Source organism: Saccostrea cucullata, unplaced genomic scaffold (genome assembly GCF_032062105.1).
Source record: "Saccostrea cucullata isolate Sc308-1 unplaced genomic scaffold, CSIRO_AGI_Scuc_v1 ctg928, whole genome shotgun sequence".
Lineage (NCBI taxonomy): Eukaryota > Metazoa > Mollusca > Bivalvia > Ostreida > Ostreidae > Saccostrea > Saccostrea cuccullata.
Window position 1 is genome coordinate 192649 of NW_026925141.1, and position 61150 is coordinate 253798.

At 33.3% G+C, this 61150-nt stretch overlaps 2 protein-coding genes and 1 long non-coding RNA gene across 3 annotated transcripts; 1 reads left to right on the plus strand and 2 right to left on the minus strand.

Annotated features, from left to right (window-relative positions):
• The first annotated feature begins 10854 nt into the window (after positions 1-10854).
• Positions 10855-14018, plus strand: LOC134268172 (uncharacterized). The gene is made up of 3 exons (XR_009992308.1): positions 10855-10964; positions 12350-12500; positions 12801-14018. It is a non-coding gene; the product is annotated as an uncharacterized LOC134268172 (long non-coding RNA).
• A 24072-nt stretch (positions 14019-38090) lies between these two features.
• Positions 38091-44518, minus strand: LOC134268175 (uncharacterized). The gene is made up of 2 exons (XM_062750369.1): positions 44407-44518; positions 38091-39100 (listed from the first exon to the last, which is right to left on the minus strand). Exons 1-2 carry the CDS (start codon positions 44516-44518, stop codon positions 38091-38093), a joined length of 1122 nt encoding a protein of 373 aa, XP_062606353.1.
• On the minus strand, positions 44442-60571 carry LOC134268177 (uncharacterized). Its single transcript, XM_062750370.1, has 8 exons — positions 60360-60571; positions 56015-56199; positions 54163-54216; positions 53109-53197; positions 50820-52604; positions 50143-50260; positions 47012-47296; positions 44442-45376 (listed from the first exon to the last, which is right to left on the minus strand). The coding sequence occupies exons 1-8, from the start codon at positions 60509-60511 to the stop codon at positions 44532-44534; spliced, it is 3513 nt and encodes a 1170-aa protein (XP_062606354.1). The 5' UTR covers positions 60512-60571; the 3' UTR covers positions 44442-44531.
• Between the last annotated feature and the right edge of the window lie 579 nt (positions 60572-61150).

A 61150-nucleotide genomic window follows, 5' to 3' on the forward strand; every position in this document is an offset into this window, starting at 1 on the left:
ATCAAGTGTCCAAAACAATCCCTTTTTTCACAGCATCATTTATCAACAAGTGGTTCGATGGCCATGTCATTTAAAGGAATGACAAGATTTAGGAAAATATTTGGAAAGGGTCGGAATTATTTAAAATAGAGCTTTTTGTTTGCTGTCAGAGTAAGAAGCTGTGAAATACATGTAATGTCAAAAGGAACGCTAAGGTTTTACACAACTTCTTTCAATTTGTTTCAGCAATGAAGAGACAGAACGACGTTTCGTACGGAATAAAATCTCTATCAGACATTTATTTTTTCTGTCAGTTAGACTGGAAAAAGTTTTGTCAGACCAAAGACATGCAACTCAATTTTTTACGTTGTAAAGGGAAAAAATAATAGCATTTAAATGCTATTCAGGGTTTTTGATATTCGATATCACGATTTCAAATGACATTAATTTTTAATTTCATGAATTTATCAGCATTTAGTTGGTCACATGTTCATCACTAGAACAGAACTTGAAAAATGTTCGTGGCTTTAAATAATAATTAAAAAAACAATTAAAATGAATGAATACATGTGTATGCAGACAAAATGGTATAATAATCCCAATGATCGATGTGTGAAACATATCGTTCCTCATGTTTTTTCTTGTAATAGCTCGTTCAACTATGTCTGATTTGTAATTACATTTGAGTTAAATCAAAATGACAAAAATTAAGTGTCACTCGCATGGCACAGTTGTTAAAATAGTTTGCTCTAGAGATTCTAAGTAAGATGTTGATCCTTGCGTCGCAGGATCGAATTCTGTGGGATGCATTTTGAGATGAACTCTTTTGATGAGACCATTATAAACTGAAATCCCATTTTGCTTTGGTGCTGGCACAAAACGACCCCTCACTGCTCAATGATTCTGAGTGCTGTATATAGGTAAAAATTTATAGACCTACATGTATCTAGCTCCATCGGCAAGTGGTAGTGTCTAAATATGAGTGAAAAATTTTCGAACGTAAAACAAACAAAATGTAAAGTATTCAGACATACTTACTTCAATATAGAAATTACTTGAAATTATTGAATATAAAGATAGATACATTTGAGAGAAAAGATAATCACAGAATTTTATAAAAAATAATTATTGTGTCCAAAAGAACCATTCATACCCAAAAGAGAAAAGCAAATGCTTGTTTTAATCAGAGAAAGAAAAATTACAATCTAGTGTCTGTTGATGGTAACATCGGATATAAAGAGTGTTTGTTTCTTTGTTGCAACCAAATATCTTGTACACATTCAAAAAAGAGAAGGGGGCGTTTTGATTCAAATGCTTCCTAATTATAAGTATGACGGAATTGTTTGAGTAATAAATGGTACTGAAAGAAGTTTGAATCCTACCAACAAAATAGTTTTTTCAAATTGTTGTCAGGTTTTTATCAGGGAAGTTGAATTGTTTTTCTCTGCCCCACACTTTCAAAAACGGTGCTAAGTAAATTGAAATTATTTCTAATAATTTGTGTTGTATCTCTTTCAAATCTGCACTAACTGACCTGTATCTAAAATCAGTTGCAGAACTGTAGCTCTCCGAAAAAAAAATTGACAGACCGTATAGCTACAGCGCCATCCATTGTAAGAACAGTACATTTATTGAGCACGAAAAGTTGATCTTAGTTATGAATTAATTCTTTCTAATTCTTACCTCAAACGTGAAAAAGATTTATAAAAACCTTTCCTCCTCTATGAAGTTCGCTTATATTTGACATTTGTACGAAGTGCGTTGGACCAATTATCTTGCAAACCAAAATTGCAGCGCAGCATAAAAGAGACGACATTTTATATGATCTCAATTTTGAGGCCAGAAAGGGCTGAAGGGCTATTAACAACAATTATAAGTAATAGTTATTGTATGTTTATTATGGTGTATCCTGAATTATTTGGACGAAGGGCGGTGACGAGTGCGAAATATTCAATAACTTTCTTGTATCATGGCTGTGGTGCTTTTCCTTTGAGGTAAAGTGTACAATAACTGGAGAAACACCGATGGGCGGAGCCAGCAAAAACTGAGCCGTGTAAATAAATTATTGAACATCAAGGCGATTTCATCATTTTAAATTAGATGTATTTTGAATCTGAATTACAGAATGAAATGGGCTATACAAAGGCAAAATTTCTGCAAGTGAAATAAAAGTCTTTCACATAAATAACAATGCGTATTCCAAACTACGAAATAATTTTACGGAACTCTGAAAACATTCAATCCTCCGCAACGAGAAATCAAGTTCTTGACATGAATTTCACATAGAATTATATTAAAATATCACACCTATTGTAATATAGCGCTTTAGCAGAATAGACCATCTTTGGCGTGTTCTTTACTCAACTAGAATAAAGTGCAGCTGTATACTTCTTCGTCATCGACAGATGAAGAGTTATTGACCCTGACACAGCGACAGCTCTCAGATATGTCAAATGATCAACGGGTATCTCTTTTTCTTGATTTTCGAATAACACATGAATTTTCCTTCTTACTTAGATTTTTTTCTTTCTTTCTTTTTTTTATATCCAAAAGTTTTCTTGTGAATTTCTTAAACAATCCATGTTTAAATTACGACGGGATGCTGCAATCCGACGTCCTTTCTCATGAACACGTAAAATGAGTTTATTAAAAATAGTGGCAAGAAGGAGAGATTATCCATGCGGTCACCTGACAAAAACTACATTTTCTATTGGTGTAATTAAAAATTATGCATAATAATTTGTGATATGATGTTTGATTGGTCATGATACAAGAAAGGTGGGTTATTTAATATATTTCTGTGTGGAATTCATGTCAAGAATTTGATTTCTCGTTGCTGTGGACTGAATATTTGAAGAGCTCCGTAAAATTATTTCGTAGTTTGGTAGTTATTGTATATTTATTATGGTGTATCCTGATTTATTTGGACGAAGGGCGGAGACTCGTGCTTCGCCCTCGTCACCGCCCTTCGTCCAAATAAATCAGGATACACCATAATAAATATACAATAACTACTCGTCACCGCCCTTCGTCCAAGTAAATCAGGATACACCATAATAAATATACAATAACTATTACTTGTATCATGGCCAATCAAACGTCATGTCACAGATTTTCAGCATGATTTTTAATTACACCAATAGAAAATGTGACCGCATGGATAATCTCTCCTTCCTGTCAGTATTTTTAATAAACATTTTACGTTCGTGTGTTCATGAGAAAGGACGTCGGATTGCAGCATCCCAGCCCCCCCCCCCCCCGGATTTTAGAGTGCGGTGCAAAGGGTTTTTTTTTCCTTGTCAACTGTTTTTGAGGCCCCCTTTCTTTTAAATGTAGCTAGGAACTTAAAGTGACCGAGGTGTGATTCTGTGCATAAATGCTGGGGGCACCGACCTGGAGCCTCCCCCTTTCAAAAATTGATGGATCCGCCCCTGGATTGTGAATGAAATTCACAAGGAAACCTTTGGATATCAAAGAAGAAAAATTCGAAGTTGAAGAAGGTAAATTCAAGTGTTATTCGAAAATCAAGAAAAAAAGATACTCGTTGATCATTTGACATATTCGAGAGCTGTCGTATTCACGAAAACGCTGTGTCAGGGTCAATTACTCTTCATCTGTGGATGCAGTACAGCTTAAGCCTATATAACAATAGGTGGGTTATTTAATATATTTCTGTGTGGAATTCATGTCAAGAATTTGATTTCTCGTTGCTGTGGATTGAATATTTGAAGAGCTCCGTAAAATCATTTCGTAGTTTGGGATATATACGTACTGTAATTTATGTGAAATACTTTTATTTCACTTGCAGACATTTTGCATTTGTATATTACAAAGCCCATTCATTCTGTAATTCAGATTCAATATGCATGTAATTAAAATGATGAAATCGCCTTGGTGTTCAATAATTTATTTACACGGCACAGTTTTTGCTGGCTCCGCCCATCGGTGTATCTCCAGTTATTGTACACTTGACTTCAAAGGAAAAACACCGCAGCCATGATACAAGGAATGTTTTATGGTCTATTCTTTAAATAGAAAAGATGTTGCTAATTAGATATTCTAAAATTCACTGATGTGCCTAAGGCGGTTTTAATTTTATGACGCTAGTCAACGAACTTTTTGATAACTCCTCGTAAAACTATTATTTCAACGGGCCGCCGTATTGGCTATGTTGTGACACGCAGTGACACGGGGGGGGGGGGGGGTTAGAAGTTATTTGGTTTTTAACTTCATTTTGCTCCAACATTTGAATATTAACAATGATGTTCAGCAGTCCAGTTCAAGAATTCTGTGTTTATAATGTAAGAACAATGTTCCTCATTGAGAATTATCTTACAATTTTATTAGTTTTTAATATATTTGAAGTCAAAAGCGGTGATATGGATGTTTTAAAATTTAACATGACTTCAAATGAATTTTGGGTTAAATAGGTAAGTCCGATTTTCGGCTGTAATTATAGTATTTAAAACATTCTTCACACCAAAGGAAGATTTAATTATTGCACATCTGTTGAATGAAAATATCTATATGTTAATGAGGGGATGTCGTTTTCACCAGTATGCTGAAAAACTTAGTCAAATGTAGGGTACTTGTCTACGTTTGTCACTTTTCTTGGAATACTATATACATTTCATAACTCTGCAAATTTATGGGGGTTTTGCCGCCCCCCCCCCCCTCCTCCCGGCCTCCTTCTAGATCCGCACATGAAGAAAACAAAACACAGAGAAGAGAAACGGTAAGAAACAACAAATTAAATAATGAATTGAAAAAAACCAAAGAACTTATTGTTGATTTACGCCCCCTGCAAGTATTTTCACTTATATTATTTTTGTACAGTGTATTGGATAATTATGATGCGGGTCATTTTGGGTAAATAACCTTTTTTTAAAACAATCATTTTTAACTGTTTTTCTCTTTTCTGTAGACCTGGTCGATATCATCGACGTCAAGCGTGACGTTGAAATATTTTATAACGTCGTTCTTAAAAATTTTACATTTTTTAATATAAAAGCAATTATCTACATTTAAATTACTAGAAAATTAACCCGAAAACATATGGATTTTTTCACATAGATTTTTTTCACATCAATTTTACTTTAAAATATCAACTTAACTGGGAAAAAATTTCGTCTACACCATTTAAAAGTAAGTTATACTTTTAAAAATGAAAATCTTGCCTAAAAACGGGGAAAAAACGACGTTTTCCCCATATAATTCAATAGAACAACGTAGAAAATGATAACGCTACAATGGCGTCTTCGGAATTTAATTACACAAAAACGGTGCAGAAGAATTTTGTAAAATTTTTAGAGAATGTAAATACAAAATAGAGGAATCATATAACAAATTTTTATGGGATGTTTTCGGACACTTTAAAATGTCCCGACAAACGCGCAACCTACGTTTAGATATTTTGAATAGTAATTCCAATTTTAAACAAAATATTTTTTTCGGTGAAAAATATGTATAAACTCTGTTTATGAAACCTGGAAGTTAAGGGAAAGATTTGCACGAAGTTTTTGACCAAATAAAAATTTTCGTCTTTTAATTCAGGGTTTATAACTTTTAACAAGTTTAGAATTATTCAATTTTTATTTAAATCCTTTATTATGCATTGGGTTCCTTAACACAGCTAGTGAAAAGTAAATATTCAAAATCAAAGGGGTAGGTTTACAAAGATGTAGATGTATTGACAAACCTGTAGAGGTAATCTATTTATCCTTTGGGCCTATAGACTCAATGTATCTTTAAGCAGAAATAGTCCGCCTTCGTTTGTTTTTGTTTGAGGATGCATCTAACTATATGCTTAATCTTAACACCTGAAATCACGTTATCAAGATAATGAAGCTCATCCGACAAGTATTATCAGTTTACACAAAGCATACATATCACATCAATGTGATTTATTTAGTGTGCAACCTAAAATCAACATCCAAACACTTTAATTTTAGTTAAACAAAGTCATTTTAATCATGACTGTTCACGTCAAATTTTATCGGGATGATAATATACGGATTGGTACATTATCAAATATATCAAAAAGACTGATAAAGCCATATTAATGTCTTCATTCGAAGTCATAGTCATACATTGTATAAATTTACATCCAGATAAAAAGTGATATTAAACATGCCTTACAAGGCGTTTCTTTTTAGTAAATAATTGATAAGATAACAATAATACAATTTTTTAAAGTCAAAAACCGTGAATTAGAATTTTCTTATAACACATGTTTATCTCCTATAAAAAAAATTCAGATAGAATTAATGTCACAAATTCTGGCGCATACAGTTTTACTAAAAAAAACGTATATACGAGGGCTGTTCGGATGTTATTGAGACAGTTTGAATATTTGTTTTTCTTTCTTTCAATTCATTCTCTTTCTTTATCGTTTTTCTTTTACATACTTCTTTGTCAAATAATTAATTAATTAATGTAATTGATATGGAAAATTGAATTAATTTTATTATTTACTAAAATACAAAATTAATTTTATTCAATCATTGTTGAGGCCGATAACCGTAGCTTTCCTTACACATGCGAATGCTTAGAAACCATGTTTTTAGACATATTTTTTGTGCTATTATTTTTAATATTGGAAATAGTTTAAAACTTTTCAAAGCATTGTTTTGAAAAAGTAATGGTATTTAAAGTTGTCAATATAATTACGGATTTCCTTTCTTCCCACTGCTCTTTTCATTTAATTGTCCCCCGCTTTCGCAAAAGCGAGAGGACATTAAATCTCATTCGTCTGTCCGTCAGTTTGTCCGTCCGTCACATAAACTTTAACCTTGCCCATAACTTATGACTTAGTGGGGCTATGACTTTCATATTTCTCAGGTGTATTCCTTGTGACAAGACCTTTCTTGGAGTATGACCCACTTAAACACAAAAACTCCAAAATTTTACTTTGGCCATAACTGTTAAATGTTAGGTACTAGGACTTTCATCTTTCATATATGTATTTTTTGTAGCATATGGGTCTTTCACATATGTATTGTATTTTTTGTAGCAAACAACTTTGGCCTTTTGACCTTGACCTTGGAGATTTCCGTACTTATGAGAAAACTTTAACCTTGAACATAACTTTTGAATGGTAAGGGATAGGGCTTTGTTATCTGTGAGAAGACATTTCATTGGATACCAAGAACTTTGACCTTTTCACCTTGACCTTTTTAAAGACTTTAACCTTGGTCACAACTTTTGAAGGGTATATACTAGAATTTCACATATGTACTCCTTGTGACAAGACCTTTTATTTGAAATCAACAACTTTAAACTTTTGATCTTGACCTTGAAGATTTCTAAACTTATCAAAAAACTTTAACCTTGATCATAACTTTTGAACGGTAAAGGCTAGGGCTTTCGTAATTCACATGTGAGAAGACCTTTCATTGGATACCTTTGACCCTTTGGCCTTGTCCTTGGAGTTTGACTTTCTTTTCAAAAACGTTGACTTTGGCCAAAACTTTTGAATGGTAGGTACTAGGACTTTCATATTTCACTTATGTATTCTTTGTGGCAAAACTTTTCATTGAATACCAACAATTTTGACCTTTGGACAATGGAAATTAACATACTTCTGAAAAAACCTTTATCTTGACCATAACTTTTAAGACCAATTCTCTGTAATCACCAAAATATTTTGGCACTCATAGTTACAGATTTAAATTTTTATATCATAATTTGATACAGGTGTGTGAGTGATTATAAAATCCAAAAATAGTTTTTGAATTGTAAACTTGGTTGCCATAGAAACGGGATACAAACTTTCTCATTTTTGTAAATCATGAAAATCTGTACTTTTCATGAAAAACCATGTCTAGAAATGAACAGAGATATCTAAATTTGTGTTTATTGTTGTTATCCAATACTAGAGATTCAAACAACAATATTTACAGTTCAATTTTAATTTTACACTTGTAAGTGGTCATGTAATGCATTGCAAAATGTCAAAAATATAGTAAATTTTGATCAGTTTTTACAGACTTAAAACAAAAAAATGCAGCCATCTACAAATTAAGCAATAATAAAACATGAAAGGTTGATATTTGGTTATATTCAAACAATTAAAAAATTGGTGGGCAAATGTTATGTGTAAAAGAAATTCAAAGGTGAATATCCATTTTTCCTGCATTTTGAAGCATTTTTTGCTTCCAAATTACTTCCCTTGGATTACTCTCTAGCGTTTGGAGGTACAATATGTAGGCACTTGTAGTGGTAAATAAATAGTTTGGTTAGCATTTCTGCTGTCCGCTAGGGGAAGTTAACGAACGATAACTGGAAATCAGCGGAAGTGCTGGTCCTGTGTTTACCCGTGCATTTACAGACACACACCACTACGGTGTTCTTGTTTCCTATGATAGGATATTATCTGGTAGGTGACATTGTCTTTATAAGTAAAATTTAATTTCTTCAGGTATATGGTGTGATTACTCTATTATGTTTTTACAGTACAGTTCATTAAATTAAATGTAAATTATTTTTTTTCTAAAGACGTCTAACATGTTGGGCTCAAGAAAATATTATTTACATATGTTTTTCTACTTAACCTATCTCAACCTATGGATTTTTAAGTGGGGAAATGTTTACAAAAGTTATATGAAAAATCACAAGTTATATAAATGAAGCGCTATTAGGTAAAGATTTTTTTGAAATATAGAAGTGGTATTTTGTGCTGCAAAATTACCTCCCTTTCCAATCAGCTGTTTATTGTTTATTTCAATATTAGGCCTATATCACATGAAGTATATATAGGAACATTTTACAATACATATTTTATGTAATAATTTGTGATTGTATTCAGACTAGACCAACAAATTAATTATCTTCCATACATTCATTCTTTCTTCATTTCCTCCCATTGCAGAATTTATTCATTCAAGTACAAACAAACACACTTGGCCTTACTATATCCCTTCCCACTCCAATGCAAGGGTGTTAAAAATTAGTAATAAAAATGAGAATCTGTGTCAATTGAAACTATGTCAAATCTTTAGGTATAAAACCTTAACAATATTTTCTGTATTTTTGTAATCGTCCAAAATAGTTATCAAAATGTGTATCATTCACTTTTTTAATTAATTCAGCCAGTTGCCTGTACTTTAAAGATATTGATATTGCACAGGAAAATACAAATTTTCAATTTTTAATAAGTAGGATTTTTATATATTTTAAAATCTCAAACTTTTGCATAAAAAGATTTTTCTTTTGCCAGATGTAACATCAAATGTCTTCTTTTATGATTTGCATTTTTTTAAAATTGTAAATTACAATTTATTACAATGTTTTTATACAAAAGTTTTTGTGAGGAGAATCAGTCAGCGCAGGATTTTCCGCACTATACTGATACTAATTGTTTGCATCAACTTTTGTATTATTACATGTATCTCAGTCTTTTTCACAAAAACAAGCCTAGCTCATAAGAAACATAAATTTTAGCTCTTTCCTATTTGATGTTGCACTTTATATATAGCTATCATTCATTGATATTTAGCACTGATGGAGGAGAAACATTTTATAAAGATAAAAACATTGATTTGAGCCATTTAAATGCACCTTTAGTCTATATCATTTGTCTTCAATTCTTAGAATCTGCCTAATTTCTTACAATACATTGACTTTACCTACAAAGTGATGGAAGCTTAATTTGGACTGTGTTGGTAAATTGTTGTAAACAAAATCAGTCAGCGTGGGTTTTTCCGCACTATACTAAATCTTATTTTTTGCATAAACCTCACATTTTTTCTTGTACCATATCCTACAAAAGTAGGTCCACATAAATAAACAGTTTGCAGCTCTCCCTAAAAGCTGATGCAATTCAAGAAAATATATTTTTTTATATTCACAACTCAAATGAAAGGATTTACAAATGTTAGAAGCTTCATTATAACTTTTCCACAATCTTAAAAAGTCTTAAACAGCTGGGAAACTAGCTTTCATTTACCTCAAATAACTAGTATTTTTATTATTATAGACTCTCTTTAAGTTCTCCCTTTCTTATAAGTAAGTGTCAGTAAGTGCTGGCTTTTATGCAGCATACTGATTTAAATATTTGTAACAGTTGCTTTGATTTAAAAAATTTAGTTCAATTGATATGTACAGTGTTAAAAGTCCTTTAAGGCAAACAAAATATCAGAATCCCATGTGATATAATTTTTACCTGTACATAATTACGTATGTTGCAATTGTGAAATTCACCTCTCTGTTGAAGGGATTTGCACATTTCTGCATGAAATGCTATATGGAATCTACACTTCAATTCATACTGGATTATAACAACATGGACCTAAAGTCATTAACAATACACTTCATACTGGGTATAGACATAAAATATCTTTTTTTTAAACATTAATTACTGTGGAATTACACTTTCTACTGGATTGAAAACATGGAATATCTCCCATTATCATCAACTGACTCCTTCAACTTGCATATTTATTGTATAACACAGTGACACTATTTTTGGACTCACAAGTCTACACCATCTTCATCTTGGATTATTATTTTTCGGATTATTATAAAAATGACTTCTACAAGTTTTCCTCATCAGGGAAAACAAACTACCTCTGAAACAGAATTATGACATCAACCTTCAAGAGTCAGTATATACAGTGTACTTGATGGAAATAAAGAAACAGACTATAGATAGAGTTATCCTTCCTAATGGTAATGTTTCTTTTTTTACTTTATATTGGATTACCTCCCGTAGAAAATGGTAGGTCACAGCTTCTACTTTTGACGAGGTAGGGTGTGCATGTGGTTATTTTAATTTCTACAAAACAACCAATAAAATGTCGTTTCATATTTACTTCTAAATGCAGAAAGGAAAGTAAAAATGAACATGTGATCTTTCAATTCTTCAATTTATTTTTTAGGGAGAATTGCTAGTTTGGTGAGAAAACTTATCAAAGCGGGTCCGGGTGAGGATTGGCAGTGTGGAAGAAGGAAAAAAGGCCAAGATATAATACATAAGAAGACAAGAGGTAATTATAAATATTACAAATGCTAAGTATGTATACTCTTTTCTCCATTTTATTGGCTTGCATGCATGTAACCCGAGATTCCTCTGCTATGAAAATTGTGACACCTGAAGGGACCTCTGTCCTGACTCTCCCCGGTACATTTTCATACATAATTACATAAAAATACATGTTGATGGCAGACCATGAAGACATGAATCAGGTCAGACACAATCTCTTTATAAAACCAGGTCCAATACAATGATTTGGCTAGGTAGATAGCTGTAAGCCTATATTTCAAAGCAACTTATACGTCGCTTGCGCAGTGCAGTGTTTAGAGAGTCTGCTCTAGAATTGCAAAGTAAGGAGTTTATGCTTATATCGCAGGTTTATATCCCACTCTGGGACGTGGAGACTAGCCCTTCGGATGCTATCATATAAACTGAGGTTCCGTGTGGCAGTAGCCAGTAAGGCACTGGAACAAAAAAATCCCTCACTGCTCAATGGTCGTGAGTGACAAGTATAGGACAAAATTTGCATCTCTCCAACGGCAAGTGGTGGGTCTCTCCATATTTGTATTAAAAAATTCTGAAGACTAGGAGACATTACAATCAATGTAATCTTCTTAACAATAACATTAAGTGAAAGTTTCCCTTTTCAGAAAAGAAAAAAATCCCAGGTGTATAAAAATATTAGAAGATGAAAAATCATGGTATGATGAAATTCGGTGTATAACAGTAAATCCTTATACATTACAGCCATACTATATAATACACATACTCCTATATATAAAACTAAAAGTAAATAGTTCTGTCAATAAAGAGAGGTTAAGCATTTTACCGTGTACGTCTACCTCTACATGTAAACATAGCAGTGATTTTACATCGTGTTCTGTTTAACAATCTGCACGTGTACCGGTATTTGTAAAACATCATTTCAGCATGACACTTTTCAATCCATTTGTATCAAATAAATCTATGACTTGAAATAAAAAAAAGATACTTTGGATGTACGTAATAAATACTCAAATTCATACCAAACACCTGCTGAAAAATAAATATTCTGTAGTTTGAGTTTAAGAAGCTACAAGTTCTCACCTACGTGTACTTGCGAGTCTATACATTGTGTACAACTTGTAGAATTACCCGGTATGCAAAACTGATGACTTAAATCACTTAAAAATATGGGATTTCCCTAGGGACACGTACACGGTCATCTGCTTAACCTCTCTTTTATATAGTGCTTGACCTGTACATATTTTTGTAAGGATAATGACTTTCCTTTTGATCATGTTGACAGGAAAATAATTAAAATATAGATGGATTTTTATTATAAAATTAATTAATTTTTATCTTGAATTAAGTAATTTTTAACAAAAATTAAATTATATTTATTTTTTGTTTTCAAAGGATTCACCAAAGAGGATGAAAAGGAAAAGGAACAAGAACATATACACATGTAAATCATGGCTATAACAGAATTCAAATGAAACCTTGAAGTTAATTTTGGAAAAGACAATTTCAGGAATTGGGACAGCTTATAGATGCATTTCTCTTCAAGGTAACCAGTTTCAAAATCAAATCTAAATTGTTGGAAAAACACAGTACTACATGTAGTATATGGTCTGCTCATTTCTCTTTTATTGATCAAAATGATTTTTAAAGTCATAATAATATATGCATGTATCAAAGAAAACATGTTTAACTTTAACAACTGTCATAATGATCATTAGAAAAACACCTCTTGATTTAGGGTTTGCTTTTACATTTATGCATTTAATTTAATTATGTATTTAATTCAGTTTGATATTTGTATTCATTTGAAGATACACTGTATTGAAAATTGTATTTACTTCTGCAGGTAGAAAAAAGTCATCTTAAATATATAAGTGGAGATGCAATATCATGAAGTTCAAAGTAAAGTGCAAAGCTGAATATCATAAAATCTCCAAACAATGGTGAAGCCTTAAAAGTTGGAGATATGGCATTAAACTTTTTCCTTAGAAAGTACCTTGATGTCTGTTACTAGTAATTTAGTTTCCCATATGAGGAGCAATGTAGCTGGCTTGTCAGAGTGATTTTCCTGAAGATGAAATTGGAAATGAGAATATTCATGTGTGTCTCCATACTGGAAATCCTCAAGATTCAACCAATTTCTAAGTGACTCAGTGAGGTCATTATTTAAGGAAGCTCTTAACAGCACACTAATGAGCTCTACTTGAAGGAGTAGTACAGTAAGAGTGATCTCCCCTTAGAAGACAGATAGAAAAAAAAAATGGTTGCTTTAATACCATTTATTTCACAATTTGTAATACATTTAAATATTTTTACTAGCATTATCTTAGACAAAGAATAAGTAATTGATTAATATTCACATTAATTTTCCCAATAGTCAACGACAGGGTTATCTGTTCATGAATAATTCATAACATTTTTCTTGTAGAAATAATGCAGGTACATGTACTTGTTTAAAATGAACTAATAATCTCAAATGTGCATACCTTTATATGATATTTTTTTCTTAATTGAAAGTCTGCAGATCACTTCTTGATACAAATGTATTGTTTAGTGCTTCTTTAAATTTCATATGATATGGTTTGCAATTAAAATACATTGTAGTTGATGATTTTGATAAAGGTTGAAATAAAAATTTCACAAGCTAACAGTACTTGTCTTAATTGTAATACTTTGTAGCCTTTTGTTCTATCATATGTAGCAGCTAACTATGTAATTTTTTGTGTTTTGGATTTTGTTTCATGTTTATATATTATAAAAGCATATAATTTAGAAATTATTATGTAGCCTTATTAGGGCCCCGCTCGGCTGGCGCCCTATAGTGATCAGTCTGTCCGTCCGTCAGTCCGTCCGAGATCTCTTGTCCGGAGCATATCTTCTCTCCCTTTGGCCCAATCTTGCTCATACTTCACCCACAAAGTGCCCTTGGGTAACCGGTGTGCAGTGACCTTGAACCATGTTTCTAGGTCAAAGGTCAAGGTCATAGCAGAATTGTGTGAAAAATCCTTGTCCGGAGCATATCTTCTCTCTCCTTGGCCCAAACTGGCTCATACTTCACCCACAGAGTGCCTTTGGGTAACCAGTTATGCAGTGACCTTGAACCATGTTTCTAGGCCAAAGCTCAAGGTCAAAGCAGACTTATATGAAAAATCCTTGTCCGGAACATATTTTACTATCTCCTTGGCCCAATCTGGCTCATACTTCACCCACAGAGTGCCTTTGGGTAACCAGTGTGGAGTGACCTTGAACCATGTTTCTAGGTCACAGGTAAAGGTCATACCAGAATTTATGAAAATTCCTTGTCCGGAGCATATCTTCCCTCTCCTTGGCCCAATCTGGCTCATACAACACCCACAGAGTGCCTTTGGGTAACCAATGTGCAGTGACCTTGAACCATGTTTTTAGGTCAAAGGTCAAGGTCATAGCAGAATTTTATGTAAATTCCTTGTCCGGAGCATATCTTCTCTCCTTTGCCCAATCTGTCTCATACAACACCCACAGAGTGCCTTTGGGTAACCGATGTTCAGTGACCTTGAACCATGTTTCTAGGTCAAAGGTCAAGGTCATAGCAGAATTTTATGAAAATTCCTTGTCCGGAGCATATCTTCTCTCCCCTTGCCCAATCTGTCTATTATTTCACTCACAGAGTTCCACTGGTCAGTGGATGTGCAGTGACTTTGGTCGAAGTTTCTAGGTCATGGTCAGTATTAGCCTCTCTGTTTAAAATCTTTGTTTGGTGCAAAATAAAATTTTTTCCCTCTAATTCCAGTAAATTTATATAACTGGAGATACAAGATAACTTCAATATATATCTGTAAATTCGCAATATCCGTGAAGTCATACTTGATGACTTTTACTGTATTTCACAAATGTTTCTCTTCAAAATAGACCCTTTTAAACTACTTTACATTTTCATGTTCATTGTTGAATGCGGGGCACTTTGAGATGGCCACCATCTCAATGATATCTGTTAACTGTTAACTGCAGTAATCAGTAATAGAGGACTATTATTTTTGTATTTGTGCTCGAAATTGGGAGGGGGGGGTTACATTTATGATCATATTCTTGCCTATAGATATAAATAAATAATTTTTTATGGTTCAGCTGACAATATCTCATTGATTTTACAAATTTTAAGCATAAATTCCTTGAATTTTTATTTTAAAAAGAAAAATATATCTTGTTATATGAAATGTTCATCAAAGCTGATTTTTGGCGAAATGCCAATTTTATGATTTTTCATTTTGTTATAGTCAACATTTGTTGTTATTTGCCCATGAATGTTTTTGAATATTTTCATTATTTGTGACAAGTACCTTCAGATGAAATAGGTGATACATTGTGAAAGTTCTGCTAATTTTTTATTTTTCTTCCCAAAATGTTGTAATTTTTCAGTTTTGACCAAATTTCGAAAAGTTGATATTTTGCCATTGTTTGACAAAGTATTACAAAATTTTCAAATAATTATTAAACATGTTAAAGATGTCCATTGAAAGTGTTGATGTTGTAGTTTTATAAGAAATTAGCAACAGAGTTCTAATCTTAAATATGGGTTCAGCACAGATGGTGTAAAAAGTGTGATTTTTAGCAAAATTGCCATACACAAATTAGCCCTATATGTCAGAAATTTTGTATCCCGGTTACCATGGAAACGGAGGATGTCCAGAAAAAAATTATACCATACATATAGGTTTTACCCTAGGAAGATACTATATGCCAAGTTTGAAGAAATTCTGAGACTATGCGTGCCAGACCCTTTCAGAATTACTTTGGTGATTACAGAGAATTGCTCTTAATTGATAAGGGCTAAGGCTTTTATACTTCAAATACGTAATCCTAGTGAGAAGAACTTTCATTGGATACCAGGAATCTAAACCCTTTGACCTTGACTTTCGAGTTGATTTACTTTTTTAAAACATTAACCTTGGCCATAACTTTTGAACGCTTATGGTTCGGGTTTTCATCCTTCACATATTTATTACTTGTGACAAGATCTTTCTTAAGGAACCAGCAACTCAGACCCTTTCACCTTGGATGTTTGACCTACATTTACTTTTCAATAATTTATCCTCGACTATAACTATTGAACAGGTGGTGCTTGGGATTTTTTTGTATTTCACAATTGTATTTCTTGTGAGAAAAACCCTACTTTGGGTAATAATATATTTAATTTGCATTTGAGAAAAGTTTTATCTTCGCTATGTTGCCATACGGGGTCATCAATGTTTCTCAAACACATCTTGTTCCTAATATATTGAGAAGAGATAAGGCTTTCATATTTGACATATTTATTACCTGTGACAAGATAGTTCCGAGCATGCTATGTGGCAACGAACTTTGAAAAAATTTTGCACTTTGAAAATTTTTTTCAAAGTGCGTTAAAATTGGGATAAAATCAACGCACTTTGAAAAAAAATTTAAATTGCGCTAAATTTTGGACACACTCAACGCACTTTGAATTTTTTTTTTTCAAAGTGCGTTAAGAGTGTACATAAATATTTTTTACCATGGGAACATTTAACGAAATTGCATGAAAGAAATATGCATACAACAAAAAATTCTACATTCATATTCCAGTAATTGAGAGAATCAATTCGTAATATTTATATCTTTTGAAGAACTTTAAATCACATGTAGTCATTTAACTTCATTGAGAACAAAGAGAAGACGAGTTGGTCTCGCAGCCCAACTCTTATTTTTTCTTATACATAGCCGTTAGTAGCAAATTGAAAGAGGACCGTCCCCCAAGGTAAACCCCAATTTTCAATCCCTATATTACGCATATCTTCAAACAACTGTTGTGTGCCTAAGCCCCCTTCCTTCCCGGTACTGATACCTATGCTACACCCAAATATATGTACTATTTGCATAACTGGAATAACGATGAAACTTTTAATAAATTTGAGTTTATATAAAATGCATGCTAACTGGAAAAAATAAGTACATTAAAAAATTTAAAAGATAAAGAATTTTCAAAGTGTGGAAAAATCAAAATCGCTCACTTTCACATCTTAAGGTGACCTAATCATGCTAATCACCGAAGAGTTATCAAATAGGTTCAATTATTTATCATACCTAAGAATAACAAAAATATTGACCAAACCATACACATTTTTTTTCAAAGTGCATTAATATGGTCGATATTAACGCACTTTGAAAAGAAATTTTATTTTTTCAAAGTGCATTGATTTGGACCCAAATTTAACCCACTTTGAAATTTTATTTCAAAGTGCGATGTAACAATGCTATGATTTCTAAACCCTTGACCTTCACGATTGACCTTATTTTTAAAAAAATGAACTTCAATGAAATAAATGACATGATAGTGTGTTCATATTAGACACAATAAAATAATAAAAAAAAAAATAACATTTCTCCCACAAAGACACCGAAAGTGGGGGACCACAATTCGTTGAATTTTCTTTTTAAATTTCAAATAAAACAATTTCTTTTTTTTTTTAATTTATCCGAAAATGAAATATATGATATCAATCTTTAAATAATGAGATAATTCATGACATTTGTAAACAAAGTTGAACATGATATAAATATCACTACTACAGTTCATTGGTTTAAATGTATACAGATCGAGACGCCTCCTTCCAAATATTTTCGTAACGTGGGAAAACTTGCAAAATTGGGTTTTATCCGTTATGCATAATGCACCATTCTACACGTAACTATTGTTGATGTTCCTGGCATAAACGTTACAGTGATCCTTATGTCTACATTTCTGTGAGAAAAAAGAATTAAATTCCAGTGTCCGCCATCATAAAACTTTGAGAATTCTCAAAGAAATTCTCAACTCAACTCTTGACAATAACTCAGCTGAGAATTTGAGAATAAAAGAGTTTTAAGGTATTTTATTTTTCTCAACTTTTTTATGACGGCCTCTGTGTCTGAGAATTTTGGAGTTGAGAAAATTTTTAGACTTGAGAGCATTCTCAGAGTTAAGCATGTTTTATAACAGCGGACCCAGAGTTCCTTTCTGCTTACAGTTATTTTCATCTCAATTGAACTATTTTTTTCAAGATAGTGTCATCAAACTTTATATGTTGGTTCATACTGATAAGAGCTATTCAATTACATCAATATTTGACCTTGACTTTTTCTTTGACCTTGACCCCACTATTCCTTAATTAGTGTCAAACTTCATATGCTGATACATACTGATGAGTGCTATTCAACTGCATCAACATTTTTGACCTTGACGTTTCATTTGACCTTGAACTCATTTTTTTAAAATTAGCATTCAACAACATTTGTTGATACACACTGATGTAAGCAATTCAACTGCATCACTATTTAAGATATTCTGAAATTTCATTCACAAATTCAAATTTTCATGTTGCATTACTGATATACCCAAGGCATTCATGTCTTGTGGACATATTTCTAGTTGAAACTCATGTGATTACAGTGTACTTTCCAATATACACATGTAATTTTAAACAAGAGGCCCATGGGCCAGATCGCTCACCTGAGCACTGTGGATAGGAAAAAGCAGAAATTGGTTTAATATTGAAAAGTTTAAATCCAAAAGAAGTCCCATGACCAATCATGGCTTTGCTATTCTTGATAAGATGATTTTACAAGAATTTTCCTCTATATGTCTATGTAAAACTTTGGTCAGCCATGGTGGCCCCGCCCTACCACCGAGGGTCATGATTTGAGCAAATTTGAATCTACACCACCTGAGGATACTTCCATATAAATATGATCAATATTGGCCCTGTTATTCTTGAGAAGAAGAGTTTTAAATAATTTTCCTATATATGTCTATGTAAAACTTTGGTCGGCCATGGTGGCCCCGCCCTACCACTGAGAGTCATGATTTGAACAAACTTGAATCTTCACTACCTGAGGATGCTTCCATATAAATATGATCAATTATGGCTTTGTTATTCTTGAGAAGATTTTTAAAGAATTTTTCTATAATATTTCTATGTAAAATTTTGGTCGGCCATTGTGGCTCGGACCTACCACCGAGGGTCATGATTTGAGCAAATTTGAATCTACACCACCTGAGGATACTTCCATATAAATATGATCAATATTGGCCCTGTTATTCTTGAGAAGAAGAGTTTTAAATAATTTTCCTATATATGTCTATGTAAAACTTTGGTCGGCCATGGTGGCCCCGCCCTACCACTGAGAGTCATGATTTGAACAAACTTGAATCTTCACTACCTGAGGATGCTTCCATATAAATATGATCAATTATGGCTTTGTTATTCGTGAGAAGAAGAGTGTTAAAGAATTTTCCTGTATATTTCTATGTAAAACTTTGGTTGGCCATTGTGGCCCCGCCCTATCACGGGGGTCACGATTTGAACAAATTTGAATCTACATCACCTGAGGATGCTTCCATATAAATATGATCAATTATGGCTTTGTTATTCTTGAGTAGAAGAGTTTTAAAAATTTTCCTATATATTTCTATGTAAAACTTTGGTAGACCATCTTGGCCCGCCCAACCCCCGGGGGTCATGATTTGAACAAACTTGAACCTACACTACCTAAAGATGCTTCCATATAGATATGATCAATTATGACTTTGTTATTCTTGAGAAGAAGAGTTTGAAAGAATTTTCCTGTATATTTCTGTGTAAAACTTTGGTCGGCCATCGTCGCCCCGCCCTACCCCTAGGATTCATGATTTGTTCAACCTTGAATCTACACTACCTAAGGATGCTTCCATATAAATATGATCAATTATGGCTTTGTTATTCTTGAGAAGAAGAGTTTTAAAGAATTTTCCTGTATATTTCTATGTAAAACTTTGGTAGGCCATTGTGGCTCCGCCCTATCCCGGGGGTCACGATTTGAACAAATTTGAATCTACATCACCTGAGGATGCTTCCATATAAATATGATCAATTATGGCTCTGTTATTCTTGAGTAGAAGAGTTTTAAAGAATTTTCCTACATATTCTATGTAAAACTTTGGTAGGCCATCTTGGCCCGCCCTTCCCCCGGGGATCATGATTTGAACAAACTTGAACCTACACTACCTTATAAGATGCATCCATATAAATATGATCAATTATGGCTTTGTTATTCTTGAGAAGAAGAGTTTGAAAGAATTTTCCTGTATATTTCTATGTAAAACTTTGGTCGGCCATCGTGGCCCCGACCAACCCCCGGGGGTCATGATTTGTTCAACCTTGAATCTACACTACCTGAGGATGTTTCCATATAAATATGATCAATTATGGCTTTGTTATTTTTGAGGTGAAGAGTTTTAAAGAATTTTCCTGTATAATTCTATGTAAAACTTTGGTTGGCCATCGTGGCCCCGCCCTACCCCGGGGGGTCATGATTTGTTCAAACTTGAATCTACTCTACCTAAGGATGTTTCCCAATAAGTTTCATGTTTCCTGGCACAGTGGTTCTTGAGAAGAAGATTTTTTAAACATACCACCTAATTTTCATTATTTCCCAATTATCGCCCCTTGAATAAGTGCGTAGCCCTTTATTTGAACAAACTTGAATCCCCTTCATCCAAGGATGCTTTGTGGCAAGTTCGGTTGAAATTGGCCAAGTGGTTCTTCAGAAGAAGTCGAAAATGTGAAAAGTTTACAGACAGATGGACAGCTAGATAGACAGACAGACGGACAGACGGACGCCGGACAAAATGTGATCAGAAAAGCTCACTTGAACCTTCGGCTCTGGTGAGCTAAAAAGTCAACGAATAAAAATTTATATGGAGTACAAACTGTAACTTATTTAAATTCTTCAACTAAAAGAAATTTATTTTACCAGTTATAACATGATGAAGTATCGCTATTTACTTCTAGGTGTAAAACAAAATATTATGCTAGACTTTACCAAGGCAAAAATAGTACCCTTGTTTCCTGCTAACAGGCTGGAAAAAATAGGGTAGTTGTGTAAGAAAATTATTTTATTTCTTTACTTTATTTTTTCCAATGATTTTTGTTTGGATATACACTAATACAAAACCAAATTAAACATATCAAATTCAATATTTTTATCTTTTAAAATGAAATTCCATGTTGATGCACAACTCAAGTGGAATTTATGAATGAAAGTCCATGTTTAAAGCATAGGATATGGAGATAACGAACAGTATTCAATCTCAAAGTCCATAAAACAATACAAAATAAGAGCAGAGCAAACACGGACCCCCGAAACATCAGAGGTGGGATCAGGTGCCATGGAGGAGTGAGCATCCCCTGCCGACCGGTCACACCCGCCGTGTGCTCCTTGTCATGATCAGGAAATAATGGGAGAAATCTGTCGTCAATTCAGTGCATAAACATTGGACTAACAATTGGTATGAAAAACGTCAGTCAGCATTTGACTCAATGAAAAACTGTATTTGCTGACAAGGTCATTGTATCGACCATAGAACTTACGAAATGATGACTTTAAACGAGACTGCTGATATTCTTGTTTCGTCAACTTGCTTGTCAATAATTTATCTCATTTCAGAAGCTGTTCATACGTAGAAAATGCTCTTGCGTATCGAATCTGAGATATATATATTCTCCGTATGCAGGTGATGAAGGTATATTGCTGCATAAGTTAGGGAAGTTGACGATAGAAAAGTTAAAGTCATTACGTTTATCATATAGCTTGGTTGTTAGATTACCATTAGTGTCTTTTTCAAGTAAAATATCCAAGTATGAAACAGAAATGTCGGACTCTGTGGTATCTTTTATCTCAAGCTCACCAGGATATATCGTATCGACGTAGGAATGGAAATTACCATTATTAATTGAAAATACGTCGTCGATATATCTTAATGTCGAGTTGAAGGCCACAGCAATTGATTTCTTCTTTTCACGCAAAAGATTTTGCATAAATTCTGCTTCATATGAATATAAAAATAAGTCTGCTAATAACAGAGCGCAATTTGTACCCATGGGAATTCCAATAGACTGTTGGAATACCTGGTCTCTAAAAAACACATAGATGTTGTCAATCAGAAACTCAATCATCTTCTTGATGTAAACTTCAGAGTACTTATGTGTGACACGTATTTCAAGAAAAACAACTAATAAAAAAAAATAAACAGCTAAATATTTTTTTTCCAATCCCCACAAAAAAACTTTAACTTTGGGGTCGGATGCAAAAAAGGGTATATCGGGTAGCAGGGAACAAGACAGACTTTTATTTTTTGGCCTTATAGACAAACACACATTAACAACTATATGTTTTAATATAATTTTAATCGTATTCTGCATCTTTATGATTGAATGTGTCAACTATTTCAGAACTAATTTGGCCGACCTCTTTCCAGTAACCTCTACCATGATCATTAGTTATGACAGAATATCAATCACTCGATTTGTTAAGAGAAAAGTGGATAAATAAAATCTTTTTCAAGCACATGATCCGCTCAACCAAAAGTAGATTAATAAAAATTTTTGCAAAGGAGTAAAAGGTCATTGCCAAAGTAGCATATTTTTAGAAAGAAAGGACAAGATAGGGTAACAGCCGAATCTGGCCCCTTATTTGATGTAAAAATCAGAACACTAGTAAATTGTGATAGCTTGTAGTTAAGAAGTTAAAATGATGCTTACTTTAAAACAAGCACCAATTTTGATTCAAAGCTTACATGGAAGCCACTAGAGGGTGCAGAAATAGGGCATATTCCAGAATTTCCTCAATTCTGGTGGAATTTTATCATATTTGGGATACATTTTTCTTCAGAAAACATAGAGGACAAGCTTGCCTATCTGAGATTTTTACACAAAAACTGCATCTGATATTAGTGTATAAAATATATAAATTTGGTAGATAGGCAAGCGTGTGATCTAAAGTTTTCTGAAAGAAAATGTGCTGTAAAATTGATGAAAATTTGCATAAAATGAGAAATGTCGAAAATTGACCTATTACCTGATCCCTATATATTCTAAATCTTAAAACCAATACTCATTTAGTGGCAGGGGTGACAACAGGTTTTTATGGATAAACTGTTGGATCATTCTGAAAGACATCCAAAATCAGGGGCCAAATACTGGTCTCACCCTATCTTGTCCTTTATGGATAAGATTTTTTTTGGTTCAAGGATTAAAAAAAATTAGCCATGGGTTTTATGCTTCACAACTATCTGATTCATCCGTAGAATCGGAAATTAAAACATGGCTTTGAGAAGATGGAAGAGACATAAATGTGCTGCTGAGGGACCTTCCGTCAGATGGAAAACCTCTTGTGTGTGATCTAGCATTGTCCTCGTTTGCTAGATTAGCTATGAACATCACATCTGGTGGTTCATACCCTTCATTCTGATATGTCAGCACGGTTGCTCTCAGACTATGGGGTGCGTACCTATTTATGACACCAGCATCCTTGCATATTTGAGGAAGAATTGTTCCAAACGTTCGCTTTGCTATTGGTTTTGCCGTAAACCATTCTTCGTCTACATCCATCCAAACATATTTTCTGTACTTATTGAAGAGCCGAATTGCACTTTTGTCTGTTTTCTGGATCATAAGTTTAAGTAGTTTGACTGGACATATACCACCGTCTGAGCCCATAGCATACAGCCTCCTTTTCAGATGACCCTGGGAAACCCCGTGATTGTCTCCTAATGTCTCAGGTTTAATTACTGCATATTCACCAATCCCATCGGTTTTAAATTCAAAACTATCCATTTTCAGCTGATGAAAGAATTCCATGTAATTGGTCACATAATGAATGGTCAGAAAATACCATACTGCCTGTCGTAAGATGACGGCTGACTCCGGTGCTTGTTGCAGGTATGTAGATATTTTCTTTAGGTCATCAGGATCTATCAGCGGTGGCTGTTTGGTTGATTTTGCTAACCAAAGGCATTTCCTTTCCTTGAATAGCCCTTCCAGTATCCCATTAGAGGCACGAAACTCTTCTCCTTTAACAATGTCGATTTGTCTTTTCAGATCAAAAAGATGACGGTTAATGGCGGACCGGATGCTTCTTAAAGTGTTTTTTTGATAGATGGTCTCATCCGCGTTGTTGGATTTCGGCCTGGCCTCACAGTAAAATCGAGATAGGAGATTGCATAGTGTAGAGGGATCTACATTTTCCATATCCAACTCTTTCCCAAAACATTCTTTGTTCCAATCTGAAAACAGAAAGTAGATTGAAGACAATACAGTTCAACTAAGTCAAACTTGCTTATATTTTAATAATAATAATACTTAGATGCTTGGATATGATTATACACAGGTTTTTTTTTTGCTCTGAGCAAACATCAAGTGGTACTTAAGAAAAAGATTTTTATACACTCCACGCTATGTTAATCTTTTCCAGACTATCTCCCATTGTTGGATCTTCATTTTAATAATTTGAGCTCCCCTTCACCCATGGATGCTTCGACCAAATTTGGTTAAATTATGCCGAGTGATTCATGAGAAGTTGAAAATGTGAAAACTTTTCACACAAATGAACAGACAGCTAGACAGACGTACGGACGACGGACAACCGACTTTCAGCTCAGGTGAGCTAAAAAACTAGAAAAGTTTTGAATAGCAGGGAAAGCAATTCACATAATATGTAATATGAACAATAGAGATGTATGAAATACAATAAATGAGAAATTATTACCCTTAGTAAAAACATGTACATTTTTAAAATCCTTTTACTTAATGATAATTTGCATTACACCTATTGAATAATTTCATCCAAAAATATTTTTCAAATAAATATGAATTAAAGTTTAGGTTTTATCAAATGTCAAAATGTCTTAAAATTTAGGTATAAAGTTAAAAATTTAAAGTAAAAAATAAATCATCAATTTACAGATAGAAAGTATCACTTGAAAAAAAATATTTAAAAATATTTATCAAGAAAAAAAAATTAAATAAAAAATTAAATAAAAAAATGCACATTAAAAAAAAACACCTGCTAAATTCTTTACTTTTAGTGAATACAATCACTGCAGAAATCATATACATGTATATTAGCAATGAAGGGAAAGTTGGACACGAATAATCTCTGAAAGGCTGTTTTTGAAAGCATGGCATGTATAAAGACAAGACCTCTATAAAATTCTCCATTTGCCATGTTATTTCGGTTTCAAACTTAACATTCGGACAAAACAAGAGCCATCGAAGTCCAGCTTGCCCTTTATTGATAAACATATATTGTCTCTGCAAAGATGGTGTTCAAAAAAAGTACAAATATTACTAAATTTATATTAAAAAAATATGATACTTTCTACCTGTTAACCAATGATATATCTATAAAAACATATATTGTTTCAGCGAAGATGGTGTTCACTAAAAGTACAAATATAACTAAATTTATAGTCAAAAAATATATGATACTTTCAACCTGTTACATGTAATCAATGATACACCTATAAAAAATTAACTTTATAAAGCACAGTTATGTAGCTATTGTTAAAATATTTTTGGACAAGTTGACCTTTGGCAAAACGTTAAAAGTCATTTTTGTAGAAAGCTGTGACATCGCAGGAAAGTAGAAATGTTATAGGGGTTTATATTTACTCCACCTTTTAGTTGTATTGTGGGTATCGCTGCTGATACATTTTGTTCCCCGATTTAGTGGAAATTAATCTCATTCACTTATAATGGCATCAAATCAACGAAGACATCGAAATTGGAGGACCACTTTGAATTTAATAGTTAAATGTAATTGTTACATTGGCTCCTAGTCTGTGGTTTTGTTTAAAAAAAAAACCAGTAGCCGTGCGTGCAGGAAAAGCTTTAATACTTGTTAAGTACATCAATCCAATTTTCAGTTGTCCGAGGCTAGCAGGGTATCGTTTGTGTAAAACCCTGAAATTTATTTAAAATAATAAAAACCAATATCAAGAAAACAACCATTTCCTCTTCTTTGATTTCATATTGTTTCCCTGATTAAGTGAAGTCAGAATATCTGAGTGCTTTCCGATCCTGATAAGTAGCACACGCGGGTCAGACCGGTCGGCAGGGGATGCTCACTCCCCCATGGCACCTGATCCCACCTCTGATATTTTGGAGGTCTGTGCTTGCTCTGCTCCTATTTTGTATTGTTTTATGGACTTTGATATTGAATACTGTTCGTTATCTCCATATCCTTCATTTCTTAAGTCTAAGGCTCAGATGGGTGTGAAAGGTTTACTCCTCCTGGACAAACTAATTTCTGGAGAACTAAAAGGCACAATTCACTTACGGCTGTTAGAAATCTCACTGAATACCTTATCGAAAAACAAGAGGCATATTAATTGGCCACGACGCTCATCTCAGTAACTATGGCCTTGCTGTTCTTCACAAGATTTTACTGATGTAAAACATTATTATGAGTCAAATTGTGCCCACACCCTGCCCCAGCGGGGCAATGGCTTTAACAATTTAGAATCTTCACTATCCAAGACAGATTCCACATGAGTTTGAAATTTTCTGACCTAGGGCTTCATTGGGAAGATCCACCGCCTGGAGGTAAGCAATGCAATAAAGCATGGCAATTGAGCTTGCAGACAATACCTGATTAGTATTACCGTTTTATCATAGTAATTTTCTGTCGATGCACGCATCATTGTTTTAATATAATTTAAATGAGTAAATAATCTATTTATTTTAATTGAAAATAGAAATGAAATAAATTTTGACATTGTACCACGTCCATGTGATATAGTAACACGTACCGTGGTAGAGTTAAAGAACGTTTACTGATATACGGAAGTTCTAATGTCTTTCCGTGCTTCACTAACCAAAAAGTCAAATACGGGTGTGGATAAAAAAAAATCACATTTATATATTTTACTGAAAGTGCAAGCGCTAAAATATATTTGTGCCAATGCATTCCCACTTGCTAAAATATGTATGCGCCAAATCTTCTCGTTTTACAGTAATCAAAGTTTTGCCTATGCATTTCAATGTTAAACTTTGATTCTCTATTGTAGCCCCATCCTACTCGGCATTTTATTTTAACAATTCAAACTCCTCTTCACCCAAAGGTATTTTGATAGAACTTTAAATTTTCCCTGTGGTTCTTGAAAAGAAGTTGAAAAGATGAACAGTTTATTAAAGGACAAGCAGCAGGGGCCTGTTTTACAAAAGAACTAACGACTACGGCAATATCTGAAAGTTGATTGTAAAATTTTGCAAAAGGAACGATTCTATTTTAAATTGCTGGTATGAACGAATCTTTTTACATTAATTTTAAAAAATTTAAAATCGTTTTTAATCTAATGTTAATTTGAGATTTTTTTTGCAGAATTCAATTTTGTTCTTAGTCATTATTTCTTATGAAAAACACGTCAAAAGTGACCAGAAAAAGCTCACAGGAGCTGTACAATGTACAAAACTTTTATTTCCACAGTCATTAACAACTCACATCATAAGAAATGTGTATAACAGTTAACTATTATAATGTATTTAAAAACTTAACATTTTAATGATTTATTTTTTTGTTGTTGGTAATAATCAAGATCTGTTAGTAGAAAAAACAAAATAATTGTTAAACTTGATTGTGAGTTCCTCATTATAAATCGCAAATGGATCAGGTAGAATACTAGGGACAATCATTTATTATCTGAGGAGGTATGGACACATAATTGACCAAGGCTGGATATCCAACTTTTGTTATTAAACACATTGTCCTGTTTTCACCCCCTCTTCATCTAAAGTCTGCTCTTTGCTGTTGCATTGGTTCGACTCCTCCCTATTTTCCTGTTTTCACTTCCCCTCTATATTTGAAGCCCCTTCTTTAACCTTGCTTATTAAACACATTGTCCTGTTTTCGCCCCCTCTTTATCTGAAGTCTGCTCTTTGCTGTTGCTTTGGTTCGACTCCTCCCTATTTTCACTTTCCTTCTACATCTGAAGCCCCTTCTTTGCCTTTGCTGTGGTTGGACTCCTCCCTATTTTCCTGTGTTACCTCCCTCTTCATCTGAAGCCACTTCCTTGCTGCTGCTAAGGTTGGATTCCTCCCTATGCCCGCACATAATAAGGTCCTCTTCAGTACCACCTTCGTTCACATGTTCGAGAGCTGCCAGCCGGAGAGACTGCCTTGTGTAGCGTTTACAATCGGCAAATTTGCAAAGTTTAGGTAGGAAACTCATGATTCCCTTTTGGTTCAAAGGATTATTGGAATACCAGTAATCCAGAGAAGGGTCAGTGAGGGACTCTCTCACACACTTGTTAAAAAAACTTGTAGCTTTGGATACGGTTTTTGAAAGGAAGAACTTCAGCATCTTTACAGGGCAAATTGTGGATTGCGTTTCATACATTCGTATGTCGGTTCTCACTTGAGATTTTTCAAGCTTGTTTTGTTGGGTCTTTGGCTTTATTTCGTGAGAGAGACAGGCGTAGGTTTTTCCTTCCTCGTCAGTTTTGAACTGAAATGAGTCTATTTTAAGTTGACTATGAAACTCAAATCCATGAGATACAAAATGAACGGCTATAATGTACCACACTGCCCACCGTAGATTAAATGGTGAGGAATACGCAGTCTCTAGAAAAGCTGAGATTTTTTGTAGATCCTGTTCTGAGATTTTTTCCTTTTTAGTTGTGTGATGAGACAACCCCTCTGCTTTTCGTTCTTTCAACATACCTATCATGCATTTGTTTGCAGTTTTGAACGACTTGTCATTGACAATATCAATATCCCTTCCAAGATCTGAGAGTCGACGATTGATTGCAGCACGTATGCCTTTGAGGGTATCTTTATGGTATTCTTCATTAGATGTCTTACAGGGTCTTGCTTCGCAGTAGAACTTTTTTGAGTTTGTCGACTAATTCTTCCGTGCCTATAGTTGAAAGGTCAATATCCTGGTTAAAAGTTTCCAAATGCCATTCTACAAAAAATAAGTTATGATATTTACTGTAATTGTTTTCTTGCTTTAGTTCTGTATATTACTCTTTCATTTTTACAATTTTACCACAATACCCGAACAGGTAAAATCTAAAATAATTTTTGTTAGAAGCATAAATTGTTCAATCTGCTAAATGCAAACTGTTTAATATCTTAACACCTCCCACTTCACCCATCCAAATTCTTTCTGTGTAATATCATAGCACCCCATCTTGTGCTTACTACCATTTAATATCTGAACACCTCATCTAGTGCTAACCATGTAATATCTTAACACCTCATCTAGTGCTAACCATATAATATCTGAACACCCCATGTAGTGCTTATCATGTAATATCTTAACACCCCATCTAGTGCTAACCATGTAATATCTTAACACCCCATCTAGTGCTAACCATGTCATATCTTAACACCCCATCTAGTTCTTACTATGTCATATCTTAACACCCCATCTAGTGCTAACCATGTAATATCTTAACACCCCATCTAGTGCTAACCATGTAATATCTTAACACCCCATCTAGTTCTTACCTTGTCATATCTTAACACCTCATCTAGTGCTAACCATGTAATATCTTAACACCCCATCTAGTGTTTACTGTCTGATCACCCAGCCAAATGTTTACTTTTATGTATTGTAACACCTGCCCTGTTCACTTTGTCAATTGCTCACAATTTAATAATATGTTAAGTTCTTCATATCCCATCAGGTGCTTACCTTTTAATATCTTTACACCCCATTTGGTGTGTTTTCTGGTGTTATGAGACTGGGTCGATTCCTCATATTTTTTAACCTGCTCCTCGGTTACATTGTGAAATCTAGACTTTGTACTTGGCATTTCAGGTGCAGGTGATCTAGGGCTCTCTGGCTGCTGTAAATCCATTACAGATAGCGACTGGTCTCCGGATGTTGTAACGTCCGTGGCAATCATGTGAGCAAGGATATTTAAAGATTCTTCTTCAGAGAGAGGTTCTTAATCAGGATCAGACGGCTCCTGTTGATCTGAAGAGGGGGTGTCAATTAAAACCATGATCCATGTATGTATATTCAGATATTAATGCACACAATTATTGTTATCAATATCATGTGCTTCTTCGCGATTTTAACATGTTGAGGAGGACCTAAAACAAGATGCCTGAAAATTCCAGAGCTTGGATCAGGTGACCATAAGGAGTAGGCGACCCCTGTTGATGTCAAAGTTTGCAGTGAGTCTTCTGTATTAGTCAGGTTGATGAACATCCCATTTCTTATGTTTTCATGTGATCTCAACTTATACTTGCATTTAAAGTAGGTACAAAATGTTTTTCTTTCTGTAAGAGTTGAGATTCTTTCTTCCAAACAAGAAATATTCAAAGATCTGAATACTCTGATTAATTTTCTTTATTTTGCACTGAACACTTAAGATATCGTTTGGTAGAGCGGATTTTGGAGAAATCACACAAGGTTTAGATGTGCTAATTTTTTTTCACAATATTGATGGAACACTTTTAAAGTTTTTGTCATCAGAACAGCTGAGATAATTTAACAATACATTCTCTGAAGGTGAAAATATTTGTTCCGTATGCAACGTAGACCATTAGCAGTATATGTCAAGTAATGGAATTTATGATCGGTCCATTATTTTGGCTACGAAAATGGGAGTGGGTATTGACAAAAATAACTATACCTTGTTCGGTACAAACCCTTTGTCGGTAATAATCTCGTCACCTTCCTCCACAAGATCAAGGGGACCAGATAATTTTATTATTTCGACGTTTGCCTTAAACTCTTGTATAAGGAGGATACAAAAGTGAGAGCTACAAGAGAAACAATTTTTGCAAGCACTTTACATGTGCGGGAACTCTTTTACATTGAATAACATTTTGAGTCAGGTGCTAAGGACGATTGACGTTCAGTTATTATCTTTACTTTTAGGATAAAAAAAGTTAAATGTTCCTTACGAGGCAGTATATTCACGCTTTCTAAAATGTTGTCCGTTTGATATATTTTGTTTTAGAAAAACGAGAGTTGAGAACTGTTTGATAAATTATCTCAGTATAAGAAAATAAAGTTAACTCAATATAAGTTACAAGACATCAACATTTTGGAAACAATCTACACAACTTTTATCCCTAAAAAAATTGCATGGAAGATGCATCTAGGGAAAAGATACTTGACAAAAATAAGATCCTGTAAAACATGTAGCTAATGTCTTTTATTTAAATATCAGAAGATATAGGGTTATCTAGCTTCAGGAGAACTTAGATAACTACCACTTCAGTCTAAAATTTCTTTTTAGTGCAATTTTATTGGAATCACCAGAAAATAATCCAAGTTTTGGGACATAAACTTTATTTAGCATTTAAATTGTAAATTTTGACCGAACCAGTTTCGTTTTATTTGTAGGAACAAGACCGTGTGACATGTAAACCAAAAAAAAAAAAGCAGCTATAAAAATTAAAACATTTTGTAATGACTTTAAATTAAATTGATTTAAAGACAATGGAGTCATAACAAAATGTTTTGATTTTTAAAGCGTTTTTTTTTTGTTTTCATTTCGATCTTTGTGAACTCAAATTTAATTTCTTTTCTCAATTTCCAATTTAGGGTACATAGGTAAAAATACATTGATGTTTTTAGAATAAGAATTCAAATCCTGAAATCTATCACAAGGTTCAATATACGTGTATTTAAAGTTGACCCCGCTATAAACATCATAAGATTCAAATACCTATACAAAAAGCTCGACAATGCTGCCTGCCATATTACGTTTTATTTGAAAGGATTAAAGTGATGAACATAAACTTTGAACAGTATTTATTCCACATTATGAGCGTGGATATGTATCAAGTTTAGATCACGTTTGCAACATATGTCAAATATATCATCTCTTATTTCAGACGTTTAAAAACAATGTACTAGTACAGAGTCACGGCATATATAACTACTTTAAAAATTTAAAATAAAAGGATATTGATTAAACTTAAGCATTTATAATCAAATGTGAAACAAAAACTACTTGTGTGCTGAAAAATGATGCTTAGATGTACAAGTTGTTTTTTAATATTTCTACTATTTCGAGATTTAAATGGGTTTGTTACAAAGGTCTCTAGAATGCGGAAGGAAAAAATGATTGCAGATATGATGGGATTTATTGAGGAATTTGAACAGAAAATGGCTGAATTGGAATTGCAGAACAGTATACTTGATCAGAAAATTAAAAAACGCTCCATGGAAAATAAGTTGATGAAGAGGATAGTTACTGACTTATCCAAATCAAATTCCAAACAGAGAAAAGAAACAAGTAAAATGATGTATATGGTAGGTGAAATACAGAAGTCAATGAAGAATTGTGATGTTCAAAAAAAAAGATCAGACCTAGCCAGGAATCAGAATGCAAGTTTCCGGAGAAACTGGTATCATAAAACCCCAACAATCAAATACACAAATTTTGACCAATCAAAAGAACTTAATTTCTCTGTAACCCGGAGGACCAGTCCGCGAATGCGCAGAAGTGCACAAAGCCTACTTATGAGAGGTATTTTAAGCTACCTTACTTCTTATTAAGGTTAAAAGTTCAAGAGAAAAAAAATTCTTCATGAATGACCTTTCTCTTATAAGACATATTTTCTAAGTAAGAAACTGAAGACAAGCAAATGGATATAAGAAGCTGAAGGAAATATTTTGAATTCTGTGTAAATGTAGTTAATATTCAAATCTTTTGGATAAAAAGAATATTCTCTGAATAAATTATCTTCGTTTCTTGACATATTTATATATATAATCTCGATATTGATAATGACTTCAAGGCAAGCATCGATGCTTTGTCGCAATATTTTTATATATCGTGTAGTGAAGTATTAAATATTAAATTGAAGTTTGTTTGTAATTTGCAGTTTGGGTATTACAAAATTACTTGGGTTTTAAATAAGAATTTATATGATGAATTTCACAAAATGAGATTAACGTTAACTTTAAAGTAAGATGCTATTTTGGCCATTGATTTTGGTTTCAAATTTTGTTTGTAAGCTTCGGAAAACGTTCCTTTAAAAGACAATATTTTTTTCAGGAAATCAAATCTCAAAAGATCGAGTGGCTTTCTTTGCTTACATGTCAAAATCGAGCTCTAATCTTCGCCAGAATCAGATTATCGTTTTTGATTACGCAGTTAAAAATATCGGGAACAATTACAACCCACATACAGGTACCTTCTCTGCTCCATCAAATGGTGTATATGTATTTACCTGGAAAATATACGTCAATGGAGGTACCTTTATCTATACAGAATTGACTGTCAACTCCCATCACGTGACTGGGCTGTTTGTTTCAGCAGAAAGCGATGGCAATAGAGTATCATCAACAGATGTCGCTGTGCTACAGTTGAAGGAAGGGGATGAAATACACATATGTTCATCACCAGGTGTCAATGTCAGTGCAAAAATACACAGTGCGCGCCGACATCGATCCACTATCAGCGGTTGGAAATTATTTTGAAAAAATAAATCAAAATGATATACTACATATGTTTTATGGTTCTGTTTTTTTAGCATAGACAAGATATGGGTTTTAAGATCGACAAAAGGAAGATATGCAACTCTTCACTGCAGTTAATCTGTCAACTATTGTTATTTATTAGCAACCATAATTTTTTATTTTACGTTTTGGCACTTTATTAAATAAATATGTGCAAGGAGATTAGCTTTACTTTCTTCGTTGAAGTACGAAAAATACAGATAAGCAAGCTTATAATAAACTGCAAGGAATGATTCTGTTTTGTTATAAACATCAAACTCCTTAATACCGTTTTGTGTATTATACAGGGTGTCCGAAATTGTACACTACCCTCCATCTTATTGTGCCTGTTTAGGTGAAAATTGACCCAGTGGTTCTTGAGAAGTTGAAAAATGTGAAAAGTTTACAGACAGACGGACGCACAACGGGCGATGAGAAATGATCACTTGAGCTTTCAGCTCAACTAGTTAGCTTACAGATATCAAAAGAGTAAGTTTATAATTTGATAAAGATAAGTAGCGTTTAGAAATTTTAAAATATATACATATATAAATCAAAGGAGTGAAAAATACAAAAAAGTGTAATGTTGTATTGTGAGATTTATATAACGTGCAATTTTAGATTATGTACAATAGTATATCGTTTAAGTGACTATATATTTACATCAATGATTTTGGATCAGGTTTCTTAATGGCCTGAATAAATAAAATGCTATCATGTAGTTTTAAGTTGTCATGAATTATTAAAAAAAAAGTAATTATGGATTACGAATAAAAAAAAATTAAAAAAGGATATACGGCATTTTCAACCTCGATACTTTTCCCCAAACATGTCAATGAATAACGCAAATTTTAATTCAAGGTCAAAATGCATGGAAAGCGGTAGAGTATTAGGAATTCGTCGGCTTGTTCTTAATTTGTAAAATGAGTATGTTACATTGCTAATTTAAAAAAAAAAAACAACTTATTTGAAACTATATTTAATTCCACAAGTCCACAAGTCATTGAACTACTTTGACAAACAAATTTGAAATAATAATTTCTATATTTATAGCACAATCAAATCGGTTTCTTATTCGGAACTGGTCAAATATGTGCATTTCTCAAAATATATAACTCAATTATCAGACGTTGACGAAATAATATGATTGTATTGTGTCTTCAGTATAATTAGATTTACTAATAAATTAAACAAATTTCTCTAAAAATATTGTTGATATATAAAATCAAGTTTTTTTGGTTATTTTGTGAGCTTTAAAATATACAAAAGGGTAAGACAAAATTTGTTGTGCTAGGTATGAAAAAGCCTTGGGTAAAATATCTTGAAAGTTGTTAAATTATTATTTTAAAAATTCAGTATAAATTATTTTTTAATTCCTGATCAGTTTTTAAAGGTTGATATGCTTCTTATTAGTAATGGTCGGTAATATGATAACATAAGTTGGGTGTGTGTGGAGGGCCCTTGAATATATTTAAAATTTGAACTCCTACGAAAATGCAACATTATCACAAAGTCAATATTTCTGCTCCGTTAATTATGACAAATATACAACATTACCCACGTGCTTACATTGTACTTTCACATAAACACATGCACTTTTTTCAAAGTCAACGAATAACAAGAGGCCCAAGGGCCTCGAATCGCTCTTCTGATAAATTTTACAATCTATCACTTCTATTTGAAGCCTCTAACTCTAAGTATCCTAAGACCCAAGTTGCATCAACTGACAAAGTTTGATGATTTTTAGGCAATAAGGACTGAAGATACTTTAAAAAAAGCTATTTAAAAAAACCATAAATAGGTCTGAGTCTGAGGACTCAAGATGCATTAATAAACAGAGATTGAAGATTCTAAGCCAATAAGTACTTGGATTTTCGGAGAATGTAGAAAAAAAGTAGGTAACAGTGTCCTACTTTAGAATATGTCAAGCTAATAAGTACTTGACATATTTTAAAGTAGGACACTGTGACCTTCTTTTTGTCTACATTCTCCGAAAACCCAAGACGCATCAACTGACAACGTTTGCTGATTCTAAGCCAATGAGTACCCAAGATACTTAAACATAGCCATAAAATATCACAGGTAGGTCACTGTGACCCAATTTTTAGTAGACGAATTTCGAAAACCCAAGATACATCAACTGACAAAACTTGATGATTCTAAGCCAATACGTACCTGAGATATTCAAAAGTAGGTCACTATGACCTACTTTTTGGTCGACAATCTCCGAAAACCAAAGATGCCCCAACTGACAAAGTTTAACAATTCTAGGTCAATCAGTACTCGAGATACGAAAATAGCCATAAAATGTCAAAAGTAGGTCAAGGTGATGTAATTTTTGGTTTGCAATCCCCGAAAACCCAAGATGCGTCAACTGAAAAAGTTTGATGATTCTAAGCCAATAAGTATCTGAGATACTTAGAAATAGCCATAAAATGTCAAAAGTAGGTCACATTGACCTACTTTTTTGTCTACATTCTTGGAAAACCCAAGATGCATCAACTGACAAAGTTTGATGATTCTAAGCAAATAAGTATTTGAGATACTTCAATATAGCCTTATAAAATGTCAAAAGTAGGTCACAATGACCTACTTTTTAGTAGACAATTTTCGAAAACCCAAGATACATCAACTGACAAAGTTTGATGATTCTAAGCCAATAAGTATCCGAGATATTCAAAAGTAGGTTACCGTGACCTACTTTTTATTTTTATATCACCGTGACCTACTTTTTGGTCGACATTCTCCGAAAATCCAAGATGCATCAACTGACATAGTTTGATGATTCTAAACCAATTAGTACCGGAGATACTTGAATAAAGACATAAAATGTAAAAAGTAGGTCACAGTTACCTACTTTTTAGTCGTCATTCTCCGAAAACCAAAGATGTATCAACTCAAAAACTGATGATTCTAAGCCAATAAATACCTAAGATACTTAAATATACCCATAAAATTTTGAAAGTAGGTCATCTTGACCTTCATTTTGGTAGACGTTTTTCGAAGTCCCATGATGCATCTACTGACAAAGTTTGATAATCATATGTCTGAAGGTATTCAAAATATGCCTTTTAAAGAATTTGAAAACAAATGCCTGCAAAATTCAAAAGGTAGGTCATAGTGACCTACTTTTTCATAAATATGTTTTAAAGTCCCAAGATGCATCAACTTACAAGATTTGATGATTCGTAACCTCTCAGTGTCTGAAATGATCGAATGAAATGTTTTAGAAGGGATTTGTCATTAAATTCAAAAAGTACGTCACGATGACCTACTTTTAAGATGGCGTAGTTCAAGGACCAAGGATACATAAACTGACAAAGTTTTCTGATCAAAGGCCTTAAGACTCAAAAATAGGCCTTCAAATCAATTTGAAAACAAATGCCTGCAAAATTTAAAAAGTAGGTCACTGTGACCTACTTTTGAGTTAACATGATGTGAAGTCCTAAGATGCATCAACCTACAAGATTTCATGATCCTAGTCCTTATAGTAAGCAAAATATAAACGTTTTATTAAGTGTAGATTTTGATGAATTTTGAAGTGACCTTGAGACCACGCCCTTTGCCCTAGGGTAATTCCCCGTGCATATTTTAATATTCGACATATCCTGATCCGTGCAAGTAAGTTTGGTGAAAATCTGGTGGTTATTGAAAATTTTTTTTAGCAACCAGTACTTTTGGTTTTGTTTTCCTGATTAGCTCCCCCTTGTTTAAGGGTCCCAACCCTTATTTTAGTACAAATGGTAGCACTTGGGCCAAGGATACCCTGTGACAAATTTGACACTGATTGGCCAAGGGGTTCCTTAGTTATTGCCCATATTCTAAAAAGTTCACGCACACAATGGCCATAGCATTAGCTCTTTGAGCCAGCTAAAAATACATATGGAATACAAACTGTAACTTCATTTAAATTCTTCAACTAAAATAAAGGTATTTTGCCAGTAATACATTGATGAAGTATCACTAGTTGCTACTAGGTATAAAACAAATTATTATATATATGCTATATAAAGGCCCCCCCCAAAATAATCACCTTGTATCCTACTACCAGCCTGAATTAAATGGTAGGCAGGTCGGAAAAATATCTTATTTCTTTGCTTTATTTTTTCCAACGGTATTTTGGGATATGAACTAATATAAAACCAGATTTAACGTATCATAGGTCAATGTTTTTTTTTTATCTTTTAAATGAAATTCCATATCTTTTGATGCACAACTCAAGCCGAATTCTATGATTGAATGTCAATATTTTAAAACATATTTATTTTTTCCAACGGTATTTTGGGATATGAACTAATATAAAACCAGATTTAACGTATCATAGGTCAATGTTTTTTTTTTATCTTTTAAATGAAATTCCATATCTTTTGATGCACAACTCAAGCCGAATTCTATGATTGAATGTCAATATTTTAAAACATATATGTCATGAAAAACAACCAAATAAAAAAAAACTTTAAAAAACTTTGGAGTCGGATGCAAAAAATAGGATAGGTCGGGTAGCAGGAAACAAGACTAATATTTTTTGGCCTAATAGACAAACACACATTAACTATATGTTTTAATATATTTTTATTCGTATTCTGCATCACTGTGATTAAATGTTTCAACTGTTTCGGAACTAATTTTGCCGACCTTTTCCAGTAACCTCTAGCATGATCATTAGTTATGACGGAATATCAATCACATGATTTGTTAAGAGAAAAGTGGATAAATAAAAGCTTTTGCAAGCACATGATCCGCTAAGACAAGAGTAGATAAATTAAAAGTTTTTCAAAGGAGTAAAGGTCATTGCCAAAATCGCATATATTTTTAGAAAGAAATTAATGGTTAAGATTTTTTTGGTACAGAGATTGAAAAAAATTAGCCATTGGGTTTATGATTCACAACTATCTGATTCATCCGTAGAATCGGAAATTAAAACATGGCTTTGAGAAGATGGAAGAGACATAAATGTGCTGCTGAGGGGCCTTCCGTCAGTAAGAGAACATCGTGTGTGTGATCTAGCATAGTCCTCGTTAGCTAGATTTGCTATGAACATCACATCTGGTGGTTCATATCCTTCATTCTGATAAGCCAGCACGGTTGCTCTCAGACTATGGGGTGCGTACCTATTTATTACACCAGCATCCTTGCATATTTGAGGAAGAACGGTTCCAAACGTTCTCTTTGCTATAGGTTTTGCTGTAAACCATTCTTCGTCTACGTCCATCCAAACATATTTTCTGTACTTATTGAAGAGCCGAATGGCAGTTTTGTCAGTTTTCTCGATCATAAGTTTCAGTAATTTTACTGGACAAATACCACCGTCTGACCCCACAGCATACAGCCTCCTTTTCAAATGACCCTTGGAAACTCCGTGGTTGTCTCCTAATGTCTCAGGTTTAATTATTGCATATTCACCAACCCCATCGGTTTTAAATTCAAAACTATCCATTTTCAGCTGATGAAAGAATTCCATGTAATTGGTCACATAATGAATCGTCAGAAAATACCATACTGCCTGACGTAAGATAACAGCCGATTCTGGTGCTTGTTGAAGGTAGGTAGATATTTTCTTTAGGTCATCAGGGTCAATCAGCGGTGGTTGTTTGGTTGATTTTGCTAACCCAAGGCGTTTTCTTTCCTTGAATAGCCCTTCCAGTATCCCATTAGAGGCACGAAACTCTTCTCCTTTAACAATGTCGATTTGTCTTTTCAGATCAAAAAGATGACGGTTAATGGCGGACCGGATGCTCCTTAAAGTGTTTTTCTGATAGATGGTCTCATCTGCGTTGTTGGATTTAGGCCTGGCCTCACAGTAAAACCGAGATAGGAGATTGCATAGCGTGGAGGGGTCTACATTTTCCATGTCTAACTCTTTCCCAAAGCATTCTTTGTTCCAGTCTGAAAACAGAAAGTAAATTGAAGACAATACAGATCGTCTTAGTCAAACTGGCTTATATTTTGATAATAACACTTCTATGCTTTGATATGGTTATACACAGAGTTTTTTGCTCTGGAGATGATATTAATATTAAACAAACATCAAGTGGTTCTTGAGAAAATAAAAAGATTTTTATAGACCCCATCGTATTTTTTTTTCTAAATTATCTCCTATTGTAAGGGGAATTGGCTGTTCATTTTAATAATTTAAGCTTCCCTTCACCCATGGATGCTTCGACCAAATTTGGTTAAATTAGGCCGAGTGATTCTTGAGAAATTGAAAATGTGAAAACTTTTGCCACAGATGAACAGACAGCTAGACAGACGAGCGGACAACGGGCTTTTAACTTAGGTGAGCTAAAAAGCTAGAAAAATTTTGTATAGCAGGGAAAGTAATTTACATAATATGTAATATGTACAATAGAGATGTCTGAAATACAAGAAATGAGAAGTTATTACTCTAAGTAAAAAATATACATTTTTAAAATGCTTTTACTTAATCATTATTTGCATTACACCTTTTGAATGAATTTTATTCGAAAATATTTTTTTTCAAATAAATATGAATTAAAATTTAGGATTTATCAAAAGTCAAGATGTCTAAAAATTAGGTATAAAGTAAGGTTTAAAGTTAAAAATTAATTATCAATTAACATAGAAATAGAAAGTATCACTTGGAACTGTAAAAGTTTTAATTTTATTTAAAAATTCTTTTCTAATTAAATAATTAATAATAAATTAGCTAATTAATAACAAATAATTTTTTTGTAGCTATTATAAAAAATAATTTTTTTTGGAAAGTTGACCTTTGGAAAAACCTTAAAAGTCATTTTTTTTGTGGAAAACTGTGACATAACAGGACAGTAGAAATGTTGTAGAGGTTTTATATTAACTCCATCTTTTAGGTGGATTGTGAGTATCGCTGCTGATACATCTGTTCCCCAATTTCGCAAAATCGAGTGGAAATTTAAATCTCATTCATTTGTCCATTTGTCACAATAAATATAAACCTTGGTTATTACTTTTGAATGAGATACATGTAGGGCTTTCATACTTCACATATACCTTACCTGCGATAAGACCTTTCCAAATAAATTAAGAATTTTGAACCTGAATACTTTAAGTTTGAAAAGACTTTTTTTTATTACATGTGTAAAACCTGTGACTAAGCCTTTCTCAATATACTACGTGTATGAATTTGACCCTGTGACTTTACCTTAGAGTTTGACCTACTTTTCAAAAATTTTATCGTCCCTATTTACTTTTTGGGAGTTGAACTATGTTCAATCTCCCATGGTCATCACGTATTTAACATGCGCAGTAATTTGTGTTGATTACATAGAGACGAAAGCGAGGCTACTGTATCGGCTGATTTACTCCGATGATATTCAATAGAAAACATGCATAAACATCCGCGACAAATAGTTCATGTCATTTTCTCCTGAATTAATCTAATTTTCACATTGTAAGTAAATGTAATGATAAAGTAATCTTATTTTGAATATTAGTCTTCGTTCAAAGTACATATGTAAAACTAAATTATAAAGAACCATGAAAGTTTTTCGTAATGGAACTCATTTTTAGTGTAGCGTCATACACTGAAAGATATACGAACGACAGCTCTACAAACTGACAGCAAACGTTAAACTTAGTCTTATTCAAACTTTTCGTGAACATTTTCTTGGTTTAATTGAATTCGTTAATGCATAAAAACTTTAGGAAACATGCGTATTTATTACATAATCAGCAGTATCACCTGCCAAAAAGAGGTCAATCTAGTACTCTGTTATAAATGTTAAAACCAAAAACAGACCCTGATGTTTTCGTAAAATCGCAATTAAAATCAACAAAAAGAAGTATATTTTTTTTAATAAAAGGAAAACCTCATTTACATACCAGATAATTTGTACGCACACAAACTCTCACATATACCACTGTTTTTATGTTTTGTCAATAAATATTTGTTTTTAACTTGGTATTGCTCTTTTCCTCACAACATGAAAAAAGATTAAGTTCTGACGTACTCCATGTATAATGTTCGTGTAATTGAAATACATTTTTATTCACAGAGATGTTTTATATAACAAACCTGTTAGCTCTTAAAAGGATGCTGTGTTAAAATCCACATTTAACCAACATTGATATTATTCCTTCGAAACTGAAATTTTCATAACACATAGGTAAAGGTGCAAAGGAAAATATATTGCAAATTTGAAGACTGTGAGCAGTGATATATATAAATGATCAACCGCCTCTAAAATGAATATGGCAGTGTGCATGTTTTGCAATGGGAAACCCAAAATATGTGTAGGATGAAAAAGTAATAGAAGCACAACGGCAATATGTAATAAAGATTCTATGAAAATTTTGTTCAGTGGTATTAGAGGAGTAATAAATTCCCTCCCCCTTTTCAAGCAGGGGGTATAAAAAAGGACTGATGTAGACAGGCAAGCATTATGGCCCATGCATTTTTTTTGCTATTCAATGTCTCTAAGACAAGATTGTTCCAACTCAAAAAATGTGAAACTGTTATCTGTATTTGAAAATAATAAGTAATACATGTAATATTGTTCAATCACTTAACCTCCCGATCAAAGATTTTATTTACACCATATTCAACTCCCATGAGTGCTTTCAGTACTTTGATTATTTAGAAGACATGTGCATTACCTATAACAAGATGTTTCAGAACGTGAAATGTTTTGATAGGGCGTTTATATTTATATATTAGACAATATGCCATTAATAATGACATCAAATCGACTAAGACAACGAAATTGGAGGACCACTTTGAATTTAATTGTTAAAAGTAATCTCTACATTTGCTCAGAGTGTGTGTTTTGTTAAAAAACAGTAGCCGTGCAGGAAAGGCTTTAAGGCAAGTTAAGTAGATAAATCCAATTTTTCAATTGTTCAAGGCTATCAGGATACCGTTTGTGTCAAACCCTGAAATTTATTTAAATAAATAAATACAAATATTAAGAAAAAAAAAACCCTTCTATACTTTGATATTTTGTTTCACTGATTAAGTGAAGTCAGAATTAATATCTGATTCCCGATCATGATAAGGAGCACACGCGGGTGTGATCGGTCGGCAGGGGATGCTCACTCCTCCATGGCACCTGATCCAACCTCTGATATTTTGGAGGTCTGTGTTTGCTCTGCTCCTATTTTGTATTGTTTTATGGACTTTGATATTGAATACTGTTCGTTATCTCCATATCCTTCATTTCTTAAGTCTAAGGTTCTAGATGGATGTGAACGGTTTACTCCTCCTGGACAAACTAATTTCAAACTAAAAGGCACAATTCACTTACGACTGTTAGAAATCTCACCGAATACCTTATCGAAAAACAAAAGGCATATTAATTGGCCAAGACGCTCATCTCAGTAACTATGGCCTTGCTGTTCTTCACAAGATTTTACTGATGTAAAACATTATTATGAGTCATATTGTGCCCACACCCTTCCCCAGCGGGGTCATGGCTTTAACAATTTAGAATCTACACTATCCAAGACAGATTCCACATGAGTTTGAAATTTTCTGACCTAGCGCTTCATTGGGAAGATCTACCGCCTGGAGGTAAACAATGCAATCAAGCATGGCAATTGAGCTTGCAGACAATACCTGATTAATATTACCGTTTTATCATAGTAATTTTCTGTCGATGCACGCATCATTGTTTTAATATAATTTAAATGAGTAAATAATCTATATATTTTAATTGAAAATAGAAATAAAATAAATTTTGACATTGTGCCACGTCCATGTGATATTATAGCAACACGTACCGTGGTAAAGTTAAAGAACGTTTACTGATATGCGGAAGTCCTAATGTCTTTCCTTGCTTCACTAACCAAAAAGTCAAATACGGGTGTAGATAAAAAAAATCATATTTATATATTTTACTGAAAGTGCAAGCGCTAAAATTTATTTGTGCCAATGCATTCCCACTTGCGTTTACGCTAAAATATGTATGCGCCAAATTTTCTCGTTTTACAGTAATCAAAGTTTTGCCTATGCATTTCAATGTTAAACTTTGATCTCTATACTTGTTGCCCCACAAAGAACAAATGCATTTTCACTATATACTCGGACTTGGCATTTTATCTTAACAATTCACAATCCTCTTCACCCAAAGGTACTTTGAAAGAACTTTTTAAATTTTCCCTGTGGTTCTTGAAAAGAAGTTGAAAAGATGAACACTTTATTAAAGGACAAGCAGTTTGTTTATTTGGGGCCTGTTTTACAAAAGAACTATATAACGACTACGGCATAAAATATCTGAAAGTTGATTGTAAAATTTTCAGAAGCAGAGAAAAGGAACGATTCTATTTTATATTGCTGGTTTAAATGAATCGTTTTACATTACTTTTAAAAAGATTAAAATCGTTTTTAATTTAATATTTATTAATTTGAGTATACCAAATTTTTTTGGTTTCAGAAAATTCAATTTTGTAGGTCACCTGAGTTACTCAGGTGACCTAATAATTTAAATGAGTAAATAATCCATTTCTTTTAATTGAAAATAGAAAAACACGTCAAAAGTGACCAGAAAGAAGCTCACAGGAGCTAACCAAAAAGTAAAATGTACAAAACTTTATATTTCTGAAAGTGCAGTCACTAACAACTCACATCATAAGAAATGTGTATAACAGTTAACTATTAAAATGTATTTAAAATCTTAACATTTTGATGATTATTTTGTTTCTGTTGGTAATAATCAAGATTTATTAAATGAAAAACAAAATAATTGTTAAACATGAATTTTAAAAAATTTAAAATCGTTTTTAATCTAATGTTAATTTGAGATTTTTTTTCCTCATTTTTATATTATTTCTTATGAAAATCGCAAAATGGCTCACAGGAGCTGTACAATGTACAAAACTTTTATTTCCACAGTCATTAACAACTCACATCATAAGAAATGTGTATAACAAACATTTTATTAAAAACTTAACATTTTAATGATTTATTTGTTGTTGGTAATAATCAAGGTTAGTAGAAAAAACAAAATAATTGTTCATTACCAAATGGCCTCCCAATCATTTATTATCATGGACACAGAATTGACCAAGGCTGGATATCCAACTTTTGTTATTAAACACATTGTCCCGTTTTCACCCCCTCTTCATCTAAAGTCTGCTCTTTCCTGTTGCTTTGGTTCAATTCCTCCCTATTTTCACTTTCCTTCTACATCTGAAGCCCATTTTTTTATGACCTTGGTTATTTAATGCATTGTCCTGTTTTCACCTTTCTTCTTCACATGAATCCCCTTCTTTGTCCTTGCTGTGATTGGACTCTGTGTTTCCTCCCTCATTATCTGAAGCCCCCTCTTTGCTGTTGCTGTGTTCGGACTCCTCCCTATGCCCGCACATAATTAGGTCCTCTTCAGTACCACCTATCCCTCACATGCTGGAGAGCTGCCAGCCGGAGAGACTGACCTGTGTAGCGTTTACATTCAGCAAATTTGCAAAGTTTAGGCAGGAAACTCATTATTCCTTTTTGGTTCAAAGGATTATTGGAATACCAGTAATCAAGAGAAGGGTCAGTGAGGGACTCTCTCACACACTTGTTAAAAAAACTAGTAGCTTTCGATACGGTTTTTGAAAGAAAGAACTTCAGCAACTTTACAGGGCAAACTGTGGATTGTGTTTCATACATTCGTATGTCGGTCCTCACGTGAGATTTTACATTGACAAGCTTGTTTTGTTGTGGATTTGGTTTTATTTCGTGAGAAAGACAGGCGTAGGTCTTTCCTTCCTCATCAGTTTTGAACTGAAACGAGTCTATTTTAAGTTGACTATGAAACTCAAATCCATGAGATACAAAATGAACGGCTATAATGTACCACACTGCCCACCGTAGGTTAAATGGTGAGGAATACGCAGTTTCTAGAAAAGCTGAGATTTTTTGTAGGTCCTGTTCTGAGATGAGTTCCCTTTTATTCGTTGAATGTGATAACCCCTCTGCTTTCCGTTCTTTCAACATACCTATCATGCATTTGTTTACTGATTTGAATGACTTGTCGTTGACAATATCAATATCCCTTCCAAGATCTGAGAGTCGTCTGTTGATTGCAGCACGTATGCCTTTGAGGGTATTTTTATGGTACTCTTCATTAGGTGTCTTACAAGGTCTTGCTTCGCAGTAGAACTTTTTAAGTTTGTCGACTAATTCTTCCGTGCCTATAGTTGAAAGGTCAATATCCTGGTTAAAAGTTTCCAAATGCCATTCTACAAAAAATAAGTTATGATATTTACTGTAATGGTTTTCTTTCTTTTGTTCTATAAATTACAGTTTCATTTCTAAATCATGAACTAATCTGCCCATTTACATGCCTTTGTTTTATCTATATTCATTTTTACAATTTTACCACAATACCTGAACAGGTAAATTCTAATATAACTTTGTGAAAAGCATAAATTGTTCAACCTGCCAAATGCTTACTGTTTAATATCTTAACACCTCCATCTTCACCAAGCCAAATTCTGTCTGTGTTATATCTTAACACTCCATCTAGTGCTTACAAAGTAATATCTTAAAACCCCATCTAGTGCTTATCATGTAATATCCTAACACCCCATCTAGTGCTTATCATGTAATATCCTAACACCCCATCTAGTGCTTATCATGTAATATCCTAACATCCCATCTAGTGCTTATCATGTAATATCTTAACATCCCATCTTGTCTTTAGCATGTACTATCTTAACACCCCATCTTGTCCTTAGTATGTACTATCTTAACATCCCATCTTGTCCTTCCCATGTACTATCTTAACATCCCATCTTGTCCTTCCCATGTAATATCTTAACATCCCATGTTGTCTTTAGTATGAACTATTTTAACATCCCATCTTGTCCTTCCCATGTACTATCTTAACATCCCATCTTGTCCTTAGTACGTACTATCTTAACATCCCATCTTGTCCTTCCCATGTACTATCTTAACATCACATCTTGTCCTTCCCATGTACTATCTTAACATCACATCTTGTCCTTCCCATGTACTATCTTAACACCCCATCTTGTTATTATGTACAGCAAAACTCGGTTAAGGATTTCCATCACGGATATTACGAATTTCGGATATAGCTTAATATCCGTCAAGCTATATAAATTTAATGAATTTATATTAAAGCATTTTATTAGAAAAGGATATACCGATGTAAAAGTTTCAAAAATGTCATTAATTAAGCAGTAGTTAATTAACAAAGATTGCATTGAAGTGCTGGGGAAAATGTTTCTTAACACCCCATATAATGCTTAAATTTAATATCAATAACACCCCTGCGGTGGAATGCTTATCATGTAAACTTTAAAAAAGAATGACAAATTAAAACATTTTTTTTTACCGGCTAAATTTTTATTGATTGATTTTTTTATTAATTAGAAAAAGGTGAGATAACTCTTACCAAAATTCAAGGTCATAAATTAGGACACATCCCACTATACATACTAATAGTAATAAATGGGAAGTACATTGTATGTCTAAAAAAACTGAGTATTCAATGCTTACATATCTGTTAAGTATTCAATTTCATTGAATTTGTTCCTATTAGGGATTGAATACCTTAACATCTTAACTTGTCATTACCATGTACTATTTTAACATCCAATCTTGTCCTTGCCATGTAATATCTTAACACCCCTTCCAATGCTTATCATGTAATATCTTAACACACCATCTAATGCTCATCATGTAATATCCTAACACCCCATCTAGTGCTTCCTTTATGATCTTAACACACAATCTAATCACCCAGCCAATGCTAACTGTGAGGTGTACTATCTTAACACCTGCCCTGTTCGCCAAATGCTTACAATATAATAATATCTTAAGTTCTTTACACCTTATCAGGTGCTTACCTTGTAATATCTTAACTCCCCACTTGGTATGTTTCTTGGTGTTTTTGGACTGCGTCATTTCCTCATATTTTTTAACCTGCTCCTCGGTTACTTTGTGAAATCTTGACTTTGTATTTGGCATTTCAGGAGGAGGTGATTCAGGACTTCCTGGCTGCTGTAAATCCATTGCATGTGGCGACGGGACTCCGGATGTCGTAACTTCTTGAGCAATCATGTGAGCAATAACATTTAAAGATTCTTCTTCAGAGAGAGGTTCTAAATCAGGATCAGACGGCTCCTGTTGATCTGAAGAGGGGGTGTCAATTAAAACCATGCTCCACTTATGTATATACAGATATTAATGCACACAGTTATTAATTTCATCTACTTCTGCATGAACTTAACATTAAAATTCTCTCTAAGACCAATTTCGAGACACTTCAGTGTGTGTTCTGTGTGAAAATGCTTGAAAGTTGTTGCATTTCATCAGATTTCAATAGAGTTGTATGAATGCACTTAAATGAAACTTAAAAAAACAACACTGATCCATCTCAAAAATATAAATCTTTGAGGAGGACATAAAACTAAGACACCTGAGAATTCAAGAGCTTGGATAAGGTGACTTAAAGGAGTAAGCAATCCCTGTTGATGTCACATTTGCTGTGAGCCCTCTGTATTCATCAGGTTGATGAACATCCCATTTCTTATGTGTACATGTGACTAAAACTTATACTTGCATTTAAAGTAAGCACTTCATGTATTTTAAAGTACACTGAAACAATAATATTGAAGAAAAAAATAATTTACATATTACATAACTTTCATATTTTTGGTCGACATAAAGAAAACAGTTTGAAATGTAAATATTGAAGTGAGTTAAAAAAAAATTCAATGTTAACATGGTAAAATTTAACAGTTCTAACACATTAACTTAAAACACAATGATTATTTGGTATGACCTTATTTTAAATTCAGTCCAAAATATCAAAAAGTTAAAATACAAACTCCCGGATTTCTTAAACAGAACTATGGCTGGGCAAATTTAAAATTGGGGCAAAACTGTTTGCAACAATAACATGGGGCAAAAATATCCCTGTATAGAGTATATGGATATATTCTATTTTGTAGACTTATATTTGTTGCATAGCAAACTTGTTCCTCATATCCATAGAGTCATTAAGGGCAATCTCAATACAGTAACACAAACTTTAGTCCATAAGACCAACAACATTCATTTATCATGTTTATTATAAACATAACTTGTTTTATCTGTTTAGTTAAGAACAACAACAAGCTTTAAAACTAAAAAGAAATGGAATTCACATCCCTGCATGAGTCATTCAACATGTATTTGCTGAAATTGTATTTTTATTATCATATTTGGACTTAAAATTATAAAAAAAAAATTAGAAGAAAAATAAATGCTGTAGTCATCGTCATTATATGAAGAGGACATGATTGAATGCCTGTGTTTTAATAATTTTATTAATATGAATTATAAAAAAAAACTTTTAATCTTTCTCCTTACTATAAGATAAAGAATACATAAAGCTGTCTTGATGTTTTAAAACAGCTTTTATTTGGAGGGAATACCAAAGAGGGTTTAACTTATAAGAAAGATTATCCAAGTAAACAAGAACTCCCTAGATTTTGTGGAATATGAACTTAAAGATACTGTAGAAGTACTTTATTCTGCGTGGTATTAATTTACGCTATGTACGCAGTCACCAATTTTCCGCGGAAATTTGTCCAAGCGTACTTATTATAAATGTAAGGCATACAGTGACAGTCTAGGATATCCGCATAATTTTGTACCCGCGGATTAAACAGAAATTGAGATTCCGCGGAATTATGACCCCATTGAAAAAAGTACGTCTACAGTAAAAATGACTCAAGCCCATTATTAATTCTCTAAGACTGTACAGTTTGTAGCTTATCTAATTTTCATTTTCTACTTCAATTTTTAAGAAAGAAAAAAAGATATGCACAAAAATTGACCAAATTGATAAAACTTTAGCATTGTAAACATATTAATAAGCAAAATCAATGTCTTCCTGATTTTTGGAGGATTTTGATGCATTTTTCTCCCCTATTTTTCTATACAACACCAACAACCAATAAAACTTCCATCCTTTTTCTATTGTGGTCCTTTCTCAGTCTCTTGAGACAAGACTTGAACAAATTTAATCTTTACAATGTAGCCTTATTGGTTTTTACATGTTTCAAGAACATTAAGTTTATGAAGACGACAACCACAGACAACAAGGAAATTTAGATCAGAAAGCTTACCCTAGCTGTAACTCAGCTGAGGTTAGAAACATCTAAATGGGTACAGCGGGCCTTCAGATATCCGGACGCCAGATATCCGGATGGTTCAGTATCCAGATGATTTTTCATGGGAACAGAATTTTTGAATGTTATTTTGTCTTGTTTAACTGGTGATTCAGGTATCCGGATGTTTCACATATCCAAATTGACTAGGAACCAAAGCATCCGGATTAATGAGGCTGCACTGTACTTTTGAAATTTTTAAAGCTTTGAAAACTTCAAAAATTTTTCCAATATGTGCATTTTTCCTGCAGGAAACATACTTCTTAATACTGTAAATCACTTTTTATTCACGAGAACATTATTTTCACATAATTACGCAAGACAGTGTTCTCGCGAAAATTTAATTCACGCACATGATAGCATTCCTTAAGATTATATAGAGCAATAACCATAATTTGTGAAAATTTTGTCTCGCTAATCAAGAGTCAATGACTATCTCGCGAAAATAAGGTGTAGCAAAAGTATAGTGATCTACAGTAATCAATAAAATTATAATAAGGTCACACCACTTCAATTTCTTGCTTGTCAGACATCTGATGAAAAAAGTATGAGTGGTTGAACCATTCAACATTTATATTACAACTGTTTTCTTGGCAACAATTTAAGGCATAAAATGGCAAAATTTGAGTCAACAATTATAGTTTTTCCCTTCTGATTTGAGTAGGCAGATTGAAATTTGATAAAATGGAGCAAAAATGGAACAGAACTAAGTACAAAATTTTGATATTTTGTGTATAGTTTTGTTTAAATAGGAGCAGGGGGTCTGATAAGCAAAAACATTTAATGGGTGTAGCCTTAATATGTTAATCTTAATGTCATACCTTGAAATATCCTCATCCCCCATTGAGTGTTCACTTTAGTTGACCATGCTTGTCTGCCCTTAAATAATCTGTCCATTTCATCCTCCGTTGTTCTTTTAAATCGTTTATAGAGTGGATGCTAAAATCGAATGAAATAAAATAAAAGGATTACAAAGCAGAATCACCCCAATGGATGGTTTCTAAAATATTTTTCTATAAATAAAGACACAAGCAAAGCAGGGTATTCCCTGGTAAACAGAATATCTATAAAATTAAGGCAGCATTTGATATTGACCCTGGAGATGCAAATCATGTCAGTTCCGTTTCACACATCACAAACTAAAACACAAAGAAGCCCATTAATTTATCCCCTCCATACTCTGTTGTGAGGGGCATGCAAAATTCATATCATTATTAAATTGTAACCTGGAAATGTATAAAAATGATTAGCATGTCAGTATAACTTATAAAAATGTGAATAATAATGAGAAAAAAATCTTTTATTTCTTGTGTTTTCTTGAAAAATTACACAAGTAATTGAAATAACCAATTTATTGAAGATTTGGAGAGGCTTAAAAGATTATTGTAGACTCTGATAACAGTTGCTGATCTGTAATTTACAGTTAATAAGTAGGCAGATAGGTAGGTAGGTACTAGTATACTCTTCTTTTCATAAAAAAAAAATACAGAACACTTACAATCTGAGAGGTATTGTCGTCTGCTGTTGGTGATGATCTCTTAGCTGTCACGGAGGAGGTGGAAGGTTGATCATCAGTGTCAGAGAGTGAGGCCTCCTCTTCATCCATCTCACATGGTGGATCAGTTTGTTCTCCAGTTTTCTCCAGCTGAGCTGATCTGGTGTCACTACTTGAAGTTATAGTCTCTGATGGGGGTGATTTTGCTGAGGTTGACAGAACTTTCGGAGTGCTCAATACTTCCTTCTCTCTGTGAGCTGAAGTACTTTGAGTTGTTAAACATTGTCTTGTAGTTGTTTCACTTGTTGAACTTTGTATTGGTGTACTTTGACTCGAAGTACTTTGTATTGGTGTACTTTGACTCGAAGTACTTTGTATTGGTGTACTTTGACTCGAAGTTATTTGTAATGGTGTACTTTGACTTGAAGTACTTTGTATTGGAGTACTTTGAATTGAAGTACTTTGTATTGTAGTACTTTGAGTTGGTATACTTTGTCTTGCAGTAGTTTCAGTTGTCTTGCTTTGGCTTGAAGTACTTACTACAGTACTTTGGCTTTTGATTACGCTTGGTCTTGCTGACTTGGTATACTGACTTGAAGTACTTTGTACAGTACTAGTTTTATCTGAAGTACTTTGGCTTGAACTACTTTGTATTGCAGTATTTTTGCTTGCTACACTTTGTACTGTAGTAGTTTGATTTGCAGTACTTAGGCTTAAACTACTTTGCATTGTAGTAGATTGATTTGCAGTACTTTGGCTTGAAGTACTTTGATTTTGTACACTTGGAGCCAAAACCGACACTTGTGAAAATGGGTTTGCTGCGAGATTCAGTTGGTTAACATTCTGACTGGGGTTTGGAACGTTTTGTGAGTACACTAACATAGGTGCTCCAGTGATTGGGTTGATCATCAGTGCTACGTTGAATGTTGGTTGTGCTACATTGAGTTGTGGTTGTGCTACATTGTGTTGCGGCTGTGCTATGTTGAGTTGTGGTTGTGCTACGCTGAGTGATGGTTGTGCTACATTTAGTGCTGGAGGTTGTGCTACATTCAGTGCTGGAGGTTGCGGTGCTTGAAAACTAGGCAACACTGAAACAGGACCCTGTGGCACAGTCTGATTATAATTAGAATGCAGGGATTGTGGGAAAACATTTCCAGTGGACAACACGTTATTCTGGAATCCTCCTAATGCTGGAATCCCAGTACTTGGGTTGACATTTTGTGGTTGATTCTGTGTCAATGAAGTATTTTGGTTGACACTTCTAAAAACTGTCCCTTGAGGTTGTGAATCACTAATCTCTGCTGGTTCTGACTTCACCTGAATCATCTGTTGTTGATCAAGAGGTGGCCTGACTACACTGATACCAGAATGTTTCTGAGATTCTTTGGACTTTGTCCGACCACTGTTACTTTGAAGGGTTATTCCCATCTGTCCTGCTACAGTCTTGTACAAAGGTTGAGCCACATTTACACCCGCGTTTGTGTCACTAATTGTCTGTAAGGAATTCAAACTATTTAAGCTGCTAACTAATGCAGTTTGATCTCCAGAATTTCGCACCGTGCCTGGCTGACTTGTCACATGACCCTTAATGTCTTTTGAATTATTTGATTGGCTGTGTGTGGACATCTGAATTCTTAATGAAAATTGGTTGGTGGACTTTGGATTGTCAGTAGAATGTGGTCTGAGGGATGACCAATCTTCCTTGTCTGCTGTAGAGGAACCTTTTAGTTTAGCTATTTCACTAGAATTCTCTTGGAAGTCATCTGGTTCTTCTTTTATCTGAACTTCCTAGAAATAAAAATAGTATATAAGTATGGACATATCTTAGGATAACTTATTTTGCTATAGAGTTACTGTCTTCATTTCAAAGCCTTAATCTGGCTTAAATTCAGTCACCTCTCTACTTTCTGTTTGAGTTTAAATGGTAAATCACCACTCACCTCCTTACTTTCTGTTTGAGCTTAAATGGTAATTCTCCACTCACCTCCTTACTTTCTGTTTCAGTATATCTGGTAATTCTCCACTCACCTCCTTACTTTCTGTTTCAGTTTAAATGGTAATTCTCCACTCACCTCTCTACTTTCTGTTTCAGTGTAACTGGTAATTCTCCACTCACCTCTCTACTTTCTGTTTCAATTTAACTGGTAATTCTCCACTCACCTCTTCACTTTCTGTTTCAGATTAACTGGCAATTCTCCACTCACCTCTCTACTTTCTGTTTCAGTGTAACTGGTAATTCTCCACTCACCTCTCTACTTTCTGTATCAGTGTAATTGGTTATTCTCCACTCACCTCTTCACTTTCTATTTCTGTTTCAGATTCCATATCCGGTTCACTTTCCCCACTGCTGTCTTCATCCAGGGACTCTGCACCATCCTCCACTACCAGAACAAACAATAGAATTACTAACCAAGGGTTAGTGTTGTACAGATCAACAATCAAACAATTGCAGAGGCAGCACAAAAACAACAAACGATAGAAACCGATAGAAATCTTCAAAATCAAATGGAAATTTTTTAAAAATATATGTTTTGCTAACTATCCTGGTTTATCACTTAACATTGTAAAATTTTGTGCCTTCATCATCCGGCTTAATGTTACTTTATTTCTTTTTTAAAATCTGTTTATATAGTATACAAACATTCTAACTGAGCATGTTTTCATGTTGATGTTGCAGATTTGTTTTTACATTCTGTGGGATATTTCAATATTAATGCACACAAGTCCAAACTATATCTATCTTAAAGCCAATATATGCATGTATGCCACTTCATTTTCATAAATAATTGAATATCTGGTCCAATTTTTCAACATTTGCAGTGGAAAATATTAAACTAGTACATTTTATTTTTGTTTTTAAGATTGAATCTTGATTTATTCCTTACATAAATTTTCGTTCTTAAGATTGAATCCTGATTTATTCCTTATAAATTTTAGATATTGAGTCAATTAAAAGGGCAGAAGTTTGTAGCTTAAATTTGTTTTTTTGTTTACTGTTTAATGTCCCTTATGTTAATTTTTCATTCAGACGGAGATGCCACCACTTGCTGGTGGAGGGCTGCAAATTTATACCAATAGCAGCATTTAGGGCCATTGATCAGTGAGGGATCTTTTTTTTCATGAACAATAGTTCATTGTCTTGACATGGGGCCTCAGTTATATAATTTCATTTAAGGAAGTTGGGAAGGAACCAGTCTCCACGTTCCGCAGTGGTTTTGAATCTGGGATCTAAGGATCAAATCCTTACTCCACAAATGAAGAGCAGACACTCTAACAACTATCAACCTGATGTCTGATGGCAGTAGAAAAACATTAACAAAATTTTAGCAAACATATCTGACAGTACCTTCCATTTGTAAACCAATGGACTTCTCCTGATCCTCTGATGGTGAGGGGTATTCTGAAAGGAAAGAAGGATTAAGCATATTAACTGGACCGTAGAATTTTAAAAATATGTTCGTTAATTTATTGTCAGAGTCATAAATTGTATTTCAAAGAGTAGCGAGTAGCTAAAAATCAGTCTGACTCTGAATCTTAATTGTTCTACACGCATGCAACTTTAAATTTAGTGGCAGAAATAAAGGAAAGAAGTGACAATGAACAAGTAAAATACACAGCCTAATCTATAATGTCAATTGTCAAATAGGACTTGTACACAGAGTAACAAGAAAACATTGATGTATTAACCATCAATTGTTGCCCAGGAAATAAATAAAGTAAACAATGGAAATGAGTCTTGATCATCACACCGCTTCGATATGTGTGAAAAAGGCATGCGTCTAAATGATGGACACTATAGTGGAGAATATTTTGAAGACTTATAGTCGGATAAAAATCGAACAAAAACAATACCCTTTCAAACTTTATCAATTTCTCAAGTAAATGTTGGCTGCATAAAATATAAATTGAAACTAGACTCATGCCTCACCTATTTTCAAAAATGTATTTCACTTTAAGAAATCAATATAAAACACGAACTGTTTAGAGTGTGTTTTCATGCGTTAAGAAAAATTCGATGTTCTAAAAAAGGGGACCTGTCATTTTTTCAATAAAAAAGGGTACGCAACTTTATATATTAATTCAAAAACATATATATTTTTACAAATTCACTTAATGGAAGTAAATATATTATGTATCTCGTAATTTATAAAGGGAAAGAACATTCTGCTTAACCTTTTTAATGTTAAGAAAACCTTAAATTCTGAATAACATCTCCCATCTCAATCCCCATACACCAACACTTAAACTTATACATGTATGTATAGAGCAGCCCGGTCCTCTGGGCTGCAATAATACTTTAACCATACTGTCAATGACAGCAATTGGGATTTACATATTACAGTAATGCTGCATTTGTATAAAGCTGTAATGGTTTGGGCCATGAAGAGTAGCCTAGGAACTTGAAGCTCAGTTAGCAGGGGTTCAAAATTCCTCAAGCCCGACGTCCCGGACTAACAAATTCCGGATCCGGACTCGGCATTTAGAATTCACCAAAGTCCTGGGACTTGGCTATGTTTCTTGTTTATCTTTTTTTATAAATTAAAAAATGATCGTAAACTAAAATAAAGCAAATTCTCAAATGTATTAAGTTAAAATGTGGGTTTGTGGGCGTTAAAATACCCATAAAACATTACGAATGTTTCAAAAATACAATCCGTCTTTTTATTTTCTGTTGCGGTTAGACTCTTGCTTTTACGAAATTTCTCATGTTTCCTCCTAAACGGCAATGAGTTGGTTAAATTTCGGTTATAGCTGTGACTTAGGGCCTACAGAACATTCTAATCTCTATTTATTGTAACAGATGGTTTATTCAGTAGTGAGTATTTGTAAAAGTTATTGTAATGTACCAGTAATCTATCAGTCTGGTATTGTGTTGAAATACTCATTTGACATGTATGACTATATGACAGTTTATGGAGGAAAAATAAAACATATATTAATACATATACTAGTAGTCTTTATTCATTCAATGCAACAAATGAAAATAAATTATAAATAACATAAATTTAATGATGTATAGGTAAATATGGACTCTGAAATTTCTTCCTCGGACTTGCCTAAAATTTACTCTTTAAGTCCTGGACTTGACCATGACAAAAAAAATTTTGAACCCCTGAGTAAGCTTATTGTTTATTGATGCAGGGGTTTGAGTTCAGCTCAAGCCATAAATTTTCTTCTTTCTTGTAACAAAGCCTTACCAGATCTTTCATCTTTCTTTGCTGTGTCTGATCTCTGTTGACTGACGATCACTTTTTCTGCTCCTGATCCCTGTCTACTGACAGCTCCTGATCCCTTGGGGCTGATAGTCCGTTTCTCTGCTCCTGATCCCTTGGGGCCGATAGTCAGTTTTTCTGCTCCTGATTCTTGTTGACTTCCATCACAGCTACAATTGATAGATGAAATATATATAGGTGGATATGCTAAAAAAAATTCAAAAAATTTACATCCAATCTATGACAATCAAGTTTCAGAAAAGAATAATGAAGAAATATTTAAAACATTTGAAATGTTTATCAACATAATATACAGGTACGAGGGGTGATCAAAAAGTTCGCGAACTCATTGAATAACTTGCAAAAAAGAAATGATATAGAGTTTCAGTTTTAAATATGTTTCAATATCCTCTCTGATTTTAATGTGCATCTGCAATCAATCTGCCCATGCGTGATATAGGCAGTCACGTGACATGCACTTAAGCACAGAAGCTTAAAATTTTTTCCGACTCTTATATTTCTAACCATGCAAGTTATTTTTTCCAAAAAAACAGTATAATTGTCATAAATGACCTAATCTCTGAAATAGTATGGGTGAATAATGATATCCTTTAGCGGAATGAGCAAATGTGACCATCAAAACCAGTCCTCTGTCTTTTGAGCGTCATTTATTTCATGTGGATAAAGTATGGGTGCCTTCACTCTATCATATCTGATATGTTTAAAGTCTAAAGTAAACAACATTTTAGGGATTTGATAATTATATTAATGTAAAGATATTCATCTATTTTTCTAACAGTAAGTTGGCGATCTTTTATATCAAACTGCTTAACAAAGAATAGGTCTCTCTCCAAGTTTGCTTTCACTGGGCAACAGAACAAACATCATTTTTAAACATCTCCCTTCCTTCACTCTAACAATCAATCCAATTAATGACAAAACTTCTAGCAAGTCTTTTATCTTCATAAACCGAATACAAATTATTATAAACTTAAACAAAGGAATTTCCAAGATATACAATTAAATTTACAGCTGTTCGTTTCTCGTATATTATGACTGAGTCAACCATTTTTTTCACAAGTGATCTGCCTTATGACGTCATTTTCACATTGTGACGTCACAAACACGGGGAAAAACGTTCCATTACATATGCTATTTATAGAACATTTGCATGACTTTATGTATGTCAAAGAGGTAGATTCACGTACTCCATAAAATGGCCCTGTCAATATACTAATTAACCAACTAAGTTCTTACGTCCTATTTCGATCATCAACATAAAGTAGAGACTTAGTGCTTTCATTTCCTATAAAAAATTTTTCTCTGAGAGTCCAAGTCTGGAAACTCAGGCATTGTGAAACTGCAATGTTCTTGATTTTTGAAGAAAATGAGTGAAATTGAGCATCTTCAAGAGAAAAAAAACTTTTGATAAAATATGAGCCCACCCTGCAACTTATAATCCAAAAATTCTTTCATGTCAAAGATTAGAATCTTCTAAAACAGTTCTTTCATTATATAATTCAACATTTTAGATCAGAGGTTGGGGGTTATGCATTTTGTCGTGAAAATAAATGATTATGAAATACTTTTTTGTAAATTATGATATTGATAATATTACAAAAAAACAGCTTAAATTTTGGTCATTTTTTAACAAAATTTTCAAAATTTGAGGCATCATTAAAATGACAATTTTGAGAAATAGGCCTAATTCATGACGCCCCTCCCCCACCCATTCATAATACATAGACAAGAGAAAAAAATTACGTCATTTATATTTGATATGAAGTCACCAGGGGTATAAGTGAAATATAACATATTTTCAACTAAAACTGAGTATGTGTTTCACTTCGCATACCCCTTCAAACTGAAAAGAAATTCACTGTACCTGGACAGCAGCCAAAAGTGATTTCCTGGACCAATGTGAACTTTCTTCTTTCATGAAAATCTGAATTTTTTCTCGGGAATTGTGGTTTTGATCGTGAAATATAGGTTAAGATCGGGAGAATCCCGCCTAAATCGGGAAAGTTGGCATGTGAACTTCTTTTTGTATCAAGGTAACCCCTGCAGAGATCAGCAACAAGTACTTGCCTAACCTTCACATCAGGTACAACAAGTAGGTTCTATTTAAATCATCTCTCTATTTTAACTTCTTTTGCCTGAAATTTTGAATCAAATAGTTGCTTTCAGATTTCATAAATTTAAGAAAAGGTCATTAAAGGTTCAACATTTTTGTTTGTATATTTATAGTTTGCATCATCAAAAAATGTCATATTAAAGTGATTTCATAAAATTTCTACTTGATTATTTGATCTAAAGCATGCTAAATCAGATATATGTGTATATGTAAAAAAAAGATAAAACTAACTTAAAATTAATTTTTTATTAATACTTGATAAAGTATGAAGGGTTAAGAAATAACCTTATAGTCACTTATAAGTGACTATTTTAAAGCATAAGTGGCTAATACTGGCTTATTCAAGCAGCTCATTTGCATATAAAATCCTAATTTGCATAAATGCTGAGTGTAAGTCCGAATAAACAACTTATAAGTAAAAGAATAAATTACTTATAAAAAATCAGAAATTCACAGGGCCAAAAATGGACCAATGTGCAAATCTGAATTGTGGTTTTGAAAATATAGAGATAATCATAGATAAATAGTTTTTAAATAATTTATGAAAAATAAAGGCAGTGTATATTTATAGCATAAAAAAATTACACATGCCAAATCGAAGTATTGATTTTTTCATGATGTGATCGCTAATAATTTGCATAAATGCTGAAAGCGTTAATGCAAAAAAAAATCATGCAAGCAAATCGATTGATAATCATGCATGAAAAAGAAAAATCTGACAGTTATTCCTATTCACATGCCATGTATTGATTTCGCCAATCCAAATGCTACAAGCCATGTATTACCTATTAAAGATTACTGTATTAGCATGATTAGGCCTAAAAAAATTATGTTTGTTTCCTGTAACCTGCTTGACCCATTCAAATTACCCCCGGGTGGATTTTTTTTTTCCATGACAAATGGCAAAACTGCTTTGACCAATCATTATATATTACATAACATAAAATAGAGTTTTCCATAGGCCTACTATACATGGTTAAGCTGCACTCTTGGCATAAACTTATGATTTATGAAGAAAAAAATTGAAAATGAAACAGTTTTAATATCCCAAAAAATAAGAGAGAAAAATATTACAAAATGGCTAAAAAAAAGTTTGGGTCGGGTGCATTTTCAGTGGGTCGGTTGGCAACTGCAAACTAACAATATTTTATTTTAGGCCCTGATTCCATTCATTAAAACAAAAAAAACTAGCTTGAGGCTTAACTTGAGACATAAAACATCAACTATATATTTCTAGTTTACAGTTTACATTTACCTTAAATATAAGTCCACAGTAAATATGACACTTGGTATATTCAGTCTGGGAATGTTTGACCATACATAAGCAAAAAAAAAAAGAATTTCCGACCTACCGACCCTTAATTAGCCTCTTCACGATAACTGCGGTACTACGCTTTTGCAGGGCAAAATAATAACGTTTGGCGGTGTTTTTGTTCATAGATAATTAAATGACATATTTTAAACAATTACTTTTACGTCATATTTCACCAAAATAAATCATTTTGCCCTGCACAAGAGTAGTACCGCAGTTACCGTGAAACGGTCTATTTTTGGGGAATGTTACAGGAAACAAACTTTTTTTTTTTTTAAGCCTTAAAAGTGAATAAACCAGCCTACATGATGCACACATATTTATATCAGTTTTATTTATGAAAATAACTTTTAAGTAATTGTTTATTAAGTAAAGAGTAGCTATAGCATTTTTTAAAATTAATAATGATCAAGGATAAGGCAAGAAAACCGTTGGCTTTTGGGATTTTTTGATTATTCACTTGGCTCGAATGATAATGTCATGCATGAATGCCATTGACATTAATGCAAATTATCACGCGAGCTAAGCAAAATGATCGATCACAGCATCAAACAAAGCAATTTAAACACCTCCAAAGAAAAAAAAAATCAATGACAGTTATTCCCTAATTTGCATGTTGCAATTTCGCATGAACATTTACATGCATATGTAGTACATTTGTACAATATCTTTCTTGACAAAAACGTGTGTGGGCTGAGTTATTGTACTTGTGGATCCACATTTTTTAAAATATTAGTCGGACCCATTTAGACCAAGATGCCATCGATCATCGGCTGCTTGTGTCCGTCTAACATTCGAAATATCGTACAAATATTTTCTTTAACTGTTTAAGTGAGTGAATTATATTAAAACAAGCAATAAAATACAATTCAATCATCACTTACTTCTCCAAAGGACAACATTTCCCACAGAATTGCTCGTGTACTTCGATCAGATGCTTCACCACAATGTTATCGTCTGCCCAGTAATATTTACCGATAAGTTTTTTAAATGCAGTGGCTGCCTCTCCAGTTAGAATGTTCCTGTACCTATTCATAATTCATGTTATCTTGAAATAGGTTAGAATAAGTCCAAAGACTCAAGAAGCTACCAGACAGAACGTCATTTACATTTTTTTTATTGTTGAGAATGTTATCGGGATCGGGGTTCTTTGGTGGAGGCTAATATCAGGATATGTTTATTTGGTAGTCTTTGAGCATCATTTAAGGTGAAATTGTATCCCTCTGCTCCAAATTTCAAAGAATTTTTCCTTATAGTAATTTTCACAAGCAACAATAGATTTAGATTCAAATGGAAAAACAAAATAGTTTGAATTTTGAAGTGTTTCTTACTTTTACAGAAATGAATTATTACACTGTATGTCTTCTCCATAATAAGGATAAATAGAAACCCGAAGATATATTTTTTTTTCATATCACAATGAAATAAAAAAAAATAATATGGTTTATATTAATATAAATTTTACAATCGTGCTTATCTATATTCACATTAGAAAACACAACAAATCTTTGTGTGTTTGTTTTTTTAAAACAGAAATTCTGAATATCACATTGTTTTCTTTGGTTGTAAAATAAAATGCTCTCTTTCCAGCGTCGCCCTTGGAAATAAATTTTAAGTAAAAAAAAAATAATTAATTGATGATATAAACTCTGCATCTAAAATTTCTGTATTGGCA

Coding starts and splice junctions, on each gene's coding strand:
- LOC134268175 (XM_062750369.1), bottom strand. CDS start 44,518: ATGTGCGGGCATAGGGAGGAGTCCGAACACAGCAACAGCAAAGAGGGG. Junction 39,101..44,406: donor GGACAAAGAAGGGGATTCAT/GTGAAGAAGAAA, acceptor TTCTGTTTTCAG/ACTGGAACAAAGAATGCTTT.
- LOC134268177 (XM_062750370.1), bottom strand. CDS start 60,511: ATGAATAGGTACAGGAACATTCTAACTGGAGAGGCAGCCACTGCATTT. Junction 52,605..53,108: donor CAGAAATAGAAAGTGAAGAG/GTGAGTGGAGAA, acceptor TTTTATTTCTAG/GAAGTTCAGATAAAAGAAGA. Junction 47,297..50,142: donor GGGGATGAGGATATTTCAAG/GTATGACATTAA, acceptor CCCCCTCTTCAG/ATCAACAGGAGCCGTCTGAT.